Source organism: Caloenas nicobarica, chromosome 28 (genome assembly GCF_036013445.1).
Source record: "Caloenas nicobarica isolate bCalNic1 chromosome 28, bCalNic1.hap1, whole genome shotgun sequence".
Lineage (NCBI taxonomy): Eukaryota > Metazoa > Chordata > Aves > Columbiformes > Columbidae > Caloenas > Caloenas nicobarica.
The window spans coordinates 2207352-2277092 of NC_088272.1; the positions used below are offsets into that span (position 1 = coordinate 2207352).

Genomic DNA, 69741 nt, shown 5'->3' on the forward strand with positions numbered 1-69741 from the left:
TAAGCTCAGGGGACCTCATATAATGCATCACCGGCAGGGAATACAGGAAGATTTTGGTTTTGTCATTCCGGAGCGATGGAGAAGTCCTTGAATGAATGACAGCAGCCCCTGGAAATTAAAACATGACCATGATCATCAGGCAGTGTCAGGAGGAATATTGCAGTGTTGACTTGAAAAAGGCTTCTCGATAGTCATCCATGTCCTACAGTGGGTTCCCCTCTGTCTTACTGGCACAACGCGTCTGGGACACGTAGCAGGGAGTCATCAAACTGTCATATGGGGCCATGGAAAAAGGCAGGAATGTGAGCTAGGCTTTCTGGGCTTCCCATGGGGTCTGGCCTGTTACAGCCTCTGTCAGTGGGGGCGCTTTTAGGGTACGAGGTGACCCTTGACTTCTCGCCCCTTCTCTCCTACCCCTGGGCACGTTCCAATGCGCATCTTGTCAATCTGGAAGGAAGCGCTTTGGAACTGGTTTGTTTGTACAGTGTCACAGCACCTGCTGATTTCAGGGCATAATCAGGCATCGGGACGTGGATTTCTTCCATCTTCTCCAGGGCTTGATTGATGATGTCCTGAACAGCCTGGGAAGGAACACAAAGGAGAGCGGCTGTTGGAAGGAAAAGGAACGGGGCAAGCAGCTCCCCTGCAAGGCCAGCCAAGGTGAATGGGGACAGGGCCCATCTCAGATGGAAGGAACACCCAAATTGCCTGGAAGCCTCCCAGGTTTGCTCTGCTGTGATTGATGGGATCAGAAAGGGGGGGCTGCTCACTCCAGTGCTCTGAATGCTGGAGCTGTGGGAAGAGGCTTTTCCTGTGGAGAGGCCCCAGGCCAGGCAGCACGGACAGACAAGCCTTCTGGGCATGAGATGGAACTGGCTTAACTCTGGACCTCTGAGACCATTCTTTCTTTCCAGTCCTCCCTTGAGGAGGATCCAAGATCTGGACACAGAGGAAGGAACGACTCAGCTGTCATTCCCGTCAGGGCTCTCTCATCTCCATAAGGAAGTGTGGAGCAACAGGAGAAGGAAGCGTGGCCATGGCAGTGAATGGAGTAGGATACGTGCCGGAGGGAGGATAAAACCCCTGAGTAGATCCTTCTGCCTTGTGCCCTTACCTGTCTGGTAAAGCCTGGGAGCTTTCCCTGCTTCACGCCTTCCTGTAGAGCCCGCTCGGTGACATCCTTTGCGCTCCAGCGCAGATGATAAAGCTGTTCCTGCAGCTTATGGAGCTGGTCTGGCAGGGGCAGGGTTTTGCTCAGGTCTTCTAACTCTGCTGAGGTGCTCCAGAGGCTTTCTGCGCCAAGTCGTCCCACGTGGTAAAGACCTGTCAGACACACACCAGAGCTTAGAACTCGGTCTAAGGCTGGGTTATGCCTCGGGCTGCCCACTCCCCTTTCTGTGTCTCTCCCAAGTGCCATAGCTGCCTCTCCTCTGCTCTTTGACAGTGGCCATCATGGCGTATGGGCTGTGCAATAGATGGACGTTCCCTGCCCTGGACTGTGCTCCTTGTCCTGCAGAAGATTCTCACCCCCTGGGGCAGGAGAGTTCAGCCACGGCCTCTCCCTCGGCTGATGAGAACTGGCTCAGCCCTCCTGGGGAAGGCAAGTCAGCCCTTCCTCACCCCCACACCCGTCCCGCTGGAGCAGGGACTGGCACAGCTCTGTCGGGGACTTTCTGCTCTTAGCTGAGCTCCTCTGGTCACGGCAGGGGAAGTGGAACAGGACAGGATGGAGCCCCGAGTACCTCCTAAGGCACCGTCCACAGGTCGGAGCTCTGCAGAGACTCACCGAAAGAGAACAGACCGAGAATCAGCACCAGGGTCACTGTCTTCAGCACCTTCATCATCCTACAGAGCAGCAAGGAGGAAAAGGCTGGTGAAGCTGGTGGTTCCCGTGCAGATCAGCAGCAGACTGGAGAGCAGCAGCAGGGACTGCAGCCCTTGAGCCTGGCGTTCCTGGCGTGTGCGTTGGCTTGGTCCTGCACCAGCTCGAGTCACTGCTGGGGTTGTCAGCAGCTGCACCAGTGGGGGATTTGTCATGGCAGCGATTGTTTCGTTAGGGACAAAGGGCGCAAGATTGACTCCGGACTAAGAGCAGGAGCTGCAACGGGAGCTCTTGCCACACTGCATATCTGTGGGGCTGGAGAGGGATTCTTTGGAAACGGAAGGGACACAACGAACACCTGTTTCTCCTGCCCACCATCCGATCACACTTGTGCTGATCCTGTTCTCCACCCTCCCAAGAGAAGGTTCAGCCTGTGCCCCTACAGGTCAACAGCTGCCAGGCGGGGGGTGTGTGTCTCCCCTCCCGCAGCATTTCTTTAGCAGCTGCGTTATCTCTGGCCCTTCTCTTGGCATAACTGCAGACAAATGCAGACTGGGGAAAGAGGGAGGGAGGCTGAATGTCAATGCGTGCTGGCAAGCAGTGGGCAACCAAGGAAGCACCAAAGAAGCACTCTGCTGGCTGGGCTCTGCTGCCCTGAGCCTGATCTGCCAAGACACAGCACACAGCGCTCTGCAAGGGGGAAATTCCTCCTGCTTGTTCCAGGAGGCTCTCAAAAGGCTCACAGCGTACACTCATCAGGAATGAACAATCCCCTTTTGTTCTCCTAGAGAACTCCTTGCACCCTTCAGAGGATCATGTTCCCCTTTCCTAAGGCAGAGCCCTGGTGAGGAACTGACTGGGTTTCCGAAAGAAACCTCCTCTGTCAGGAACACAAGTCAAATCCATGGCCAACAGAGGACACGCTGGTGTCCTGCTGGTCCGAGTGGAGAGGAAAACCAAGGGAAAAACTCAGGGACATAACCCACCCTGCAGAGCACAATACAGGACTGAGCTGAGCTCTCACAATTACTACAGCAGGCTGTATCGGGGCCACCGCTTGGGACTCCATCCATGCGATTCAAAATAGACCTGTCCCTCATTCTGCAGAGATCAAAGGCTTTCTGGGCCTTGCCCCTGTGGTCATGAAGACACTGAAAGGCGGCTGCTGCCTTCCACCAGCTCCAGACCGAGCTCTCAGGCTGCCCTTGGGTTCCTCTCCTGTCCACCCGCCACCCACCCCAGCTGACGAGGTGGAAAAAAATCACCTGGGCAAAGGGGAGGAGGATTTTTCAAACATACCTGTTCAGACCTTCGACCTTCTCTGGCTGTCCCTTGGTACCTGCTGAGGTGCAGGTAACAAGCATCTTGCTTGCTCAGGAGTGAGCCAAAAACTCTGCGATCTCTGTTCCCTCAGGATCGAGAGTGACAAAGGCACAGGGAGACCCCTGGTCTTATACCCTGCTGTGCCCACCTCAGCGCTGATGCTGCTTTGTGACATCAACGGCAGTGGGTGATGCCACAATGGAAGAGGCTGCGCCACGTTTGGAGGCAAAGTCCAACCTGACAGGAGCGGGTTTTGCAGTCCTCTCTGCAAGGGCAGAAATCCTTCACCATAGAAAGACTGGAAAGGTACAGGAACATGTTACTCTCAGAAAACAAATACTGTCAACCACTCTTCCTCTTGCTTACTAAAGTTCAGATGGTGTGAGAAAAAAAAAAAACACAAAAAAGCAAGATTCTTGTTCTTATTTTATGGAGCCCATTATATCAGCCACTCAACATTAAGTCCAACTCCAGTCTGAACCTCAGAATAAGAAATGCCATCTTAAAATTTCCAGGAAACAGAAGGGCTTTGAAGTGGCGCGACCAGAAAACATTCATGAAAGCACCGCCATGCAAGTCCACACCCCTGATCACAGACCACCTGCCCCAGTACCTAAGGCAATGATGTTCTCAGCTGATTCACAGCCACTGACAGCTGGAAAACAGCACAAGGTCTCTTGTTGTTTAGCGCTGAGCACATAGGTTGACACTGGAGCTGGTAAGACAAACATCCACAGTCAGTCTGGTTTCATTGGAGGACATCAGGACAAGTTCAGTTCACATTCACAAGGAATCACAGCAGGTCCCACCCGTCCCTGCAGACCCCAACACGGCTCCTGTGCAGGGTCCCGAGGAGCAGTGAGCGCAGAACAAGAAACCTTCCTCCAAAAGAAGGTCCCCAGCCGGCTCTTTCCCCAAGCTGCACAGAGCAGCAGCTGAGAACAACCTCTGCCACAACTACACCCGGCTCTGCCGTCTGCAGGAGGAGACCAGCTCCTAAATGATCCCCAGCCCTACAGACACAGATCTTCCCCAGGGCAGTGCTCAGCAAATACCAGAGCACAGCGACACCTGGTCATTCAGTTGAAGCTGCTGGGGAGAAGGACAGAGCACTAGAAAGAGACAAATCAGACAAGAGAGAAGATAGAGGAGCCCAGAGAGAAAGAAACACATGGGGAAAAGGCTGGAGAGAGGGAGAGATCAAGAGAAATAGGGACGAGGAGCCGTGACAAGACAGGGAGGAAGAAAGAAGAGGATCGAGGAACAGGACAGAGGAAAGGGGGATGGAGAGGAGAGGAAGGAAGATTGGGTAGAGGAAGACAGGGACAAGGAGGGGTATGTACAGATGGAGAAAAGGAAGGTCAGAGAGCAGAACAAAGCGACTGAGAAATAAAGCGAAGGTAAGATGGGGATGGAGAGACTGACAAAGGGATAAAACCCACAGTGAGCTGGAGGAAGAGAAAAGGAGGGTTGAGGAGCAGGAAAGAGGTAGAGAGGAGAAATAGAAGGCAGAGCCAGCTGGACAGGAGTCCATTGCCAGAGGAAATGGGACAGGTAGCGGGGAAGAATAAAGACAGAAAAGATGGGGACAGACAGCAGGACAAAGGGACAGCGTGAGGGATTAACGGCACGGACTCTCAGTGCGGGTGAACCAAGAGACACCTACATTTATAGTTAGTAGCTGTTGTACACGCATTGAACTTTCTGCTGTAATTGGCTTACGGCAGCTGTGCACGCGCTCAAAGTTATCTTGTGATCGGTCTGCTTAGTCTTTCACACGCTCCGGCAGTTTGGCTGACACATCGTAAATATCTTTTCTTGTAGAAAACCATTCTGGTTTGTCACTCTATTTGGGTCAAGGTCGTTCCAGTAAGTCAAGATGAGTGTCTGTAAGATACTCCACAAGAGTGAGAGGATAAAAGGTGCAGGGAAGAGGATCGAGGTGGAGAAAGAAGCAGCAGATAGAGAAGGATGAAAGGAAGGGAAGAGAAGGGAAGGGAAGGGAAGGGAAGGGAAGGGAAGGGAAGGGAAGGGAAGGGAAGGGAAGGGAAGGGAAGGAAAGGAAGGGAAGGGAAGGGAAGGGAAGGGAAGGGAAGGGAAGGGAAGGGAAGGGAAGGGAAGGAAGGGAAGGGAGGGGAGGGAAGTGCTGGGCCGGGGGCTGCTCAGCCTTGGGGCAGCTCCACGGGCGCCACGGCAAAGCTCAGCCTGGCCGCCCGCAGAGCCGCCGCCTCCTCAGCCTGGGCTGCGCCGCCATTGGGTGGGAGGGCTGTCAGTCTCCTCCCCTGAGGTGATCCTGGATCTGAGTGGCTGCCTTAGGGGTCACTCCCCCCACAGTGCCCGCCCCACCCTGTGGTAATGTTTCCTGTGATTGGCCGGCTGGGATTTCTCATTTCCCCCCTTACCAAGTGATGGGTCAGACCACTTGTCAATCATCCATGTGCTGCACTCTCACCAGCCGTGATTGGTGCAGCCAGCACGGCCCGCCCCTGAACGCTGCCCAGATTGGTCAACTCTCGCCACCTTTCTTGCAGGCCTCAAAGCCTGATTGGCTGGTTACATATCAATCACATGACTTGCCCCGCCTTCTCAAATGCCATTGGCTGTCCTGGGTCCACTGACTCCTCACTGACTTCTGGTTGGTTGTTGCCAGGCAACGAGCTCCACCTGAAACTGAAACTGTGGGCCCTGAACAAAGGCCGTGGGTGATAAAAGACACGTTGGGACCCCGAACATGAGGATTTGGGCCCCAAGAAGGAGGCTCTGGGCACTCAAAAGGACGGGCAGGTGCTACAGATGGCGCTTTGGGCCCTGAACACGAGGGGACCCTCTTGGTTCCCACCCGAGCTGGGTTTGGTGCCCGTGACCCCACGGAACAGACACCTGTGCTGTCCGCAGTGGCCACGGAACAGACGGAGCCCAAAGCCACGGACTCCATGAGCTCAACGGGGAGTTGTGACATTTATGGACGTTTCACAGGGCGGCCCATGGGCTGAGGGCAACTGTGTGTGTGTGACAGCAAAGGGTGGGCAGGGGAGCGGTGGTTGGTGAGGACGTGTTGGATCGTGTGATACTGGAAGGTTCACAGACTGCCTCAGTTTACCTGTCTCAGTCATCTAGTTATAATAAACCCCTCCCCTTATTGATTTATTTAAAATAGGGATTCCTGGCTCTTATGTTACCCTTCCCGCTAGCTTAACTTTTTAAATACAGTAATCAATTTGCGTTCCGGGATTATTTCAAGGAGACTTTGTTTTACATTAAGGATTCACAGTCTGATGACTCTCAGCCCTCCCCCCGGCTGGGGTCGGGCGCCAGGTCCTCAGTTTTCCAAAACCAGCATCCTTTCGTTAAACGTTCCTTACACTGCTCCTGCAAGAGAAGCGACAACCAGTCAGTGTCCCCTCTGTGGCATCTGGACCTTCCAGAGCTGGACGGCTGGTGGGAACTGTCACCATCGGCCAAGGCTCTGTGTGAATCTCCTCCTGGCACAGGAACAGCTCTGGCTGTGCTGGGTGAGCACCACGCTGCCCGAAGGAGAACAGCAACACTCGCAGTGACTCCTGGGCAATGGGAAGAGATGATCTGAGGGCAGGTTGGCAGCAGACCCTGAGGCTGTGCCGGGGGTGGCCACATCTGGCACCTCCCAGCAGGATTTTGGAAAGCCCCTTCCCAGCCGTGAGCGCCAGGCCAAGGGCACGGGGTAGAAACAGCCCCCACCCCCGAGGGCCCCAGCCCCCAACCGGCCTCTGGCCTCAAACTACTAAAACTTGCAGACAGGCTCTCCCTCTACCTGAATTATCTTCAGTTTTAAGAAAAAAACCCAACCAAACCAATGTGTCCTTCTGGATGAGGATGGAGCAGGTTCAGGATCAGTACCGGGGTGCTGCAGGAGCAGGTGTCTCCAGCACGGACAGGCTGGACGGACCTGTCGACCTCAGCACCCCTGGGCCCCACCATGGCCCAGTTCAGCAGCCCTGGGCCCGAGGGCTCAGCCCAGGGACAGCCCCACAACCAGGGTCAGGGCGGTTCCTGCTGCTGCCCCGAGGGTCACCAGCCCCACTCATTTTGTCATGGGCGACAGACTGAAGGATGGAAACCGAAGCAGCATCTGCCTCTTGTGAAACAGGTACCAACAGATGGTTCCACTCAGATCCTTAGTTCCTCTCTGCGTAGGAAAATGGTACGTTAATCTCTGGTGTACAGGCAGGGCCTTGCTGATGTTCCTGTGTAGGCAGCAAGTGTGTGGCTGTCAGGCTTTCTGCAGATTTGTGACTGAGTTTTCCTGTTTCTCATAGAAGGAAAATCTTGCTGTGTACTCCTGAAGTCTCCCATAACCCCCCAGGTCCCTCCGCAGCTCCCGTCGCACGTGTGCTCCAGCCCCTTTCCCAGCTCCGTTCCCTTCTCTCAACTCGCTCCAGCACCTCAAGGGCTTTCTTGGCGTGAGGCGAGCACCGCCACCCCTCTGGGAGCCATTCTGAGCCCTGAGCCGAGGGGCCCACAACTGGCCCCATGTTCGAGGTTTGGCCTCACCAGTTCCCACTCCAGGGGAACGGTCACTGCCCTGGTCCTGCTGGCCACACTGGTGCTGATACAAGCCAGGATGCTGGTGGCCACCTTGGCCACACACTGACTCATGTTCAGTTGCTGCCACCGACACCCCAGCTCCTTTTCCAGCCTCTCTTCCACAAGCCTGGAACGTTCATGGGGTTGTTGTGACCCAAGTGCAGGACCCAGCACTTGACTTTGTTAAACCTCATGCAACCAGCCTCAGCCCATCGGTCCAGATCCCTCTGTGGAGCCTTCCCGCTCTTCGGCAGATCAGCACTCCCACCCGACTTGGTGTCATCTGCACGCTTACTGAGGGTGCAGAAAGAGAATATCAAATAAAAGTTACTCAAGGCAATTCCTCATGAACTCCACCCGCACCGAGCAGCCAGTCCCAGGAAGCAGCACCTGGTCCCAAACAGCCCATCCCAGAGAGAGAAGAGAGAAAAAGGCAGAAAGGCCCAGAGGCCTCTGCAAACGGCAGGATGGCGAAAGGCCAAACTAGAAAGAACCGCCAAACAGAACTCCACCGAAACAGAGCAGAAACAGGAACGACTGTCTGTCTTCGTGTCTGTCCTCCCAGCCAGAAAATCCCGACTCTCCTTAAATAGGAAGCCTGACGGTAATGGGACGGAATATTCCCCTTGGTCAGTCTGGACGTCAGTCAAGGTCTGTCCCATCTGTGCCCCCTTCCAGCAGCCTCACACCTGTGGGCAGAGCCCAGACAGCCCTTGGCTCCCAGGCAGCAGAACTGAAAAGCCCTAACTCTGTCCTGGGGTTTTATCTTCTTGTTGTCAAGCTAAACCCGAAAAATGGCCATGCTAGCCATGAAAAAGAAAGGTTTCTAACTGCGTGAAGAAAATTAACTCGCTTTCAGTCAAACCAGCACAACCCTTGTTTTCCTGCTTGCTGGACTGTGTTTCTCTGGAGGAATCTGCAGCACCGTGCATTCTGAGACATATTGCTTAGATATTTCAAAAATGAACCCAATTGAAAGGGTGGCTACAGGGAAGATGGAGACTCCCCTTTTACAAAGAGTGACATGGAAAGGGTGAGGGGCAATGGGTACAAGTTATTCCTGGGGAGATGGTAATGGCACACAAGGGAAATTTTTCATGATAAGGACAATCAGCCATTGGAATAACCTTCCCAGGATGCTCGAGAGAAAAGTAACAGCCATTCTACACAAAATATAATCCCTGCACTCACACCCTGAATTGCCAATTGGTTACACATTTGCACAGTGCATTGCATAATCTTTTTAGCATATAATGAGCAACATTCAGCTAAAGGGCACTTTACCCAACGGTCTCGAGGTATGTGTTAAAGCAAGACTCAACTAATTGTGTGGGCTTCAAAATGTCTAAACGTGCAGGGTCAGTAGTCCCTGATGAGGTGTTTTGCAAGTCGCTCTTACCCTAGTCAGACTGACCTAAAACTAGAACTATTTCTGTTTCTTTTTGTTGGCAGTTGCAGACAGGCTTCATTCTTTTAAGTGGTAATGACAACAACAAGGCTCAGCAGCCCCACGGCCAGAGCAGAGGGTCTCGCTACCTGAGACGGCGCTGTGGAGCACCTCAGGGGATGGCAGGAGCTGAGGGCAAAACGGTGGGACCAGCCCCGCTGTAAAACTGCGCGTCCTCGCTGCCCCCGTGCCCGCCGTACCCGCACGGCCATCCGCCTCCCCTGCCTGCGTGCTGCAGGGCAGGGCCTGGGGGCCGGCGAGCGCCCACCCACCAGCACCGTAACGCAGGCTGTGCTGAGGGGCAGCCGTCCTGCAGCAGTGGGAGAGGCCAGGAACGACGCTGTCTGCTCAGCACGCTCAGGGCGCTGCACATCTGAAGGACACCGAGGCTTTGGCATTTTCCTCCAGCTTTATTCAAATCCAGACATTGTGCCGAGAAGAGCTGCTCCTCCGCATGGCTTAGTATGACCAGCAGCACAGGGCTCGCAGGGTCCATCCTGGCCTTGGCTGCTCCCTTGGAGAGCTCAGGATGATGATGACGGTCTGAGCTACCAGGGAGCGCATGGAGGGCTCGCTGTCTTCCGTCAAGGTCTGAAGGGCTGCAAGGGAAAGCAGCAGAGCCCAGATGACCTCCCATGTCTGCAGAGACCCCCAGGCATCCCCTCCCGACCAAGCTCCCTACTCACCGCTGCAGATCTCAGCCAGCTCCTCCTTGCTTGGGTCCCTCAGGTGGCGCGCAGTGAGCCCTGGGCACAGAGCTCAGTCACCCCCTGCTCCCTCCCCTCATCAGAGCTGGCCCCAGGGAAGAGCAGGAACTGAGCGGGGTGGCACCGAGCAAGGCGGCCACCAAGGCCAGCTGCGTGGGCAGGGCTGGGAGGGGAGGCCAATGCCCTGCATGGGGCAGCTGGGGCTCTGGCAGCCACAGGGCTGCCCCTTGTGCCAGGGCAGCGGTGGGGACTGGGACCAGGCTGCCGAAAGAGGGACCCCGGGGGCTGTGACTCACCGATGAACCTCACGGCCGCCTCTCGCAAGCTGGCCTGAGCATCCGTCAGGTACGGCAGGCTCTGATACAAGTATTCTTGAGCCCTGCTCCTGTCCTGCTCCAGCTGGAGAGAGCACAAGGGTGTGAGCATGTCGCTGTCCCTCCCCGGTTGGCCAGACCAGTCTCTGCTCCCAGCACTGGCTGTTCCCCTTATCCCCCCCAGCCATTCCCATGTCCCAGCCAGGAGCCCTGTGGGGCTGAGGCTGAGAGAGACACAGGCAGAGGGGTCCCAGGGCTGCTGAGAGCCCTCCCTCCCGCTGGCTGTGGGGCAGAGAGAAGAGCCCCTGGGGGCTCTGTTCTTGAGGACAGGGAACAAGGATGCAGCTGGGGGCTGCAGCAGGGCAGGCGAGGCACATCTGCAGAGCCCACAGCCCAGACATGTGGGGCAGCCCCCGTCCAGCCTGGGACTTGGTTGTTCTCACCAAGCTCTCTCCAATCCTCCAAGTCTGCTGAGTCCGCACCAGGTGTTTGAGCTGTTTCCACTTGAGCAGCTCTGCGGCAGCAAGGAGGGCTTCCCCGGCGGCCTGCGGAACGGCAGAAGCTGGGACATGGCACCATGGTCTTGGGAAGGAGACCTGGCGTCCCCCTGCCCTTGGCTTTGTTCCTGGGGTGATTCTGCCCTTAGGGAGCTGGGACATGCCCTGGCCCAAACGGCCAGGGGTCTCTTCCCTGCATCACTGCTCAGCTTTGAAATCTGTACCTTGGCCACGCTCTGCATTTGGTCACTCGTGCGGAAGAAGAGAGGGAGCAGTCCAAGTTGCACGATGTTCTTCATCTCTCTCTTGTGGTCGCCCACCACCATCTTCGTCAGGTGTCTGAAGAGGCTGATGGAGCTCTCTCTCAGCTGGCTCAGCTCCTGGGAGGGAGAAGCGCAGTAGGACTTGAGCACCAGCAGCTCTGCCCACGGTGAGTAGACGCTTCGGCATGGCTGACGTGACGGGAGATGCTCCAGGGCAGCACTCCGCACACTGGGGTTGTGGGCCAGATCTGCAGCCCCAGGTCCGTGAAAGGCCACTCAAGAGGCTTCTGCGGGCAGTGCCCGTGCCTCAAAGTGCTCTCCCAGCCAGCCAGCATTCCCCACCAGCTTCCCCAGCCATGGTGGGGAGGAGCTGTGGGAGCAGCTGGCAGGGAGAAGCTGGGCTGGGCTGCCGAACACGGAAGCCATCCCACATGAGCCCCGGGGAGAAAGCAGAGGAGAAGGCCCTGCTCCGCGAGGCTGAGCTGAAGGGCAGCTGTCATTGCCCAGTTCCCATCCACGAGGCGCGGGCTTATACATCAGCCTTACGTCATCAAAGAAGGGCAGGAGAAATTTTGCCAGCGGCACAGCGATGGGGCTGGCCTCCTTCCTCTTCAGCTGAGCCATCACGTTTCCGAAGACCACCAGAGCCTTGATCTTGATAGCCTTATTGCCATACTGCAGGACCCACATCAGGTCTGGCAGCATGACCTTCATTTTTCTGGCCTGTGTGAAAAAGAGAGTTGCCGTTTTGGGAGCAGGTCCATGTCTGGAGAGCTCCCCAGGCAGCCACCAGGCCCCACCATGGCCTTTGGAGCAGTCACCCCACCGCCTGACTGCCAGCCAAGGCCAAGCCCTCACCCACTGCCATGGCGCTCGGCTGCCAACACGGCTCCCCTTGGCAACGCCTTGCTCACCATCTCTTCTCTCTCTGACAGCGTCATGATGACCCTGAGCACCAGGGAGAGCATCGTTGGCCTTCGTTGCCTCAGAAACCGCCTGACTAGGTACATTGGAGCAAACTCCTCATCTTGCAGGTCGCTGCTGGCCAGTATCTGAAAGCAAGCCAGCAGTGAGCGACCGGGACAGCTGGTGGGGCTCCTCACACCGTGCAGCTCCTGGATCCCAGGGCAGCCCGGGCCAATGGCACCGGGAGCTTTTTCCAGTAACTCACAGCCAAGCGGAGGATGGGGGTGTCCTCCCAGCGTGTATGTAAGACCCCATAGTGCCGGTCCTGGAGTTGGATGTGCAGCTCCTTCAAAACATTCTGCAGGGTCTGGGGCACGGAGAACATCACCTCCCACAGTGCCAGGGCAGCGCTGCAAGCCAGAGCGCTCTGTCAGCAGGGCAGCCTCGGCCACAGCAGCGTGGCCGGGCCCAGCGCTGCAGGACGGTTGGGATGCCCTGGGCAGCAGCAGAGGGCTGAGCTGCTGCTCCCGTGGGGCTGGCAGAGCGTGGTGGGGGGCTCTGGGCTGGCTTGCTCAGCTGTGGCTGCTGCGTGCCTGGCTGACCCCAGGGCTGGAAAGTGTGGTGGGATGGAGGGTCCTGCTCCTCGGGGGTGTCCTGCAGGATTCCTTGGCTCTGGCAGCCAGAGCGTCTCTGGGCTCCTCTCCCCACAGGGAACAAACCCTCAGGGCTTTTGGGGCCAGTACCTGTCTCCTGGTGGTGCAATTGTCAGCAGCGTCAAGACCACCTCCCCAGGGAATTTGTCAGCCATCTGGACAATTAGGGACTCCACACTCTGCCGGGCTAGTGTTGTGTTGACGCACCCCAGGCTTTTGTGGATGCAGCTCATGATCTTTGGCACCTGGAGGGGACACAGGTGAGGATGGTGCTGCCACTGGAGTGCAGCCATGTTTTCGGCTGCCCTTCCCATCCCTCTCTGCCACCTTCACGTGGCTTCACTTTCCCAAGACACTGGGATTTGAGAGGAAGAGAGGGATGGTGGGAGGAACAAGGCCTGACAGGTCCGAAGGGCAGGGCAATCCAGCCACAGGCCACTTACATCCACCAGCCAGAATGTGGAGTTTCCCTTGACTGCGTCCAGCATGTTTCTGGCCGCCTCCTTGTCTAAGGTGCCGGAGTCTGTCATTGCCTCGATGAACACCAGGACCATGTCTGTTCTCTCAGCAGGCTGGAGGTATTCTGCAAAGAGCTAAGGGAGGAAGGGAGGCAGTGAAGCCATGTCACACCGAGTGCCCTGATGCTGCTGCTGAGCCGGGCAGCGCCAGCAGCCCTGCAGAGCCGCCCGGCAGTGCTGGCGGCAGTGCCTGCAGCAAAGCTGGCAGCAGGGGTGGCAGCGACTGGACGGGGAGGATGAGAAGAGAGGCCCCGGGGTGAGGGAGGAGGGTTGAGCTCATGGGCACAGGGTGCTGGCCCTGCCGTGAACCAGGGCTTGCTGGTGGCCGGGAGGACTGGAGTTCTGCTGGGATACTGGAGAGCAGCCCTCGTATCGCCCCTGCTCGGGGACAGCAGGAACCTTCTCAGCAGGGACAGGGAGGTCACGCCAGCCCCGCTGATTGTGGAGACCTTTGCTCTCACAAGTCCCCTGCTGATGCCACAGCCCAGAGTGCCAGCAAGGGGGCGGGGGGGTGCTCATTACCTCGGTAATGTGAGTAGCGCTGGGCGAAGAGGACAAGGAGGCGGTCTTGGCTTCCCAGTCCTCTTGGAGCTGTCCATTCTCCTCTGGCAGTGTCGTGCCTAGAAAGCAGGGAAACACAGAACAGTTGGTAAGACACAGCAGCTTCCCCAGTACTGGAAAGAGCTTTGAACGTGGAATGGGTGAGGAGGGAAGTTATGACCAACAGTCAGGGGAGGAGGTGGTGGAGAGCAGTGCCACGGAAAGGCTGACCCTCCTCCAGTGTCTGTGTGTGAATGCTCCTGGCCCTGGAAACTCCAAGGCCCTAGAGCTCTACATGCAGTCCCACAGTTCAGTCCCCCATTGCTGGAATAATGGTGACATGGGGAACAGCTCGCATGGCTGGAGTGCTGCGGGTCAGGAGCAGAGGAGGGGCAGTGCTGGCGACATGGTGTTGCCTCCAGCAAGCAGGAGAGGGGTCCATCACAAAACTCAGGAAGACCAGCAGAGGTACTGGGTGATGTGGGTGTGCAGAGGGATCTATCCCACCACAGCTTCTCTTACAGTGTTGCTGATGCTTGAATTGGAAGAGGAAACAAAGAGTGTCCAAAGCCAAACAGCTGGTCTCTTCTTCCTTGAATGACAGGAATAGGAGGAGATGTCCTAGCAGCTGTCCGAGGCTTGGCATCTGGATCTCAGCACAGGAATCCTTTCTGTCCTCATTTGGATCAGTCTGGGGAAGGGCAAAGGAAGAGCAGAAGGGCTGAGAGCATCTGGGGCCAAAGCCCTGAACCCGAGAATGTGCCCGGGCCTGGATCAAGGCGGGTCAGAGCTCTGCAGGGCCCTGCAGACCCCATCTCCCAGAACAGCTCCACGTGGGCAGAGCTACCAGACCTGGGCTCTCCCCGTGCTCCTTGGGCAGTCCCAGCCGACACAGGACTGGGGCAGAGCTGGGTCCTGGCAGAGCGGGGGGTGCCTGGTCCTTACCTTCAGTGAGGAGTAGTTGGCCAGCAAGAAGCTCAGCACCCTCATCCTGCCCACGGCCCTCTCCCGCACAGATGCCCTCTCAGAGGTGGTGAAGGTCAAGAGCATCTAGGAAGAGAGAAGGTGCTGCTGAGCCCTGGGAGCAGCCACCGCTCCAGCAGAAGCAGCACTGCTCAAATCCAGGGTTGGGCTGGCCCAGTCCATTAAGGCTTCCTCTGATCTGGCGCGAAGCCTGTAGTGGGGTTCCTGCCCTCGGGCCCCTGGCAGACTTGGGACAAACGCCCCAGGCCAGCCCTGTGGCCAGGCAGGAAGGCAGATGCCACCCTCTGTGGCCACCGTGCTGCAGAAGAGCCTGGTGGGCAGCCCCTGGTTCCCCGGGGCGGTGGGCACCCTCCCGGCAGTGCGCTCTCTCTGCACGGCACGGGTGGGACTGTCCACTCCAGAGTGGACACCCCGTCCCCCAGGGTGATGAACAGCCCCTGTGAAGCCCACTCTTTGCACACGCCAGACCTGGAAGATATCCTGCATCTTCTCGCTGACTTCAGAGGCAGGAGAGTGGAGCACCAACGCCACAAGCATGCTGTCCACAGCCTTGATGGTCTGCAAGGAAGACAACGAGTTGTGGCCATGTTTCCTGCCGTCCTTCTCCCCCCAGGAGACTGATCTGAACTCCCAGCACCAAGGGAGGACTCCTGCGCTGCTTTGCTGTGCCTGGGGGAGACCCAGGGGCAATCTGCTGCCGGCAGAGCAGCCCGTGGCACTGGACGTGGCCAGGCCCACAGGGACGGGACGAAGGGACGACAGTGGGAAAGCAAAGCCTGCCTGGGATCTCTGCTCATAGCGCAGCACGGGGTGACCAGGGAGCAGCCCAGAGGGACCGGGGCTCCTGTAGCTCAGCCAGCACTTACCATGAAGTAGAGGTAAGCTTTCAGGTCCCTCATTTCCTCTTTTGGAGGAAGCAAGAAGGCGCTGGAGAAGCAGGCCTGGATGAGGCTCATGTCTTTGCCTTGCAGCACCTCCTCCATGAAGCTACAAAGAGAGAGGGGCCAGTCGGACACTGGTGCTGGGAGCGGTGCCTGGAGGCCTCGTACAGGTGGACACGGCGCTCTGGAGCTGGAGTCCCCAGGAGGGATGGACAGGTACCTGATCTCGGCCATGGCAAACATGGCAATCCGCCGCACCACTGTGGGCAGTTGGTCCCTGGGCTCCTCTTCCAGCAGCACCTGCAGAGCACAGCCGGGATGGGACCTGGCAGCTGCCGGCACCCAGTGCCACCAGCCCCCGGCCCTGCCCAACGCTGTCCTCACAGGGTGCCGGGGCCATTGCCCAGTTCCCCAGAGCCGCCGTTTATCCCTCACCTTGGTATCCTCTGCCAGCTCGTATCTCTGGCGGAAGAGATCTAGGCCCTGGGACAAGTCGTCGTATGTTGCAGCTCTGAAGATCATGGCGATGCATTTAAGGAACTCTGTCTTCTGTTCCTCATCCTGGCAGCCAGGGGACAGAGAGACAAACAGGGAGCATGAGATGGGGACACACGGCCAGCGGCACCGCAGCATGGGGGTGCAGTGCCGATTAGAGACCTGGGAGCAGCAGCTCTGCCCAGCCAGCGCTCTCCAGCAGCCCCGCGGCAGAGCCGCTGTCAGCAGACACTGGCACAGCCACCTTCCGAATGGCCGCGGTTACCTTTTCTGTGCTGCCGACAGAGGACACGATGGAGGCCACGTGTTCCGATTCCAACTCGCACACGGGTAAAGAGCTGGCATCTAATAAAGGAGGAGAGCAGGGAGGGCTGCAGAGGGGGTTTGCAGGCAGGAGAGAGCAGAGGAAGGAGCTCTGCCCTCCGTCCAGCCCAGCGCCCGCTGCCCTGGCACAGTCTTCCCGTGCATGTCAGGGCTGGAGGGTTCCCGGCAGACGGGCTGTGATGCTGCAGCCAGGCAGGACGGGGAAAGCCCCCAGTGCAGCGGGTGAAGAACTCGCTTCAGATGGGCAGGAAAAGTCCCCATCCCACAGCACGGCTGCCTCCTACTGGCCCAGCTGCCTCTCGCTGCCCGTGCCCTGGGGCAGGAGCTGGGTCCCGTCTGCCCGCAGAGGCTGTGCTGGGGCCGGCTCCCAGCTCGGAGCAGCCCTGGACTTCAGGCAGCATCACGACCACCACCCGTGGGAAGCTCCTGCCAGCGTGTGGGGAAATATGATCCTGGTGTCAAGCGGGGAGCAATTGCTGGTCCCTGCCCTGCCCAGACAATCAGGGCCCCTCACTCACCCATCTCCAGTTGCTGGGCCATGCACAGCTCGTGGGGCTCTGCTGGAGAGCTGCTCCCCTGGGGAGCCCTGTCCTCCTCCAGGGCCACCCTGGGGGTGCTGAGGTGTTTCTCTGCCATCTTGTGGGTCCAAGAAAAGAGCTCTAGGTGGGGAAGAGGGAAGCTTTGGCCAAATGCCAGGGGTCTGCCGGGGGCAGCCGGGAAAGATGTGGGCCGCACTCGGGGAGTCTTCAGCACAAGTCTGCCGGGGGCAGAGGGGAGTCTGCCAGGGGCAGCTAGAGCTAGGATATGGTTGGACTCGATGATCTTAAGGGTCGCTTCCAACCAAAAAGATTCTCTAATTCTCTGACAGACGTGGGCTACGCTCGGGGGCTCTCGCCAGCTCCGTGCTCGCACCCTGTCCCGTCACCGTCCTGTCGGATAGTGGGGGCTGGGGGCACGGCTGCGCTGAGCACATGCAGGGCAGTGGGTGTCACCAAGTAAGGTCACAAAGGGCCCACTGTGACCCTGTGTCTGAGCAGGGAGGTCAGGGTGTCCCTTTGGGAGGCACTGGCCATCTCAGCCCTGGGCACCTGGCTGCTAAATTTGAATCCCAGTTTCTAAAAGTTCCACCACCCGTTGCTCTGAGCACAGTCTTTAACAGCCCGTTGCACAGCTCCATTTTCCCAGCGGCTGGTGCACGGTGGGGATGTGACAGACCCACTCACTGCCGTGCTCCTTGGGCCAGGAGTCTATGAGGATGTTCTGGAAAGGAGTCCCATTGTCTGGCTCAGTTCTGTCTGGGCTGCCATGTGTAGCAGATGCACTCAACTGCCCCCCAGCCAAACCCGCAGCAGTTTGGTCCAGGCTGCAGAGGAAGGAAGGGCCTGAGCCACAGCCAGGCAAGAACTCCTTCCAGGAGACCCACAGGGAAGCAGAACGGCAACTGAACGCCGGTGGCTTGTGGGCGCTGGGAGTCTCGTGCAGACTTTTCCTACTCTATGCAATTTGACTACGAGTCAACCACTTCATTCTAGAAATACGACAGCCTGGATGAGCCCACTTTGAGCTCTCCCTGCTAAATAAGTGAGCTGTGTGGCAGTGGTTTTACTACTCACGGGTCAGTGGATGAGCCCAATTTAAGTTTAATATTAATCATTTAGCTTAAGTAGATGCACACTAAACATAATGAATTATTTAGGGACATAAGGCTGCATGATTTTTAATATACTCTTTGCTTCATGTTACTTGGTAAGCTGGATTTGCTAAAATTTTAAGCTGTAAAGTTCTGCTCATATTTTCCAAAAGCAACTACAAACTACACTGAACGCTTAGAAGATGGGGCCTATTTTGCACTTTGCTGAGAAGAAAGGATTTATTCAGACAAAACAGTACCTGCAAGGTTATGGACGATATGGTACAGGGAATTAACTAACTAACACTTAAAGAACTAAGGAGCTACCACTTAGAGAGCTAACCCTTAACCCACATCACAATTGCCTAGCCTGGGTTAGCTTTCTGTAACTTCTTGTAAGAGAAACAAGAGTCCGCTGATGACTTCACAGGCCTTGCAAAGATAAAAAACTTTGGGTGCATCCTTGGTGCATCCTTGGGTGAACTAGATAATAGAAACTTGGGCACAGGACAGGAGATACACCAGTTCTAACCAACTCAGCAGTTTGAGTCCCAGCCAACTCAGCACACCAAGCCAAAGGTGAAGGTGTACGGAGAAGAAGCCGCTGGTTCACCATCACTGTGCAGGCACAACCAGGAGGGGCCGAAGGTGGAGACTATGGAAATGATTTCCCGGAACTCATTGTAATAAGTACTGCCTTCTCGGGGACAGGTTATGAATATGTATAGGGGTTCCTAGAACTTTCATGAATATGTAGCGCTTTACAGCATTTAACCAAGCTCACAGCTACTGGAAATTTGCACACGTTTTAGGTGGAATTAATCCCCCGTGTGTCCAGTGTTGTAAATACATACCTTCTTTACAATCTCAAAGGTTGTAAGGTCATTTCCGCACCTCAACTAAACATTGTCTACAGCTGAAAAAAACAAAGGCCCACGTGGAATCAGAGAAGAAGATCCAATGAGAAGCAAGAAGATCCAAATGTGAAACATTGCTATTGGACTGAATCATGGTATGAATGGTCTGTAGACATATAAAGGCCTATGGTTTCCTATGCTCGGGTGGGACCTCTGCACAGGTACCCAGCTTGAGCCAGCCCTCCTGCTGTTCTATTCCATTAACTTTTTTATTTTTTTGTAAGAATTTTGTCTCCTGGAAGTCTGCTCTGCATATGGTTATCAGCCCTCGCCTGAAAGTTTGCCACTGGAGCTTTAAACATGGACTCCAGAGTGAACGGTTATCAGGAAGGGAATGCCTGAAAGTTCGCTTTTGCAAATGGGTACAGGTCTCCCCTGAAAGTTTGCCTTCAGAGCTTGAAAATACAGACTCTGGAGCGAACAGTTATCAGGGAGAAAAGAATCCTGAGAGTTTGCACTGTGACGGATACAGGCCTCCCCTGAGAGTTTGTCTTCAGAGCTCCAGGACACAGACTCCAGAGTGAATGGTTATTGGGGAGGCAAGAATCCTGGAAGTTTGCTTCGTGAACGAGTACAGGCGCCTGGAGAGAAGGTCAGCAGCATTTGGCTTGGCGTATTTCCCCCATGCAAGTAAATAACAGAGTGAACCTGCCACCAAATTCTTGAAGTTGCACTTGTCTTTAAGAAATCTAAACGTTGCTCTGCAGTGAGCAGAACCCTAAATTACTCCCCGGCAATACCATGACGCCACAGAACTTGCTTGTCAAGGCCCAGGACAGTGTTGCAGGCACTGGCGTGGGGCACGGCAGATGTTTCCAGCCAGCCGGTGGTGGCTTCCACCATTGTAAGCACAGAGCTCTTGCCGTGGCAGATTTGGGGCAGTGTGATATAGTCAATTCGGCAGGACTCCTCATGTTTACACTTTAATCATCGCCCCCCATACCACACAGGCTTTGACCGCTTGGCTTGCTTGATGGTAGCGCACGTTTCACAATGACGAATAACCCGCGCAACAGCGTCCATGGTCGAGTCCATGCCTCGATCACGAGCCCATCCATATGTTGCATGCCTTCCTCAATGACCTTAGGCACCGTGGGCCCAATGGGCCATCAATAATTCACCTTCATCTTGCCAAAGCAAATCTACCTCAGACACTTTAATCTCAGCAGCTCGATCCCCTCACTGGTTGTTCGGATCGGGTTCTTCAGTGGACCGACTCTTGGGCACGTAAGCTTCTACGTGGCGCACTCTCAGGCATGTTCTCTAGCTGGGCAGCGATATCTCACCAGGATTCAGCAGCCCCGATGCGTTGGGCTCTGCGCTGCCAACGGCTCCACTGCCATTGCTGTAACCAGTGCCACGGGGCATTTCCCACCATCCATGAGGCAGAGCAGAGATGAAGCTTCTTAGAGGCTGGGGCCTCTTCAGCCCCTGTCAGGATGGCGGGTGCTGGGTCTGGTGGGGCCTCTGCCCCACGGTGGGGGCTGTGGCCCACGGTACAGCAGGGGCCACAATGGTCGGACACGGTCGGCGGTGGCAGCCCATGGACTGAGGGCAACTGTGTGTGTGTTACATCAACGGGTGGAAAGGAGAGCGGTGGTTGGTGAGGACGTATTGGATCGCGTGTTTGGGTACTGGAAGGTTTACAGACTGCCTCAGTTTACCTGTCTCAGTCATCTAGTTATAATAAACCCCTCCCCTTATTGATTTATTTAAAATAGGGATTCCTGGCTCTTATGTTACCCTTCCCCCTAGCTTAACTTTTTAAATACAGTAATCGATTTGCATTCCAGGGTTATTTCAAAGAGACTTTGTTTTACATTAAGGATTCACAGTCTGATGACTCTCAGCCCTCCCCCCGGCTGGGGTCAGGCGCCAGGTCCTTAGTTTTCTAAAAACAGATTTGGCAGATTGATTATATTACACTTCCACAAACTCGTCAAGGTAACGGTATGTACTTACAATGGTAGAAGCAACCACCGGATGGTTGGAAACATATGGGGTACCACATGCTACAGCCCGAAATACGATGTTGGGCCTTGAAAAGCAAGTCCTTTGGCGACATGATACACCAGAAAGAGTTGAATCCAACTATGGTACTCATTTCAAAAACAGTCTTGTAGACAACTGGGCCGAAGAACATGGTATTGAGTGGGTATATCACATTCCATATCATGCACCAGCTTCTGGGAAAATTGAAAGGTACAATGGTTTGTTAAAAACTACACTAAAGGCACTGGGTGGCGGAACCTTTAAAAACTGGGATTCGTATTTAGCAAAAGCCACTTGGTTGGTCAACACTAGAGGATCAACTAACCGAGCTGGGCCTGCACAATCAGAAATTCTCCGTACTGTAGAAGGAGATAAAGTCCCTGTAGTACACATGAAAAGTATGTTAGGGAAGGCAGTTTGGGTCACTCCTACCTCAGACAAAGGCAAGCCCATTCGTGGGATTTTTTTTGTCCAAGGTCCTGGTAGCACCTGGTGGGTGATGCTTGAAGATGGAGAAGTTCAATGTGTACCTCAAGGGGATTTGATTTTAGGTGAAAATAGTCAAGACTGAACTGCACAATGTTAATTTCCATACTAACAGTGTCTAATAAGTGTCTTTCAGAACAAGACAGTGTTGATGGAACCACAGCTAGTTTCTTCGAGTGGCGCATGGCAACTTCTTCAAAGTTGATGTCTTTAACCCACAAACAGTGGTCATGAGATGTACTGGATGTGTGATAAGTGAACTTAAACGAGCTTTTCCAAAGGATGGTCCATGGACTAAGAGAATGATGAGCTACACCTGCATATATATATGTATATAGTTGTTGTAACTAATTAGATCGTATTGATAAATTGTATTAATTAGATTGTATTGATGAGGTTTAAATATGCTGTGAATAGTATGTTATAAGGGGTGGAATGTCCTGGGTCATTGGGGGGAGCAATGAGAGGAGGTGGTCTGAGTCAGATGACCATGAATTGACCAACTGGAGTATTCCATCCCATTCACGACTTCCTGGGTATAAAAGGTGGACCAGAAGGACTCTCTGTCTCTTCTGCTGAGTCTCCTGCTGCTTTGCTTCGTCTCTGCTTCTTTCCTGCCTCGTGAGGAAGGAAGCTGAGGCCTCGTGCCACACTGAATCTAGTTCCAGTTGGCTGAAGGATCCTGCCGGACTCGCTGCTGGGAATTGCAAGACTGGTTCTATAATATTTGTTCTGCTTTACTGTTCTCTACATTTATTTAGTTAAGTTAGTAAAATGTTTTCCAATTTTCCAGCTCTCTTCTCTCCGTCCTTCTTTTCCTTTCCTCTCAAAATCTCATTTCCTTAGTGAAAAAGTGGGGGGTGGGGGGGTGGAAAAGGGGAGGGGCAAGAGGGTTAAGGAAAATATATCTGCCGTGGTTCTTGATTGTCTCCCCGCGATCAAACCACGACACTACAGGACCCTTTATTTTATTTACATACACACAGATCATGGCTCCTCATTTACATAGCCAGTGGTTATAAAAGAAAAGCAGTCAGTGAATAAGAAAGGGGATGACAACATTATCACAATTAAAAAAAATGCCAATAACAACATAAAATACAGTTGAGAGGCTGGTCCTGTAACTAGTTACATTAAAACTGCTATGTAGAGGCAGATAAACATTTTAGTGCTTCAGAAAACACTGAGACATGAGTTTCCACAGGGCATCCTTGAGCTCCTGGTTCCTCATGCTGTAGATGAGGGGGTTCACTGCTGGAGGCACCACCGAGTACAGAACAGACACCACCAGGTCCAGGGATGGGGAGGAGATGGAGGGGGGCTTCAGGTGGGCAAACATGGCAGTGCTGATGAACAGGGAGACCACGGCCAGGTGAGGGAGGCACGTGGAAAAGGCTTTGTGCCGTCCCTGCTCAGAGGGGATCCTCAGCACGGCCCTCAAGATCTGCACATAGGACACCACGATGAACACAAAACACCCAAATCCTAAACAGACACTAACCACAAGGAGCCCAAGTTCCCTGAGGTAGAAGTCTGAGCAGGAGAGCTTGAGGATCTGTGGGATTTCACAGAAGAACTGGTCCAGGGCATTGCCCTTGCACAGTGGCAGTGAAAATGTATTGGTCATGTGCAGCACAGCATAGAGAAAACCGGTGGCCCAGGCAGCTGCTGCCATGTGGACACAAGCTCTGCTGCCCAGGAGGGTCCCATAGTGCAGGGGTTTGCAGATGGCAATGTAGCGGTCGTAAGACATGACTGTGAGAAGAAAATACTCTATTGAAATGGAAAAGACAAACAAAAATAGCTGTGCAACACATCCTGTGTAGGAGATGGCCCTGATGTCCCAGAGGGAATTTGCCATGGACTTGGGGACAATGGTGGAGATGGAGCCCAGGTCGAGGAGGGCGAGGTTGAGCAGGAAGAAGTACATGGGGGTGTGGAGGTGCTGGTCACAGGCTATGGTGGTGATGATGAGGCCGTTGCCCAGGAGGGCAGCCAGGTAGATGCCCAGGAAGAGCCAGAAGTGCAAGAGCTGCAGCTCCCGTGTGTCTGTGAACGCCAGGAGGAGGAACTGAGTGATGGAGCTGCTGTTGGACATTTGCTGTCTCTGGGTACAGGGTGCTCTCATAGGAGAAAAAGTCAGTAACAATTTAGTGGAGACTTCTCTGACATAAACCAAAGACATGTCCCACACACCCTCCCATGTGACACACAGACACACTTTTCTTTTTCTACAAGACCTTCCTTCAGCACTGTGGCTGCAGCCCTGCTTGGTGCTGGCCGAGTGTGCAACCAAGACAAAAGGGTCTCTACCCATGGACTCTTAATAAGTCAGCCCAACTCTGCAGAATTTGGCTTGGGCAGGGGTCAGTCCTGAGGTTCAAATTTTTCAGATGAAATCACTGCTGATACAGTCTGTCCTGTCTGCACTCTCAGTGATAAAGAAAATGAATTGTAAAGGCATTTTAAAAGTCACAGGTTTTCTTACAGCTTCACCACCATCTCCCCTGGACAGTGTTCTCGGACATCAGAAATCCTCAGCATTTCTGCTGCACTCAGAGAGAACAGAGCGAGTCCCGCGAGACCAGAGGATGCCTGTGGGTCAGTGCAGAGTGAGGGCAGCTGCTCTGTCCCTCTGTCTTCCTCCAGCTGCCCTGGGCTGGCACCTTTCTGAGATGGAGGCTGATCACACTGCCATGTTACCCTGAAAAGCCACCAGGCACTGCTGAGAGCAGAGGGACCCACCTCAGACCATGACATGTCTCACCCTTTCCTCAGGTCTCAGCACCCCACTTCTATCCAGGACACACACGGCTCATTTCATAAACCAAACAGCATTTCCTCCATCATAACATCTCTGCACTTCTGCATGAGTAATTCAGATAATGCTAACATGCTATAGGACAGGTTTGCATCCTGGAGGGAAGCTCACAGCTTGGAAGAAAACCTCAAGGAGACAGCCAAGGCTCCTAATGATGCCATTTGATTCAGGGAGACTCAGCTCATTCCCCAGCCCCACACACTGCATTGCCCACAGCCCCACAGGGCAGAGCAAAGCTGGGACACGTGTTCCCATGGACACACTTGCAGGAAAGGACCCACAAGATCAGGCTGTGACTCTGCAGCTGAAACTCCCATCCCCAGAGAGCCTGACAGCAAGAACCAGATCACACCAACAGTGACCCAGAGCAGTGGAGCAAGAAGGAAACTGCGGTGAGGGTGGGTGTGAGAGAGGCCAGGGCAGAGGCAGCCAGGCACTCAGACAGCGTCACCCTTCCCCAGCTGTGCAGCCACCTCCCACACACCAGCATTGCCGGGCAGCTGCTCTCAGCCCCTGTGCTCTGCAGAGGGAACTGGAGCTCTGGCTGCACAGGAGCTGCTTCATGCCTTGGAGCCCCCGGCCCTGAGGGCAGAGGCTTTGCTGGGTGGGAGAGGAGGCGAGGGGGCTGCTCACAGGAGGGATCTGCACTGCGGGGATCATACGGAGTTTTCTGTGTTCTCCCTCCCATAACAATTCTGAGTTTAGTTACCTCTCATTTCTGCTCATTTCCCTATTGCCTGGAGATTCTCCTCCTGGGAGGTGTTTCCCTGTCCATGTCTTTTCCCTGTCAATGCTCACAGACCCCATCCCACCTTCTGTGCCCTCACCCTGGCCCTACAGATCCTGCCTGTTCACAGGGCACTTCCTGGGGGCATCTTCCTGTTTGCAGACTGGGGAAAAGGACAGGTCAGAGTAAGACTGACGAGTATAGCCAATGTGATGCTGGTGCTGTGCACAGGCAGAGCAGCAGCTGAAGGGATGTTATGAGGCTTCTGGCAGATGTACTGGTGACTCTGAGTTGCAGTTCAGGAGTCTCAGTGAGTTGTTTAAGCATGAGAGCTCATTTTCACTTTATCCTTTTCTGCACCCCCCAACCCTCGGGATAGAAAACTGAAAAGGCAGGCTCAGGAAAGCTCCCTATCTGTCTGGTAATCCTTGCTTTGATCTTCTCTTTGAGGCATCCACTTGGAAAAATCCTGGGGGTGATCTGGAGGTGTGAGCAGCCCTGACCCACACAGCATCCTCTCCACAGCAGAAGCACCTTTCCTGCCCTGATAGGGGTCGCTCCTTCCCCCGAGAGATTCTCCCCACAGCACCGTCGGGATCTCCCTGGGCAGGCTGAGCGCTGACCCTGGCAGGCGGCAGAGTCCCTGCCCCGGCACAGCCCTGGGGTGCAGAGACCCTGCTCTGCAGGACAGCCCTGGGCACCCCTGGGTGCTCACCCAGCTTCACAGCTGTCCAACATTGCCTGACAAGAGCTCCCTCCTTATTGATCCCACAAGCTGTGGCTGTGCTAAATTGAGGAGATGCCTCCAGGAGCTACAGCTGCATTGCCCTGCACCCAGAGACTTACCATGGCAAGGGCTGCAAAGATTTCTCCTCCAGTGAGCTCTCAGTCATCCTCCCCATCCTGACCACCTTTCATCATTCTCTGCCTTGCTCGTCTCCCTGAGATCCCCAGGCAGAGCCCTCAGCCCTGCTGCGCTTTGCAGAGGAGCTGCTCCTGGGCAGAGCTGTCTCTCTGCAGCGCTGCCGCTTGCCATGAGCTCCCTGTGTCCCAGGAGCCCAGCCCAGCTCAGCAGCACAGGGGCAGCCCAAGGTGCTTTAATGACCCCTCTGGTGGGTTTGGTGCTGAGGCCATGAACCTCAGACCCTGGAGGAAGTTGAATAAAACCTCTCAAGAAGTCCAAGTCAGATTCAAACTCGAAAGTTTCTTGTTATGTTAAAGGGTTCCACTGAGGAACACCACTGAGAAAATGACCCCAGGATCTGGTAAGAGAAGAAAACTGGAGGCAGAGATGACAGGTCAGGACAAGCAAGATGAAGGTCTCTCTGATGATCAGTACACCTGGATGTGTTTCATTAACCAAAGGGCCAAGCCCTGACCCCCAGCCCTGGGAAGGCAGATCCTGTCCCTCCCACGTTGCCCAGGGCCCTTCCTGGGACAGTGTGATGTGGGGCTGTGCAAGGCCAAGGGCAGGACTATGGTCCCACACCTCCCAGGTTCCTGGCTGGGGACAAGGAGGCCATGAGGCCCCTGTGCTGTAAGGACAAGGTGTCTCCTCACAGGCATCAGAGCTGGAGACAAGAGCCACAGCCAAGGGGAGAAGCAGCTCCAGCTGTTAGTGTTTACATGCAGACGGTTTATCCTGATGAGGGCGTCTATCCCAAGATAACATCATGAGGAGTTACAGGACACTACGAATATCACCTGCAGGAGAAACTTTGCGGTCTTGGGGGGCTAGTGCTCGTAATGCCAGAGGTCTGGACTTAGAGGGGAAGTTTCCCTTCATGTGGGAGAACATCAGGAATGCGTGGAGCTCTGCCTGGGGACAGAGAATATCAGCTGAAAGTTGAGGACTCAGCGTGAGAGGGCAGAACAACATGGGCAATGTTGTGGTGGGTGGACATCAGCTACTGACTCACTGATGAGGAAGAGGAATTAGATGAGGCCTCCTTCAGACAAAGGAAAGAAGCCTCATGTTTCCAGGGCTGTGTCCTCATGGCAGACCTAAGATATCCCAATATCTGCAAGGTACCAGCCATGCAGGAGGGTTTTGGAGCTCATGGACAACATCTTCCTGACACGGGTGGCTGAGGAGTCAGTGAGGTGAGGTGCCCTGTGGGACTTCACACTTACAAACCAGAAAGGGTTGGTCAGGGATGGAACAGTCAGGGCTGGGAAAGTGGAGTTGAGGCTCCTGGGAGATGCTAACAAGGCAAAGAGCAGGATTTCAGGAGAGCAGGCTTTGGCCTGCTGAGGGACCTGCTTGGGTCCCATGGGATATGACCTTGGTGTCTGCAGTGTTTTTTCTCTCACATTTCCTCCCTGCTCTCTCCCACCTGCTGTTGTGCAGCGTTTTTTACCCTTTCTCAAATACAATATCACAGAGGTGCTGCCAGCATCCCTGAGTGGCTCAGATTTGGCAAGGAGTGGGTCCATCTTGGAGCCAGCTCATATCGGCTCTGTCTGACATCAAACTCCTGTTGTCTTCTCAGAGAGGTGACAACTGTAGCACACCCACACTCACTCCAGTTCCAAGACTTTGCCATGTAAACCCAATACAGGGTGATAAAGTGTTGGATGTTACAAACTACTTGATCATGGGGAAGAAATGGAAAAGATCTTCTGTTAGTAACCTGAGGAAGTCTCCAGTCAATGAGCAGGTTCCTATGGGGAACTGTCATTGCCCTGACATTCACTGGCCAGGCAAAGCAGCAGGTGCCAACGGTCCAGAGGATCTTGGGCCAACTTCTTAACGTGGCTGCCTGCTGGGCCAACAAGGGTGATGCTCACCTGGATCTGGAACTGGGAGACAAAGAAGAGCTGGTGAGGGATGTGAACATCAGTGTCCACCTTGGCTGTGATGACCAGGCAACAGTGGGATTCCAGGCACCAGAGGGGAGGGAGGAAGGCCAGCAGCAGAGCACAGGCTGGTGGGCTCCAGAGGAGAAGACACGGACATACTGGGGGATGGCAGCCAATAAAGGTGGTGACATGGAAGTAGGTCTGAAGGGTGAAGGAGCTCAGGAAATCTGGGAAGCCTCACAGGACAGCCTGCTCCAAGCACAAGAATGATCTCTCCAAGTACCTATGAAAAGAAGAATTTATGTCATGAGGCTGTTTGTCTGAACTGACAGAGCTCCAGGGCAAAAAGGCAGCACATGGGAGGTGGAAGCAGGTCAAGCTGTAAAGGAGGAATTTAGAATCCTTGTCCATGGATGTGGGGATGATGCCAAAGCTGCCCTGGACTTGATACCTGCAGGGGAGGCTGAGGGCAGCAAGATGAGCTGATGTTGCTTCCTTACAGTAAAAGAATAGACAGGGCGAACGTGGGCCTGCTGCTGAACTTCGTAAGAGTAGAATCAGACAGGACCGATGTACTTCATGGCTTCTTTGCCTCCATCTTCACCAGCAAGGTCTCCTGGGACTTTGTTCCTGAAGGCAGGAGTCTGGAGAACAGCCAGGAGTGGATGGGGCTCAAGTCAGGAGTTACCTGAGCAAATTCAGGCACCATTAGAGAAAAGGAGATGGGTCACTTGACCGGCTCCCTGAACACAAGTATTGCTGTGCTGTGGCACCTGAGATTCCCAGGAACTCCCACCTCTTGGTCCAGAGTGGTGTGATTCCTCTTGGGGTGTCCTGTCCTGTCTCCTCGCTCAAGTGGTGCGTCAGGCACCCAACTTTCTGACACATTCAGTCTTTATCAGAAGATTCTCTAGATCAATATTTATTGGAAATTGTTGATACTAGCTGTTCTGGAAAAGAGGGCATTGGGAGGGGGACAGAAATAAAAGAAATTTGGCTTAATTAGTATTTGTTATGGAAATGCTCTCTGTTTGGCTACAGTTCTGAAATATCTCTAATCATCCACACCAGACTTGACGCCTTTAGGCAAGTGCTGCAGAGAGCCTTGGCTTATAAGCTCATTTTGGATGTTAACGAGCCCTCTGCTGCCATGGTCCTGAACTGCAGCTACTGAAAGAATGAACAAACCTCTGATGAAGTGAAAGGCAGAAACAAACCCCAAGTTTCTGAGGGTGTTTGGGACCCCACGAGGGGCCATCGCTGACACAAGCAGTCCCTGTCCCTGGAGGCTGCTGAAGGAAAAGCCTGGAGACAATGGTCAGAGGTGGTAAAGGCGATGTGGAGGTGGCTCTGGTGCCCTGTCAGCCCTTCATGGTTGTTTAGCATCAGAATGGCCAAGCCCTGACCCCCAGGGCCTGGCAAAGGAGACCCTTTCAGTCAAATGTTTCTCAAGGCTCTGCCTGTGGTCACTGGGAGGGTATTTGTGGTTTGGGTGTGGGTTTGGTGCAAGTGCTGTTACTTTTACCACAAGGCTCTGGTTTTCTGAGGGTTTGGCAATGCCTATGAGGCTCCCCAAGCCCATGCAACTTCTTTCATAGACCTGCAATGGTCACCAATCACCTGAGCTGTCCCGGTCCCAAACTTGCTTGAATCCGCTCTTTGGATCCATGCCCCAGCACTGAAAGCACACGTTCCTTCTTCTGCTGCCCGAAAATAAAAAAGAAAAATCAACCTATTCCACATTAGCACGATCAGCCAATGGTCTTTAGGTCTTCTTCTTTAACACATTTACTACTACACATAGACCCGTCTCTTCCTGCACTCCCATGTGTCTCACAAATCTTTCACTCTTGTCCTCCAGTAATGGGCCAACACTCCAGGAGGTTGGTGCTTCCTCCGGGCTCATGGATGATTCCTGAGGACCATCCAAGTGTGGGCAGTGCAAGAGAGGAGCAGAGGAAGGTCAGCTCATGGGCCATGCCTGAGCACAGCCCCCCCAGCAGCAGCCATTCCCCATCTCCCAGGCACAGCCATGCCCACAGCATGCAAATGTCACTGCCATATATGACTAGTCCAAGAGAAGCCTGCCTTCTTTCCAGGATCCCCCAAAGTCTTTCTCCTATTCCTCCTCCACCTGCAGACATCAACCACATCCCACTTGCAGGCTCAGACATGGTCGTAAGGATTTGCTGAAGTCATCAGCCATCACCCTTCTCTACCTCACATCCCCTGACCCTCCCACACCACACATGGCCGCTCACTGCTGCTCAGGGCTCTCACTCTTCAGAAGAGGCCTTGAGCTCCTTGGTTCTTCCTGGTGCTTGTTATAATCTTCCTCCCTCCCTCCAGAGCTCATGATGAGGTTTCTTGTCCATAACAGCACCTTTATGACCATGTTTTACTAAATGGGTGTCTTTTTGTGAGCATTTGTGCAGAAAGAGTAGTCTCAGGAAAAAAACAAATATATAAAAACTGATGCCAAGTGAAATGCCATGAAGACCTGAGGAGTTACTCCCATTGCTGTGTCTTTCCTGGAAGGAGTCTGTCCCAAGAAGGGCATCCAGCTTCTGCCACTCTCTGCAGAGGCACATGAGCAGTGTCCGTGCACCTGGGGAGGAACAGGGTGATTTTTGCCAGACCACCCTTCATCTGAACCACTTAGATATGTACTTATGGATGGGGTGTCGTGCCGTATACTGCAAATACCTATTGGATTGGCACTGCCAGTGGGGCTACCACAGATGCAGACTGCTGTGTTGCAGGTATTTATATGTAGGCAGATGAACCCTTTTCTATTTTTTTAATTATTATTATTTTTAATACTGACACTCTTAGAGAAATTACACAAAGATTTGAATGATTATTGATGCCTCTTAACATGATTATCCACAGAAGGCCCAGCAGCTTTGCATCTCAAGAAATGGGATGCCACAGGGCAAGGGCAGGATGGCTTGGGCTCTGTCCTGGCATCTGGAAACTGAAGTGTGCGCCCATCTCCCAACACCTGCCCTGCTCAGTGAAGGGTGTGAGAAACTCTGAAGTCACAGCCATGACAGGTATCTTATGTGTAACTGCAGACAGTGTTGTCCTGCCAGCTCAGGATTGGAGCTTCCATCCCTGAAGGTATTTAAAAGATGTGTAGACATGGTGCTTAGGGATATGGTGTAATGGGTGGGCTTGGCAGAGTCGTATTTACGATTGGACTTTATGACCTTAAGGGTCTTTTCCAACCTAAATTATAATTTGAGTCAAAACCATTTCAATTCCCATCACCTCCAGCTTCCCCCGCGGTCGGCTGCTGTGTGGCACCACTCACCTGGCTCTCCAGGCAGGTTGGGCACTGGTTTGGTGCCTGCATTGGGAGTTTTCCCCTTCCTGGGGTAAAAGATCTTCAATGAGAGACAGTTGTAGAGATTTGGGTTGCAGAGATTTCAAGCAGTCCTTTCAAAATCTGAGCAGGCTCAGTTTTGGAGCCAGCGAAAAATAGAGACAATCTCAAGGATGTTTTTGAAAAGTGGTACAATCACTAATAAGAATAACAGGGAGTTCCTTATTCCTGATGATGATGATGATGAACTAAAGTTTTTTAATTTCATTCCTATCAGTCATTCTTGCTTCTCAAAACAGCTGCTACATCTCAGTAGCTGACCTCTTGCATGGAGTTCTTTTTAAGAGCTTTTTCTCTCACTTCTACCAGATTTATAATTTAAAAAGTACTTCCTAGGACAGAATTGCTCTTAAATCACCCCTCTTCCATAATTTTTCCCCCTTTTTTCTGGTGTGAGGGGAGGTGACATAGGGCAGTTTTATTTCTTTTTTAGCCAAAGAAGGCCAAGGAACAGATCTCAGGTCAGTGCAAAGGCAGAAAGGAAGCCAGAATGTTTATGTGGTGTGCCCTGACACACACCGTCACCTGCATTTCCAGTCTCTGAAGTTCCAATGGTGCAGCAGAGACTGGAGTTCTGAGCTCCCTTCATCTGCCCTTGCTGACACCTGTTGAGCAACCTGCTCTGAAAGGATCAACAAGGTGGGCATGAGGACAGCAAAAAAGAAGAACTTGGATGGGGGCAAAGGAAAAGGGATGCACAAGATGTGGTCAGGGCTGTTTGGGGGCACTTGTAAAGCAGCCCTGCACCTCATGTGAATTATTCCTGTGGTCAGAGAGAACCTGAGAGCTGTCCCTAAATTGAAAACATGAAGGGGATGAAAGGACAGCATCATTCAGGCTGGATGGAACCTTGGGAGGTGTCTTGACCAACCTCCCATTCAAAGCACAGTCAGATCAGATAACTCAGGGCTTTATCCAAACACATCTTGGTCACTTTCTGGGACAGAGTGGATGCGCACCTCTGGGAAACAGCTTCCAGTGCTTGACTGTCCTCAGGATTGGAAAGTTTCTCCCTTTCTATAGCAGCTTTCCAAGCCTGACCATCCAGATTATTTTTTACCCATCTACTTACACACTGACACAAACCATAATATCCTACCTTGGACACAAGAATATTGTGGGGGATGATGCTGAATGCCTTGCTGACTTCCAGGTAACAGACCACCACTGCTCTCCCCACGTCCAGCAACCCTGTCCTTTCCTCACAGAAAGCAAAGAGGATGGACAGGCACAACCTGCCCTGGGTAAACCCTGTCACCTTCAGACACCCAGAATTGGGGTCCCAGTGGACATGTTCTGGGGCACAGCCCTTAGTTCCCCTGCTCACCCATTGGCCATTTTTGAGAAGTGCACACACTGTGTGAGAGCTGCCAGTGGTCAGGGAGTCCCCCCAGTCTCCATGAGCTTTCCAAGAAGGTGGAGAGTGGCCTCACTGTGACATGGTCCTGCTGTCTCAGCTCCTGGGATGCTGCCCCTCCTGTCCCATAGACTGGAAAGGATTGTGTTAGTTCCAGGGACCCCTGACTTGATCCCCATCCACTGCTGGTTGTTCTGCCTTCAGTCACAGAGGCCTGGGAGACCTTGCTGGTGAAAATGGAGGACCAGAGACACCGAGAATATAACTTCTTTCCATTATTAAATCAATGAGTGGCCACAAGGTGTCTTTGTTTCTCCTTTAACTGTTCCTGCAGTAGTAACAACTCATTAGGGTGCCCTTGAATTGCCTTACAGGTCTAGACTGAGTTTTGCTCTGGCCTGTTGCTGTGCTTGGAGGCTGCTGTCCTTGCAGACCAGATGAACTAACTTCTGCCACCCTGCCTTGGCAGTTTATTCCATCCGTGTCACAGCTCTGTCTGCAACACTGACAGCTCCAGCTCAGCCAGTCAGGTCCCTGGCTGAGGACATTGCCTCACATCTGGGCTGAACCACCCCAGCTGTGGCACCAGGAAACCACTGACCTGCCCCATGGAAACCTGGTACCAAGTGTCCAAGAGCCCATGGGTGCAAAGGCTTTGCTTCAGAGCACAGACATGACATGGTCAAAAGATTGATGAACGTCTCTCTAGACCTGAGTGTATAAAAGCAGAATATAATGCCTAAATTCATTCAGATGAAGAGATTCCTCCCCTAGCTTGGAGAATTTAGATCCTTTGCTGTAATATTCCTGGTGTCCTGTCTAATGATGGGACAAGAAAAGATGATTCTCATACCAATTTATTTTCTAATAGAAAGAATACAATGCTGGTAAGAAGTGTCTGTGCAGAGGAGAGAGAATCAACATCACTGATTACTTCAGGTTGTTTCAAAGGATGTGCCCCTGGAGCCCCAGGGACAGAGGGAGGGAGACCAGAGGGGACAGAGGAAGGGACATCATGGGCTGCTCCTGTGCTGCTGAGCTGGGCTGGACTCCTGGGACAGACGGAGCTCATGGCAAGCGGCAGCGCTGCAGAGAGACAGCTCTGCCCAGGAGCAGCTCCTCTGCAAAGCGCAGCAGGGCTGAGGGCTCTGCCTGGGGATCTCAGGGAGACGAGCAAGGCAGAGAGAGATGAAAGGTGGTCAGGATGGGGAGGATGACTGAGAGCTCACTGGAGGAGAAATCTTTGCAGCCCTTGCCATGGTAAGTCTCTGGGTGCAGGGCAATGCAGCTGTAGCTCCTGGAGGCATCTCCTCAAGTTAGCACAGGCACAGCTTGAGGGATGTGTGAGGAGGAGGCTCTTGGCAGGCAATGTTGAACAGCTGTGAAGGTGGGTGAGCACCCAGGGGTGCCCAGGGCTGTCCTGCAGAGCAGGGTCCCTGCACCCCAGGGCTGTACTGGGACAGGGACTCTGCCGCCTGCCAGGGTCAGCGCTCAGCCTGCCCGGGGAGATGCCCACGGTGCTGTGGGGAGAAGCTGTGCGGGGAAGGAGGGACCCCTATCAGGGCAGGAAAGGTGCTTGTGCTGTGGAGAGGCTGCTGTGTGGGTCAGGGCTGCTCACAGCTACAGATCACCCCCAGGATTTTTTGCAAGTGGATGCCTCAAGGAGAAGACCAATGCAAGGATTACCAGACAGATAAAGAGCTATCCTGAGCCTGTCTTTTCAGTTGCTTATTCCAAGGGGCGGGGGGTGCAGGAAAGGATAAAATGAAAATGAGCTCTCATGCTTAAACAAGTCACTGTGACTCCTGAACTGCAACTCCAATTAATCATCACATCTGCCAGAAGCCTCATAACATCCCTTCAGCTGCTGCTCTGCCTGTGCACAGCACCAGCATCACATTGGCTATACTCGTCAGGCTTACTCTGACCTGCCCTTTTCCCCAGTCTGCAAACAGGAAGATGCCCCCAGGCAGTGCCCTGTGAACAGGCAGGATCTGTAGGGCCAGGGTGAGGGCACAGAGCATGGGATGGGGTCTGTGAGTGCTGACAGGGAAGAGACATGGACAGGGAAACTATTCCCAGGGGAAGAATCTCCAGGAAGCAGGGAAATGATCAGAAATGAGAGGAAACTAAACTCAGAATTGTTATCAGAGGGAGAACACAGAAAAATCGATATGATCCCCTGCAGTGCAGATCCCTCCTGTGAGCAGCCGCCTCGCCTCCTCTCCCACCCAGCAAAGCCTCTGCCCTCAGGGCCGGGGGCTCCAAGGCATGAAGCAGCTCCTGTGCAGCCAGAGCTCCAGTTCCCTCTGCAGAGCACAGGGGCTGAGAGCAGCTGCCCGGCAATGCTGGTGTGTGGGAGGTGGCTGCACAGCTGGGGAAGGGTGACGCTGTCTGAGTGCCCGGCTGCCTCTGCCCTGGCCTCTCTCACACCCACCCTCACCGCATTTTCCTTCTTGCTCCACTGCTCTGGGTCACTGTTGGTGTGATCTGGTTCTTGCTGTCAGGCTCTCTGGGGATGGGAGTTTCAGCTGCAGAGTCACAGCCTGATCTTGTGGGTCCTTTCCTGCAGGTGTGTCCATGGGAACACGTGTCCCAGCTTTGCTCTGCCCTGTGGGGCTGTGGGCAATGCAGTGTGTGGGGCTGGGGAATGAGCTGAGTCTCCCTGAATCAAATGCCATCATTAGGACCCTTGGCTGTCTCCTTGAGTGTTTTTCTTCCAAGTTGCGAACTTCCCTCCAGGATGCAAACCTGTCCTATAGCACGTTAGCATTATCTGAATTCCCCATGCAGAAGTGCAGAGATGCTATGATGGAAGAAATGCTGTTTGGTTTGTGAAATGAGCCGTGTGTGTCCTGGGATAGAAGTGGGGTGCTGAGACCTGAGGAAAGCGTGAGACATGTCATGGTCCGCGGTGGATCCCTCTGCTCTCAGCAGTGCCTGGTGGCTTTTCAGGGTAACATGGCAGTGTGATCAGCCTCTATCTCAGAAAGGTGCCAGCCCAGGGCAGCTGGAGCAAGACAGAGGGACAGAGCAGCTGCCCTCACTCTGCACTGACCCACAGGCATCCTCTGGTCTCGCAGGACTCGCTCTGTTCTCTCTGAGTGCAGCAGAAATGCTGAGGGTTTCTGACACCCAACAACACTCTCCAGGGGAGTTCAATGATTGGACTACATGATCTTTCGAGGTCCCTTACAATCTCTAATATTCTGTGATTCTGCAAAGCTGTCAAAACCCCAAACATTTCAAACTTCATTTTACCATCCTGTTCCATTCTCTGTGACAGTGCAGATGCTGACAGGCCCTTCTGCACCAGCAGCAGTTTCAGATGACAACTTTGAACCCCAGGTCCGTCCCCTGCCCCCCGTTCCATGACCCCTGCTGCAGAGCAGGGCTGACTCCTGGGCAGCCAGCGGGCACAGGCCCTGCTCCTCACAGCACCTCCAGCCAGCACCACCCAGGGCTCAGCCACGGACCCGAAGGGAGGTCTGGAAAAGGACAAGGGGGTGTGGAGCAGGGGAGGGTGTGTGAGAAATGGCTTTGATTTTGCTCAGAGAAGTCTCCCCTAACATGTCGCTTTTATTCCCTCCTGTGACAGTGCCCCGTGCCCAGAGGCAGCAAATGTCCAATAGCAGCTCCATCACCCAGTTCCTCCTCCTGGCGTTCACAGACACACGGGAGCTGCAGCTCTTGCACTTCTGGCTCTTCCTGGGCATCTACCTGGCTGCCCTCCTGGGCAACGGCCTCATCATCACCACCATAGCCTGTGACCAGCACCTCCACACCCCCATGTACTTCTTCCTGCTCAACCTCGCCCTCCTCGACCTGGGCTGTATCTCCACCACTGTACCCAAATCCATGGCCAACTCTCTGTGGGATACCAGGGTCATTTCCTTTGCAGGATGTGCTGCCCAGGTCTTCTTTGTATGTTTCTTGTTTGGTGCAGAGTATTCTCTCCTCACCGTCATGTCCTACGACCGCTACGTTGCCATCTGCAAACCCCTGCACTACGGGACCCTCCTGGGCAGCAGAGCTTGTGTCCACATGGCAGCAGCTGCCTGGGCCACTGGGTTTCTCAGTGCTCTGCTGCACACGGCCAATACATTTTCACTGCCACTGTGCAAGGGCAATGCCCTGGACCAGTTCTTCTGTGAAATCCCCCAGATCCTCAAGCTCTCCTGCTCAAACTCGTACCTCAGGGAACTTGGTCTTCTTCTGGTTAGTCTCTTACTCGTATTTGGGTGTTTTGCGTTCATTGTGCTGTCCTATGTGCAGATCTTGAGGGCCGTGCTGAGGATCCCCTCTGAGCAGGGACGGCACAAAGCCTTTTCCACGTGCCTCCCTCACCTGGCCGTGGTCTCCCTGTTTATCAGCACTGGCATGTTTGCCTACCTGAAGCCGCCCTCCATCTCGTCCCCATCCCTGGACCTGGTGGTGTCTGTTCTGTACTCAGTGGTGCCTCCAGCAGTGAACCCCCTCATCTACAGCATGAGGAACCAGGAGCTCAAGGATGCCCTGTGGAAACTCATATCTTAGTGTTTTCTGAAGCAATAAACTGCTTCTCTCCTTCTACATAGTAGTTTTAATGTAACTAGTTACAGGTCCAGCCTCTCACTTGTAATTTCTGTTTTTATTGAAGTTGGTTTTTATTGTGATAACATTGTCATTCCCTTTCTAAATCTCTATCTGCTTTTCTTTTTTAACCACTGGCTGTGTAAATGAGGAGCTGTGCTTTCCTTTTCTCTTAAACAAAATAAAGCATCCTGTAGTGACTTGTTTTTCACTATATCCTTCCTGCAAGGCCTGTTTGGAGCTGCAGGAACAGTTCCTGTGTGCATGGGAGGAGGGGAAAAGAGTCCAGCCTGGCAGCCCTGCCAGGGAGCACCAGCGCTTGGCCTTCCAGAGCTGTTCTCGTTCCACTCCCACACTCTCCTTCTCATCCCTTGTGTTGGTGCAAGGCCTGAGTGCTCTGGCAGCCTGGTCACCGTCCTGCTGTGTGTCAGTCCTGTGAGCGCAGGCAGGGACAGGCCATGGGCACTGCTGTGACAGAGCTGGCCTCTGTAACAGGACTTCTATAAAGAAGAGTGATCTCCTCAGGGCAGTGCCGGAAGGCTTAGGTCTTCTTACAAACCTTCTCTCAAAAACTTGCCCACGAAAGTGGCCACAGATGCAAACACCAGTGTACAGCTGCACAGTGTGTGTGTGCAGGGCTGGGCACACAGCAGTGTCCTCTCACAGCCAGGCCTCCTGCCAGAGACCTGCAGGACCAGCAGAGCAGGGGCTGGGCTGTGCCCCTGTGCACTGGACACCCCGTGGAAGCTGCCCCAGGGCATCGTCATGGACTGGCCCCTCACAACCAACATTTCCTCTCTCCCCAGCTCAGAGAGGTTCTTTATCCCTCCATGGAGGGACACTGAATGAGTATTTCAGCTGTTCATGTTGCATCATACGGATGAGATGTGAGCATGCACATCATGCATGAGAGGTGAGATGAACCCGAGTCAGCAGAAACACCACGAGCTATTCCTGTGGGTTCCATTTTGGCCTGTAGGACAGACAGGGTCTTGAGGTCATTTCTCGTTGGGAGTAACATCCCATGGAAACTGCCTAAATGCAGCACTGGGATATGCTTCCTTTAAGCAATGTCCCTGTGTCCATTCCTCATGACGTGGGACATCTCAGATGAGTGCAGAGCAGGGTGACACACCACAGGGCTGAGGTGTCTCCCGTCCCTTTGAGTGGCAACAGGAGGCCAGAGGGACACTGTGACTCCTGCCTCTGTGTGTGAAAGGGACAGACTCTGTCTCTGAACATCCCTGGGTGCATAAGGAGCCCACGAGGCCGGCTCAGATGTGGACACCTGACAGAACCTGACATTTCTGTGTGTGACTCCAGGAACAAACGCCACTGGCCCAGGCAGATCAATCTCACGTGCTCCTGTCTGCTATGTCATCCTTACCTGTGAGTCTGAATTGTGGTCTGAAACCTGCCAGAGCAATCAGAGGGGTTCTGAGGTCCTTGGAAAAGGCAGTTGTCAAACCTGTCTTCAAGAAGGGCAGCAATGAGAACTGTGAGAATTACAGGCTGGTCAGCCTGTGTCCTTCCATGGGAAGGGAGTGGGACAAGTTCTCCTGCAGCCATGTCCAGGCACTTGGAAAACAAGAAAGGGATTGCTGAACCCAAATGGGCAGGGAAAGAAAGGCATGTTGTGCACATAGAATTTCACAAGGTGTCAGACATGGTTTCCCATGGTGTCCTTATAATGCGATTGGTTCTCTGTGGGCTCAAGAAGTGGATGCTGGGTGGGAAGCTGGCTGGATGATGAAGCCCAAATGTCACCAGTGGTACAAAGCCCCCCCTGCAGTCAGTTACCAGTAGAATCCCTCAGGGACCAGCACTTGGGCCAGCACTGGTGAATGTCTTTATTCTCCCCCTGAATGAGGTGACGGAGTGAACCTTCAGCTCCTTTGTGGATGGTGCAAAGCTGGGCAGAGGCCTTGGACAACCTCACCTGGTTCACCCTGCCCTGAGCAGGACAGTGAGACAAGAGGATGTTCAAACCTGAGTTACTCTGTGATTCAAGGAATCTTCCCCTTGGAAAGGTTTTGGAAGACAGAATAGGTGGAGGAATAAGACAAAAAAAAAGAAAAAAGAGGCAGAGGAGGAGACCTAAAAGGTGTCAACAGAAACAGAGCAGTTCCTGTGAAGACTGTTTCTCTACTCAAATTGTTAGCAGGAAATCTCTAATCAGCTCCCCAAACTCCCTGTTTTGCTCATTGGCCCGCTGGGATTTGCATCACATTTCTTTACATCAGATTCTGCACGGAAGTTTGCACCTGATTGTTACAGCTTGTTTGCAGGAATTAGTTCATGTTTCCTTAGAGAACCGGATTAAACAGGCACCGGGGAATTTTTAATCAGAGGAAACAAAGAAAGGAGAAAAAAAAGAAAACACAATAGAACTTAATGATGTTTCTCAGTTCTATGGTTAAATTAAGTAGTTTCCAGTGAGGTCCATTGCCATAATTGAGTCGCCTATAGGGAGTACAACAGCAACTGCTGAAAGACTTTACCTGCCTGAAGCTCAAAGCAGGGAGAGAGCTGAGAGGCTCTGAACGAGCAAAGAGTGAGAGGAGGAAGAACCTCTGGGGAGCAATGGAAAGTGCAAATGTCCAGACAGGCTTCTGAAGAGATGACTTCAGACATCGTGAGCTGAATAAGGACAGGTAGAAACTCCTGGATGTTCAGGGGGATTAAATACACAGCATGATAGACAGAATTGTGGCAATGCAAGCACAGGGAAAGGTCAATGTTTCAACTCCCACACTACATATACATTCTGAAAATTCATATTTTAGCAGTATAGAAATTCCACAGACATTTTATTGGAAATACTGAATCATTTCATCTGAGAAAAAAAGAGTGTGGGGTTTTTTGTTCTTGTTGTTGTTTTTGGTTTGATTTGGTTTTGAGGGGAGTTCTCAGGTTTTCGGGCTGAGCTCCATGGTCTCACTATAAGCACCCAGTGCAAACCTCGAGAGGCCCCAGTATACCTGAGGTGTTTGCCTGGACTGGCAGGTATCAGACAAGACTGATAAAGACATGTCGCTTCCATCATTTACATCTAGTATTCAAGACTTCTGTGCTTAATTAGAAAAGTTTCAGCACTGTAGGCAAAGAGGCAGGTACATGAAGAGCACTGAGAAGAAGTGATAGAAGAATTATCCAATTGATATCACGGAATCATAGAATCGTTTCAGTGGAAAGAGACCCTCAGGATCATCGAGTCTAACCATAACCTGACTCGAGCACTAAACCATCTCCCTTAAGAACCTCATCTAAACTCCTTTTAAACACCTACAGGGATGGTGACCTCGTGACTTCCCTGGGCAGCCTGTTCCAATGCCCGACAACCGTTTCCAAGAAGAATTTTTTCCTAATATCCAGTCTAAAGCTCCCCTGGCACAACGTGAGGCCATTTCCTCTTGTCCTATCACTTGCTACTCAGGAGAAGACACAAACACCCTCCCTGCTCCAACCTCCTATCAGGCCGTTATAGACAGTGACAAGGTCTCCCCTCAGCCTCCTTTTCTCCAGGCTAAACAGCCCCAGCTCTCTCAGCCGCTCCTCCTAAGACTTCTTCTCCAGCTTCTTCACCAGCTCCGTTGCCGTTCTCTGAACTCGCTCCAGAACGTAAAGGTCTTTCCTATAGTGAGGGGCCCAAAACTGAACACAGGATTCCAAGTGGGGCCTCACCAGCACTGAGGACAAGGGGATGATCACTGCGCTGGTACTGCTGGCTGTGCTATTCTTGGTGCACGTCAGGATGCTGGTGGCCTTTTTGGCCACCTGGGCACACGCTGGCTCCTGTTCAGCTGCTGTCAGTCAACACCCGCAGATCCCTTTCTGTCGGTCAGCTTTCCAGCCACTCTTCCCTGAGCCCGGAGCCTTCATGGGGTTGTTGTGACCCAAGTGCAGGACCTGGGACTTGGCCTTGTTGAGCCTCAGACAACTGGCCTCAGCCCATCAATCCAGCTCGTCCAGATCCCTCTGTATGGCCTTCCTACCCTCCAGCATATCAACACTCCTTCCCCTGCTGTGCTGTGCTTTACTTGGTGGCCAAAACAGCTTTGAGAACACGCTGACATTTTAGTTCTTGCTGAACAGTGCTGGCACAGCCTCAAGGCCTTCTGTATTTCTCAGTCTGCCCCAAAAACCAGAGGGCTGGATGTGGCTAAAGGGTGGGAGGGGACCAAGCCAGGACGGCTGACCCCAACTGACCAAAGAGATATTCCACACCATATGGCATCATGGTCAGCAACCTCATACAATTGTTCTCAGTCCATCATTTCATCCGGTCCAGATCCCTCTGTGTGGCCTTCCCACCCTCCAGCAGGTCAACACTCCCACCCAATTTGGTGTCACCTGCAAGCTTACTGAGGGTGCACTCGATCCCCTCGTCCAGATCATTGACAAAGAGATTAAACAGAACTGGCCTTATACTGAGCCCTGGGAACACCACTCGTGACCAACCACCAACTGAGTTTGGTTCCATTCACCACAGCTCTTTGGGCCCGGCCCTCCAGCCAGTTCTTTATCCATCGCAGATACACCATCCAGGCCATGAGCTGCAGCTTCTCCAGGAGATGCTGTGGGATACGGTGTCAAAGGCTTTACTGAAGTCTAAGTGCACAACATGCACAGCCTGTGTGGCGGATTCACTCCCCCACGACAGACTTTCCCTCATCTGCTAAGCCGGTCACCTTGTCACAGGAGGAGATCAGGTTGGTCAAGCAGGACCTGCCTTTCATAAAGCCATGCTGATTGGGCCCGATTGCTCGTCTCGTATGTGTGACCGCACAGTCCCTTTTCCAGCCCTGTTCCTGCTCTTCCTGAGTAGTGCCTGTGGGTACTTTGGCAGAGGTTCTTTCCCAGCCACGTTCCTTCTGCTGGGCTGTCACCTCCAGAGACAGAACTGACCCCACAGTCCCCTTCACAGCCATACGCTGCTTACTGGATTAGGAGTTACCGAGACACAACTGACCTCATAATACCACACCCATCCATCCTCCTCCGTAGCACCCAGGACCCAACCAAGACTGAAGTGTGTTCTACATGGTCCTACACCTCCCCTCTTTCCCACAGGCCCTAGACACCCATCTCGCTTCCTCACATTTTTTCAAATTTGTCAAATATATTTCCTACTAACAATGTGAGTGAAAAGCACTCCTCACTGGAACTGCTATATTTACGTTAACACTTCTATATCTGCACTTCTGCCTTTTTGTTTTTACTATTCTTCTACGTATTTTCTTCCAGAAACCTCTCCAAGGCAAAAAGTATTTCAAATCACAGAATAAGATCTGAAGAGAGCCCTTGTCTCACTCATCTTGTCTCACTCTCCTGCTCAGGGCAGGGTGAACCAGGGGAGGTTGCTCGAGGCCTCCACCCAGGTTTGCACCATCCACAAAGGCACTGAAAGTGCACTCTGTTACATCATGGAAGGGGAGAATAAAGACATTCAACAGTGTTGGCCCAAGTGCTGGTCACTGAGAGATGACACTGGTAACTGGCTGCACGGAGGACTTTGTACCACTGGTGATATTTGGGCTTGATGGTTCAGCCAACTTCCCACCCAGCATCCACTTCTTGAGCCCCATCAGCACCACTCTGCCCAGAAGCACACCATGTCTGAGGCCTTGCAAACACCCAGTACCCAACATGGCTTTCTTTCTCGTGTCCATTTGTCTTCAGCAATCCCTTCCTTGTCCTTCACATTCCTGGAAATGGCTGCAGGATGACATGTCCCATCCCCTTCCCAGGGAGGGAGGTAGGGTGGCCAGCCTGTTATTCTCCCAGTTCCTGTTCCTGCTCTTCTTGAAGATGGGTTTGAGGTCTGCATTTTCTAAGGACCCCAGATCCATTCTGGTTTCTACGGCACTTTTGAGAGCACAATATGGAATCACGGGCAAGGGTGACATAGCAGTCTGCAGCACTTGCAATGATCCTATCCAGGGAAGCTGAGATGAATCTCACTGGGCCACTGGGGTTTGTTCCTGGAGTCACACACAGAAATGTCAGGGTTCTGTGAGGTGTTCACATCTGAGCTGGCCTCATGGACTCCTTCTGCACCCAGGGATGTTCAGAGGCAGAGCCTGTCCCTTTTACACACAGAGGCAGGAGTCACAGTGTCTCTATGGGCTCCTGTTGCCACTCCCAAAGGACAGGAGGCACCTCAGCCCTGTGGTGTGTCACCCTGCTCTGCACTCGTCTGAGATGTCCCACATCATGAGGAATGGACACGGGACCTCAGTTCAAGGAACAAGATCCCAGTGGGTTGTTTCCCATGGGCTGTTACTCCCAATGTGAGTGACCTCGATGTTTGTCCCACAGGCCTTCCTGGCACTCCCACGAATAGCTGATGGCATTTCTGCTCACTCGTGTTCATCTCACCTCATGTACATGATGTGCATGCTCATATCTCATCTGAACAATGCAAACATGGACTTCTGACCTACCCATTCAGGAAAAAATTCTCAATCTGGTGTAACAGCCCAGTGCTGGAAATGGAGGTTGTGAGGGGCCAGTCCATGACGATGCCCTGGGGCAGCTTCCGCGGGGTGTCCAGTGCACAGGGGCACAGCCCAGCCCCTGCTCTGCTGGTCCTGCAGGTCTCTGGCAGGAGGCCTGGCTGTGAGAGGACACTGCTGTGTGCCCAGCCCTGCACACACACACTGTTTATCTCTACACTGCTGTTTCAACCTGCAGGCTGCTTTCTTGTGCATATCCTGAAGATGAACTTGAAGAAGACCTAAGCCGTCAGGCACTGCCCTATGAACATCACTTTCCTTTATAGAAGTAGTGTTACGGAGGCCAGCTCTGTCACAGCAGTGCCCATGGCCTGTCCCTGCCTGCGCTCACAGGACTCACACACAGCAGGACGGTGACCAGGCTGCCAGAGCACTCAGGCCTTGCACCAACACAAGGGATGAGAAGGAGAGTGTGGGAGTGGAACGAGAACAGCTCTGGAAGGCCAAGCGCTGGTGCTCCCTGGCAGTGTTGCCAAGCGAGAGCTCTTTCCCCTTCCACCCATGCACACAGGAACTGTCCCTGCAGCTTGAAAAAGGTCTTGGAGTTCGGATGTCAGCAGAAAACAGTTTGCCGGAGAGCCCTTTATTTTGCTTAAACACAGGGAGCATGATTCTTCATGGACACAGACACTCAGTGAGAAAAGAAAAGCAGGCAGTGAACTAAAAATGGAATTACAGTATTATCATAAGAGAAAAACACAACTAGAGACAAAAAATACTGCACACAGGATGAACCTGCAATGAGTTAGACTATAACTCGTATGTAGAAGAAGACAGAGACAGTTTATAGCTTCGGAAGAAATCCAGTCATCAGTTTCCACAGGGCATCCTTGAGCTCCTGGTTCCTCATGCTGTAGATGAGGGGGTTCACTGCTGGAGGCACCAATGCGTACAGAACAGACACCACCAGGTCCAGGGATGGGGACGAGATGGAGGGGGGCTTCAGATAGGCAAACACGGCAGTGCTGAGGAACAGGGAGACCACGGCCAGGTGAGGGAGGCACGTGGCAAAGGCTTTGTGCCGTCCCTGCTCAGAGGGGATCCTCAGCACGGCCCTGAAGATCTGCACATAGGATACCACAATGAACACAAAACACCCAAATGATAAACAGACACTAATCAAAATAAGCCCAGCTTCCCTGGAGTAGGACTGTGAGCAGGAGAGCTTGAGGATCTGAGGGATTTCACAGAAGAACTGGTCCAGGGCATTGCCCTTGCACAGTGGCAGTGAAAATGTATTGGCCGTGTGCAGCAGAGCATTGAGAAACCCAGTGGCCCAGGCAGCTGCTGCCATGTGGACACAAGCTCTGCTGCCCAGGAGGGTCCCGTAGTGCAGGGGTTTGCAGATGGCAACGTAGCGGTCGTAGGACATGATGGTGAGTATATAATACTCTGCTTCTATCAAGAATGTAAACAAAAAGAGCTGTACAGCACATCCTGCATAGGAGATGGCCCTTGTGTCCCAGAGGGAGTTGGCCATGGATTTGGGGACAGTGATGGAGATGGAGCCCAGGTCGAGGAGGGCGAGGTTGAGCAGGAAGAAGTACATGGGGGTGTGGAGGTGCTGGTCACAGGCTATGGTGGTGATGATGAGGCCGTTGCCCAGGAGGGCAGCCAGGTAGATGCCCAGGAAGAGCCAGAAGTGCAAGAGCTGCAGCTCCCGTGTGTCTGTGAACACCAGGAGGAGGAACTGGGTGATGGAGCTGTTGTTGGACATTTGCTGATGAGCATGGGGCACTGTCACAGGAGCAAAAGACAGTGATAAGTTAGGGGAGACTTCTGTGAGCAAAATCAAAGCCATTTCTCATACACCCTCCCCTGCTCCACACCCCTTGTCCTTTTCCAGACCTTCCTTCAGGTCCGTGGCTGAGCCCTGGGCGGTGCTGGCTGGAGGTGCCGTGAGGAGCAGGGCCTGTGCCCGCTGGCTGCCCAGGAGTCAGCCCTGCTCTGCAGCAGGGGTCATGGAACGGGGGGCAGGGGACAGACCTGGGGTTCAAAGTTGTCATCTGAAACTGCTGCTGGTGCAGAAGGGCCTGTCAGCATCTGCACAGTGACAGAGAATGAAACAGGATGGTAAAATGAAATTTGAAAGGTTTGGGTTTTTTACAGCTTCACAGAATCATAGAATGTTTGGGATTGGATGGGACTTCGAAAGATCATCTATTCCAATCCTGCGACTCCCCTGGAGAGTGTTGTTGGGTGTCAGAAAGTCTCATCATTTATGCTGCAGGGAGAAGAGAGCAAGCCCTGCGAGACCAGAGGATGCCTGTGGGTCAGTGCAGAGTGAGGGCAGCTGCTCTGTCCCTCTGTCTTGCTCCAGCTGCCCTGGGCTGGCACCTTTCTGAGATGGAGGCTGATCACACTGCCATGTTACCCTGAAAAGCCACCAGGCACTGCTGAGAGCAGAGGTTTGCAGGTTGGAAAAAAGGACAGGTGAACCTAAGGCTGATGGGTTCAGCACATGTGATGCTGCTGCTGTCCATGGGCAGAGGGGTGGCTGAAGGGATGTTCCAAGGCCTCTGGCAGATCGGCTGATCACTCAGACTTGCACGTCTGGAGTCTCAGTGACATGTTAAAATTGCAGAGCTCCTTTTTCACTTATCCCTTCCTCCATCCCCCCACCCTCCAAGTCTTGGAATAGGAGACTGAAAGGACAGACTCGGGAAAGCTCCTGATCTTTATAGTAATACCTGTATAGATCTTCTCCTTGAAACCTCCAATTGGAAGCAGTCTGGAGTGATCTGGAGCTGTGAGCAGCCCTGACCCACGGAGAAGCCAGCAGCAGAAGGACGCTGCCCTGCCAGGGGTTGCTCCTTCCCCCCACAGCTTCTCCCCTCAGTGTTGTTGGGATCTCCCCGGGCAGGCTGAGCGCTGACCCTGGCAGGCGGCAGAGTCCCTGCCCCGGCACAGCCCTGGGGTGCAGGGACCCTGCTCTGCAGGACAGCCCTGGGCACCCCTGGGTGCACACCCGGCTTCACCCCCTGCAGCTGCGAGAAGGCAGCTGTCATGCCCTGTCCATGCAGGGAATCCCTGCTGAGGAGCAGATCCTTCTCCTCCACACCAGCCATGGGATCTGCCAGCTCTGGGAGACAATTGCAGGATCCTTATCAGCACCGCCCTTCACCCAGAGACTTACTGTGTTAAGGACTGTGAAGATTTCACCTCCAGCGAGCTCTCAGCTGTCTCACCACCCCAGACTGCCTTTCCCCTCTCTCTGCCTGACTCCTGTCCCCTCGGTGCTGCAAGCAGAGCCCTCAGCCCTGCTGCGCTTTGCAGAGGAGCTGCTCCTGGGCAGAGCTGTCTCTCTGCAGCGCTGCCACTTGCCATGAGCTCCCTCTGTCCCAGGAGCCCAGCCCAGCTCAGCAGCACAGGAGCAGCCCATGATGTCCCTTCCTCTGTCCCCTCTGGTCTCCCTCCAGCTGTCCCTGGGGCTCCAGGGGCACATCCTTTCAAACAGCCTGAAGTACTCACTGATGTATTCTCTCTCCTCTGCAGAGACACTTCTTGACAGCATTGTATTCTTCCTATTAGAAAATAAATTGGTATGAGAATCAGCTTTTCTTGTCCCATTATTAGACAGGACACCAGAAAGGTTACAGCAAAGGATCTAATTTCTCCAAGCTGGGGGAGGAATATCTTCATTCGAATGAATTCAGGCATTTTATTCTGGGTTATACTCCTAGGTCTAGAGAGACATTCAGCAATCTTTGGCCACATCACGTCTGTGCTTTGAAGCAAAGCCTTTGCACACATGGGCTGTTGAACATTTGGTGCCAGGTTTCCGTGGGGCGACTCAGAGGTTTCCTGGTGCCACAGCTGGGGTGGTTCAGCCCAGATGTGAGGCAATGTCCTCAGCCAGGGACCTGACTGGCTGAGCTGGAGCTGTCAGTGTTGCAGACAGAGCTGTGACACGGATGGAATAAACTGCCAAGGCAGGGTGGCAGAAGTTAGTTCATCTGGTCTGCAAGGACAGCAGCCTCCAAGCACAGCAAAAGGCCAGAGCAAAACTCAGTCTAGATCTGTAAGGCAATTCGAGGGCCCCATAATGAGCTGTTACTACTTCAGGAACAGTTAAAGGAGAAACAAAGACACTGTGTGGGTACTGATTAATTTAATAAGGGAGAGAAGTGATATTCTCTGTGTCTCTGGTCCTCCATCTTCACCAGCAAGGTCTCCCAGGCCTCTGTCACTGGAGGCAGAACAACCAGCAGTGGATGGGGATCAAGTCAGGGGTCACTGGAACTAACACAATCCTTTCCAGTCTGTGGGACAGGAGGGGCAGCATCCCAGGAGCTGAGACAGCAGGACCATGTCACAGTGAGGCCACTCTCCACCTTCTTGGAAAGCTCATGGAGACTGGGGGGACTCCCTGACCACTGGCAGCTCTCACACATCGTGTGCACTTTTCAAAAATGGCCAATGGGTGAGCAGGGGAACTAAGGGCTGTGCCCCAGAACATGTCCACTGGGACCCCAATTCTGGGTGTCTGAAGGTGACAGGGTTTACCCAGGGCAGGTTGTGCCTGTCCATCCTCTTTGCTTTCTGTGAGGAAAGGACAGGGTTGCTGGACGTGGGGAGAGCAGTGGTGGTCTTTTACTTGGAAGTCAGCAAGGCATTCGGCATCATCCTCCACAATATACTTGTGTCCAAGGTAGGCTATTATGGTTTGTGTCAGTGTGTAAGTAGATGGGTAAAAACCAATCTGGATGGTCAGGCTTGGAAAGCTGCTATAGAAAGGGAGAAACTTTCCAATCCTGAGGACAGTTAAGCCCTGGAAGCTGTTTCCCAGGGGTGCGCATCCACTCTACCCCAGAAAGTGGCCAAGATGTGTTTGGATAGAGCCCTGAGTAATCTGGTCTGACCGTGCTTTGAGGAGGAGGTTGGTCAAGACACCTCCCGAGGTCCCATCCAGCCTGAATGATGCTGTCCATTCATTCCCTTCATGTTTTCAATTTAGGGACAGCTTTCAAGTTCTCCCTGGCCACAGGAATAATTCACATGAGGTGCAGGGCTGCCTTACAAGTGCCCCCAAACAGTCCTGACCACATCTTGTGCATCCCTTTTCATTTGCCCCCACCCAGGTTCTTCTGTTTTGCTGTCCTCATGCCCATCTTGTTCATCCTTTCAGAGCAGGTTGCTCAACAGGTGTCAGCATCCGTGTACAGAGTCTGCACACCAGCCAGGCAGCAAAGCCATCGTTACAGAAATGGAGACGAGGCTCTTGACCAGCTCCTTGCACCCAGGAATCGGCACGACTTTTCTCCTGAGATTCTCGGGAACACCTGAACATTAAGTGCAAAGCACGTGAGTCCTTGTTGGGTATCCTGGCTTGTCTCCTGACCCATGTGGTGCTTCAGGCTGTGAAGAGAATCAAAACCAACTTTTGGCTGGGGTAGTTTCTTTTTACATATGTCACGAAGGGCAGATGAAGGGAGCTCAGAACTCCAGTCTCTGCTGCACCATTGGAACTTCAGAGACTGGAAATGCAGGTGACGGTGTGTGTCAGTGCACACCACATAAACATTCTGGCTTCCTTTCTGCCTTTGCACTGACCTGGGATCTGTTCCTTGGTTTTCTTTGTCTAAAAAAGAAATAAAACTGCCCTATGTCACCTCCTCTCACACCAGAAAAAAAGGGGGAAAAATTATGAAAGAGGGGTGATTTAAGAGCAATTCTGTCCTAGGAAGTACTTTTTAAATTATAAATCTGGTAGAAGTGAGAGAAAAAGCTCTTAAAAAGAACTCCATGCAAGAGGTTAGCTACCGAGATGTAGCAGCTCTTTTGAGAAGCAAGAATGACTGATAAGAATGAAATTAAAAAACTTTAGTTCATCATCATCATCATCAGGAATAAGGAACTCCCTGTTATTCTTATTAGTGATTGTACCACTTTTCAAAAACATCCTTGAGATTGTCTCTATTTTTCGCTGGCTCCAAAACTGAGCCTGCTCAGATTTTGAAAGGACTGCTTGAAATTTCTGCAACTCAGATCTCTACAACTGTCTCTCATCGAAGATCCCAGAAAGGGGAAAACTCCCAATGCAGGCACCAAACCAGTGCCCAGCCTGCCTGGAGAGCCAGGCCAGTTGTGCCACACAGCAGCCGACCTCGGGGGCAGCTGGAGGTGATGGGAATTGAAATGGTTTTGACTCAAATCATAATTTAGGTTGGAAAAGACCCTTAAGGTCATAAAGTCCAATCGTAAATACGACACTGCCAAGTCCACCCATTACACCATATCCCTAAGCACCATGTCTACACATCTTTTCAATACCTTCAGGGATGGAAGCTCCAATCCTGAGCTGGCAGGACAACACTGTCTGCAGTTAGACATAAGATACCTGTCATGGCTGTGACTTCAGAGTTTCTCACGCCGTTCACTGAGCAGGGCAGGTGTTGGGAGATGGGTGCACACTTCAGTTTCCAGATGCCAGGACAGAGCCCAAGCCATCCTGCCCTTGGCCTCTGGCATCCCATTTCTTGAGATGCAAAGCTGCTGGGGCTTCTGTGGATAATCGTGGTAAAAGGCATCAATAATCATTCAAGTGTTTGTATAATTTCTCTAAGAGTGTCAATATTAAAAATAATAATTAAAAAAAATAAAAAAGGGTTCATCTGCCTACATATAAATATCTGTAACACAGCAGTCTGCATCTGTGGTAGCCCCACGGCCAGTGCCAATCCAATAGGTATTTTCAGTATAAGGCATGACACCCCATCCATAAGTACATATCTAAGTGGTTCAGATGAAGGATGGTCTGGCAAAAATCACCCTGTTCCCCCCCAGGTGCACGGACACTGCTCATGTGCCTCTCCAGAGAGTGGCAGAAGCTGGATCCCCTTCTTGGGACAGACTCCTTCCAGGAAAGACACAGCAATGGGAGTAACTCCTCAGGTCTTCATGGCATTTCACTTGGCATCAGTTTTTATATATTTGTTTTTTTCCTGAGACTACTCTTTCTGCACAAATGCTCACAAAAAGACACCCATTTAGTAATACATGGTCATAAAGGTGCTGTGATGGACAAGAAACCTCACCAGGAGCTCTGGAGGGAGTGAGGCAGATGATAATAAGCACCAGGAAGAACCAAGAATCTCAAGGCCTCTTCTGAAGAGTGAGAGGCCCTGAGCAGCAGTGAGAGGCCATGTGTGGTGTGGGAGGGTCAGGGGATGTGAGGTAGAGAAGGGTGGTGGCTGATGAATTCAGCAAATCCTTACAACCATGTTTAACCCCGCAAGTGGGATGTGGTTGATGTTTGTGGGTGGAGGAGGAACAGAAGGAAGATTTTCAGGCGGTTATGGAAAGAAGGCAGCCTTCTTTTGGACTAATCATATATGGCAGTGACATTTGCATGCTGTGGGCATGGCTGTGCCTGGGAGATGGGAATGGCTGCTGCTGGGGGGGCTGTGCTCAGGCATGGCCCATGAGCTGACCTTGCTCTGCTCCTCTCTTGCACTGCCCATGCTTGGATGGTCCTCAGGAAACATCCATGAACCTGGTGGATGCATGAACTTCCTGGCATGATGGGGTACAGATACAAATAGAGGATTCAAGCAAGTTTGAGACTGGGACATTGAGGTGATTGGTGACTATTGCCATGTGCATGAAAGAAGCTGGATGAGTTGTGAGGAACTCACAGGCATTTCCAGCTCCACAGAAAACCAGAGCCTTGCAGTTAGAGCAACAGCACTTGACATAAAACCCACCCCTAAAACACCAAACACTCACACTGACCACAGGCAAAGCCTTGAAAAACATTTGAGAAAAATATGCCACATCCCAGGGGTCAGGGCTCAGCCATTCTGGTGATAAACAAGCACCAAGGGCTGACAGGGCATCAGAGCCACCTCCACATTGCCCTGACCACCTGTAACCAGTGTCTCCAAGTCTTTCCTTCACCAGCCCCCAGCGACAGGGACCTCGACTGGTTGTTTCCTTCACAGCTTTGTCGGTGATGGCCCTTCATGGGGTCTGAAGCACGCTCAGAACCTTGAGTTTTGCTTTGGCCTTTCACTTCCTTAGAGGTTTGTTCTTTCAGTAGCTGCAGTTCAGGATCACGGCAGCAGAGGGCTCATTAACACTAAAATGCCCTTACATGGCAAGGCTCTGTGCATCATTTTCCTAAATGCTTGAAGTCTGGTGTGGATGATTAGAGAGATTTCAGGAATAGCCAAGCAGAGAGCATTTCCATAATAAATAGCAATAAAACAGTATTTCTTCTATTCCCTTTCCTCCTCATCCTTCCCTCCTTTTCCAGAACAGCTGTTATCAGCAGTCTCCTCTTCATATTGATGTGGAGCATCTCCTGATAAAGACTGGATATGACAGAAATGTGGGTGCCTAAATCACCAGAGCACCTCCAGAGGAATCACCCTCCTCTGGACCAAAAGGTGGGAGTTCCTGGGAATCTCAGGTGCCACAGCACAGCGATACTTGTGTTCAGGGAGATGGTCAAATGACTCATCTCCTTTTCTGTAATGGTGTCTGAGTTTGCTCAGGTAAGTCCTGACTTGAGCCCCATCCACTCCTGGCTGTTCTCCAGATTCCTGCCTTCAGGAACAAAGTCCCAGGAGACCTTGCTGGTGAAGATGGAGGCAAAGAAGCCGTGAAGCACCTCAGTCCTGTCTTACGAAGTTCAGCCCTCTCTTACGAAGTTCAGCAGCAGGCCTGCATTCACCCTGTCTATTCTTTTACTGCAAATGAAGCAGTGTCAGCTTATCTTGCTGCCCTCAGCATCTGCTGCAGTAGTCAAGTCCAGGGGAGCTTTGGCATCATCCCTACATCCGTGGACAAGGTTTCTAAATTCTTCCTTTGCAGCTTCCCCTGCTTCCACCTCCTGTGTGCTGCCTTTTTGCCCTGGAGCTTCACCAGCTCAGAGGAGCAGCTTCATGAGATAAATGCTTCTTTTCATGGGTACTTGGAGAGATCATTCTTGTGCTTGGAGCAGGCTGTCCTGTAAGGCTTCCCGGATTTCCTGAGCTCCTTCACCCTTCAGACCTACTTCCATGTCACGATGTCACCATCTCGCCCACCATCCCCCAGTATGTCCGTGTCTTCTCCTCTGGAGCCCACCAGTCTGTGCTCTGCTGCTGGCCTTCCACCCTCCCCTCTGTAAAGCAGTTGGCCCAAGATCCTCTGGACTGTTGGCAGCTGCTGCTTTGCCTGGCCAGTGAATGCCAGGGCAATGACAGTTCCCCATAGGAACCTGCTCATTTACTGGTGACTTCCTCAGGTTGCTGACAGAAGATCTTTTCCACTTCTTCTCCATGATCAAGTAGTTTGTAACACCCAACACATTGTCACCATCTACCGGGTTTACATGGCAAAGTCTTGGAACTGGGGTGAGTGTGGGTGTGCCACAGTTGTCACCTCTCTGAGAAGACAACAGGAGTTTGATGTCAGACAGAGCCGATATGAGCTGGCTCCAAGATGGACCCACTCCTTGCCAAATCTGAGCCACTCAGGGATGTTGGCAGCACCTCTGTGATATTGTATTTGAGAAAGGGTAAAAAACGCTGCACAACAGCAGTTGGGAGAGAGGAGGGAGGAAATGTGAGAGAAAAAACACTGCAGACACCAAGGTCATATCCCATAGGACCCAAGTAGGTCCCTCAGCTGGCCAAAGCCTGCTCTCCTGAAATCCTGCTCTTTGCCTTGTTATCATCTTCCAGGAGCCTCAACTCCACTTCCCCATCCCTGACTGTTCCATCCCTGACCAACCCTTTCTGGTTTGTAAGTGTGAAGTCCCACAGGGCACCTCACCTCACTGACTCCTCAGCCACCCGTGTCAGGAAGATGTTGTCCATGAGCTCCAAAACCCTCCTGCATGGCTGGTACCTTGCAGATATTGAGATATCTTAGGTTTGCCATGAGGACACTGCCTGGAAACATGAGGCTTCTTTCATTTGTCTGAAGGAGGCCTCATCTAATTCCTCTTCCTCATCAGTGAGTCAGTAGCTGATGTCCACCCACAACATTGTCCATGTTGTTCTGCCCTCTCACGCTGACTCCTCAGCCTTCAGCTGACATTGTCTGTCCCCAGACAGAGCTCCACACCTTCCTGATGTTCTCCCACATGAAGGGAAACTTCCCCTCTAAGTCCAGAGCTCTGGCATTATGAGTACCAGACCCCCAAGATGCCACAGTTTCTCCAGGAGGGGCTATTTGTAGTGTCCTGTAACTCCTCCTGCTGTTAACTTAGGAGAGACACCTTTATCAGGTTAAACCATCTGCATGCAAAGATTAACAGCTGAGCTAATTGTGCTTGAGAAACTTTGGAATTCACCCATCAAAGAGCTCTGAAGTTGTACAAGGAGAAGTGGCCAGTTCTGTATCAGGGCAGGAGAATAACCCCATCCATCAGGACAGAGCAGGACCTGACACGCTGAGCAGGGACCCTGAGGAGAAGGGCCTGGGCACTACAAGGGCCGCCACACAAGCCCGTGCCGCACGCTCACCATGAACAAGGCAGCTGCACATGGGGCTGCATGAGGAGGAGCGTGGGGACCCAGACACCTGGAGTTCTCATCCCATTCAGTTCAGCACTGGTGTGACCCCACACACACGGGTGTGTGCCAGTGTGCGGCTCCCAGTTTGGAGAAGCAGGGAGGAACTGGAGAGTGCAGGGCTGTGCCAAGGCAGGGTTCAGGACCTTGTGCACATGGTGTGGGATGCTGAGGGACCTGGGCTGCTCTGGCCCAGCAGCGCTGGGGAGGCTGCAGCAGTGTAGGAGTAGCCTGAGAGTGCTGGAAGGGTGGTTTCAGAGATGGTGGAGGTTTTCTTCATAGTGGGAAACAGCACGAGAAAGAAATAATGGCACATCATGCAGCTGGGGAGGTCCAGGCTGGACATGAGCAGCAAGGAATGTGAGTGGAAGGGCAGTGCTGTGGTGGAGCAGGTCACCCAGAGGGAGTCTGCATCAGCCCAAGGCTTTGTGCTTCAAGGAACAGCTGGGGAGGATGGAGAGAGATCAGCAAAGGAAGGAAGATGCTCAGACAAGAGCAAGGTGGGGCAGCAGGGGGGATGTCTCCAGCCTGCAGGGAAAGAGGTGCAGGGGATGCCACAGCATAGGACAGGCTGTCGTGGAGATGATCAAGGGATGTAAAGAGGCTGAAAGCCCCCACCAGACATGAGCTCCTTCTCCCCTTGGCTGTGGCTGTTGTCTCCAGCTCTGACACCTGTGAGGAGACACCTTGTCCTTACAGCACAGGGGCCTCATGGCCTCCTTGTCCCCAGCCAGGAACCTGGGAGGTGTGGGACCATAGTCCTGCCCTTGGCCTTGCACAGCCCCACATCACACTGTCCCAGGAAGGGCCCTGGGCAACGTGGGAGGGACAGGATCTGCCTTCCCAGGGCTGGGGGTCAGGGCTTGGCCCTTTGGTTAATGAAACACATCCAGGTTTACTCAGCATCAGAGAGACCTTCACCTTGCTTGTCCTGACCTGTCATCTCTGCCTCCAGTTTTCTTCTCTAACCAGACCCTGGGGTCAGTTCCTCACTAGTGTTCCTCAGTGGGACCCATTAACATTACAAGAAACTTTGGAGTTCGAATCTGACTTGGACTTGTTGAGAGGTTTCCTCAATTGCCTCTAAGGGTCTGAGGTTCATGGACTCAGCAGCAAACCCACCAGAGGGGTCACTACAGTGCCTTGGGCTGCTCCTGTGCTGCTGAGCTGGGCTGGGCTCCTGGGACACAGGGAGCTCATGGCAAGCGGCAGCGCTGCAGAGAGACAGCTCTGCCCAGGAGCAGCTCCTCTGCAAAGCGCAGCAGGGCTGAGGGCTCTGCCTGGGGATCTCAGGGAGACGAGCAAGGCAGAGAGAGATGAAAGGTGGTCAGGATGGGGAGGATGACTGAGAGCTCACTGGAGGAGAAATCTTTGCAGCCCTTGCCATGGTAGGTCTCTGGGTGCAGGGCAATGCAGCTACAGCTCCTGGAGGCATCTCCTCAAGTTAGCACAGGCACAGCTTGAGGGATCTGTAAGGAGGGGGCTCTTGTCAGGCAATTTTGAACAGCTGTGAAGCTGGGTGAGCAGCCAGGGGTGCCCAGGGCTGTCCTGCAGAGCAGGGCCCCTGCACCCCAGGGCTGTGCCGGGGCAGGGACTCTGCCGCCTGCCAGGGTCAGCGCTCAGCCTGCCCGGGGAGATCCCAACACCACTGAGAGGGGAAGCTGTGGAGGGAACGAGTGACCCCTATCAGGGCAGGAAAGGTTCTTCTGCTGTGGAGAGGATGCTGTGTGGGTCAGGGCTGCTCACAGCTCCACATCACCCGCAGGATTTTTCCAAGTGGATGCCTCAAGCAGAAGATCAATGCAAGGATTACCAGACAGATAGGGAGCTTTCCTGAGCCTGTCTTTTCAGTTTCCTATCCCGAGGGTTTGGGGGTGCAGGAAAGGAGAAAAGGAAAATGAGCTCTCCTGCTTGAACAAGTCACTGAGACTCCTGAACTGCAACTCAGAGTCATCAGTACATCTGCCAGAAGCCTCAGAACATCCCTTCAGCTGCTGCTCTGCCTCTGCACAGCACCAGCATCACATTGGCTATACCTGTCAGCCTTAGTCTGACCTGTCCTTTTCCCCAGTCTGCAAACAGGAAGATGCCCCCAGGCAGTGCCCTGTGAACAGGCAGGATCTGTAGGGCCAGGGTGAGGGCACAGAGGGTGGGATGGGGTCTGTGAGTGCTGACAAGGAAAAGACATGGACAGGGAAACACCTCCCAGGAGGAAAATCTCCAGGCAGCAGGGAAATGATCAGAAATGACAGGAAAATAAAACTGGCATTGTTATGGGAGGGGGAACACAGAAAACTCCCTTTGATCCTCTGCAGTGCAGATGCCTCCTGTGAGCAGCCCCCTCACCTCCTCTCCCACCCAGCAAAGCCTCTGCCCTCAGGGCCGGGGGCTCCAAGGCATGAAGCAGCTCCTGTGCAGCCAGAGCTCCAGTTCCCTCTGCAGAGCACAGGGGCTGAGAGCAGCTGCCCGGCAATGCTGGTGTGTGGGAGGTGGCTGCACAGCTGGGGAAGGGTGACGCTGTCGGAGTGCCCGGCTGCCTCTGCCCTGGCCTCTCTCACACCCACCCTCACCGCAGTTTCCTTCTTGCTCCACTGCTCTGGGTCACTGTTGGTGTGATCTGGTTCTTGCTGTCAGGCTCTCTGGGGATGGGAGTTTCAGCTGCAGAGTCACAGCCTGATCTTGTGGGTCCTTTCCTGCAGGTGTGTCCATGGGAACACGTGTCCCAGCTTTGCTCTGCCCTGTGGGGCTGTGGGCAATGCAGTGTGTGGGGCTGGGGAATGAGCTGAGTCTCCCTGAATCAAATGCCATCATTAGGACTCTTGGTTGTCTCCTTGAGTGTTTTTTTTTCCAATCTGTGAGCTTCCCTCCAGGATGCAAACCTGTCCTATAGCACGTTAGCATTATCTGAATTCCCCACGGAGAAGTGCAGAGATGCTATGATGGAGGAAAAGCAGTTTTGTTTGTGAAATGAGCCGTGTGTGTCCTGGATAGAAGTGGGGTGCTGAGACCTTAGGAAAGGGTGAGACATGTCGAGGTCTGAGGTGGGTCCCTCTGCTCTCAGCAGTGCCTGGTGGCTTTTCAGGGTGACATGGGAGTGTGATCAGCCTCCATCTCAGAAAGGTGCCAGCCCAGGGCAGCTGCAGCAAGACAGAGGGACAGAGCAGCTGCCCTCACTCTGCACTGACCCACAGGCATCCTCTGGTCTCGCAGGACTCGCTCTGTTCTCCCTGAGTGCAGCAGAAATGCTGAGGGTTTCTGACACCCACAACACTCTTCAGGGTGGGAGGGGAGAAGGAGCTGTAGAAACGCCAAACTTCTCAAACTCAGTTTCTCAGGTCTGGGGGTACAGAGGCTGACAGTCCCTTCTGCAGCAGGAGCGGTTCCATCTGACAAAGCTGAACCCCAGGACTGGCCCCTGCCCCACCCCATCACACAGGGTCAGGCTGACTCCTCAAGAGCCCCTGGGCAGAGACCCTGCTCTTCATTGCACACTCATCAAGCACCGACAAGTGCTCCAGCCAGGATGTTCTCCTGGAAAATGAAAAGAGTCTCTCTGTGGGAGGGTCTGTGGGAAATGGCTTTGGTTTTCCCAGACAAGTCTCAGCTGAACCGTCACTGTCTTTTCCTCCTTGCGCAGGTCCTCATGCCCACAGGCAGCAAATGTCCAACAGCAGCTCCATCAGCCAGTTCCTCCTCCTGGCGTTCACAGACACATGGGAGCTGCAGCTCTTGCACTTCTGGCTCTTCCTGGGCATCTACCTGGCTGCCCTCCTGGGCAACGGCCTCATCATCACCACCATAGCCTGTGACCAGCACCTCCACACCCCCATGTACTTCTTCCTGCTCAACCTCGCCCTCCTCGACCTGGGCTGCATCTCCAGCATTGTCCCCAAATCCATGGCAAATTGTTTATGGGACACCAGGGTCATCTCATATGTAGGATGTGCTGCACAGATGCTTTTGTTTCTCTTTTTAATTTCAGCAGAGTATTCTCTTCTCACCATCATGTCCTACGACCGCTACGTTGCCATCTGCAAACCCCTGCACTACGGGACCCTCCTGGGCAGCAGAGCTTGTGTCCACATGGCAGCAGCTGCCTGGGCCACTGGGTTTCTCATTGCTCTGATGCACACGGCCAATACATTTTCACTGCCACTGTGCAAGGGCAATGCCCTGGACCAGTTCTTCTGTGAAATCCCCCAGATCCTCAAGCTCTCCTGCTCAGATGCCTCCCTCAGGGAAGTTTGGCTTCTTGTAGGTACTGTCTGTTTAACTTTTGGCTGCTTTGTGTTCATTGTGCTGTCCTATGTGCAGGTCTTGAGGGCCGTGCTGACGATCCCCTCTGAGCAGGGACGGCACAAAGCTTATTCCACGTGCCTCCCTCACCTGGCCGTGGTCTCCCTGTATGTCAGCACTGGCACGTTTGCCTACCTGAAGCCCCCCTCCATCTCCTCCCCATCCCTGGATCTGGTGGTGTCTGTTCTGTACTTAGTGGTGCCTCCAGCAGTGAACCCCCTCATCTACAGCATGAGGAACCAGGAGCTCAAGGATGCCCTGAGGAAACTATTTCAATACTCACTGCTTTAGGTTACTAAGGTTCACACTATGTCACTAGTGCTGCAAGAGAAATAGCCAGGACTAACTTTTCTTCTTATGTGTCTATATTTTTTCATAGTGCTTTTGCTGGGCTTTGTTTCTTGGTTCATGGCTGTAATAATATAATTCTTGGCCTCCTGCGTGTCTTTTCTTGAACCAAAGACCTCATGTACATATGTATATGCGCTCCTTAGTTTTTGATAAACTCAATAAATGAAGCAGCAGAAAACAATTTGTCTCAGGTCCCACCTCTTCATAATCCTCTGGAGCTGGGGGAGCAGCCCCAGGATGCAGGAGGGTCCAGGAGGCAAATGCTGCCCCATGGAGGAGCAGCCCTGGTGGCCTTGGGGCTGCCCATGGGCAACTCAGTGGTCGCTCCCTCTCTGACACCTGCGAATTCAGGCTGCTGCTTCGCTGGATCCATGGCCAAGGGCAACAGCAGGATGCAGCAGGACACATCCCTTGTTGTCTGTTGACAGTGGAGATGGTGAATGGTCACGGAGATATGCACCGTCCCAGTGCATGATGAGGCAGAGGACAATCCTCCAGGAGAGGAATCAGGAGCTGCCCGAGAGCCCACGAGATACACACGGACCGGCTGTGCCTGAGGTGGGCAGTGACAGGACCCCACAGAGTGAGACATGGCCCAAGGTGGAGTCATCAAAGGGAAAGCACTAAATGCAGGTATCTGCAGGGAAACAAAGATGGACACAGACAGTCTGATACAGACCAGCTCCAACAGGCAACAGCGCCCTCACAGCCACCACACCAACAGCAGCGCTTACACAACCATGAGCAACAGAACTGACCCTGTCCTGTTGCCCCTCTCAGACTGCTCTGGTGTGAAGGTTGCACGAGTGGTCCGTGCATCCTGGGCAGAACTTATGCACTGTCTCACACGCTCCTGTGTTCCCCCAGCTGTGGACCTGGGCTTTGTGTTTGCCCAGACTCAGAGATATTACCCATTTGGCCATTCCACCCTGGGTGTCTTCATATCCTGGTGTCCTCCTCCTCCTTGCTACCCTCACTTAGAATTGACCAAAACCACACGCAACAGTGAACCCGCTCACACAGCAAATAGCCAGGAGGGGACTTTAAGAAATGTCGTAGTTTAACCCTGGTCATCCGCCCAGCACCACACAGTCGGTCGCTCACTCCCCCACAGCAGGATGGGGGGAAGGATAAGAAAAGTAAAAGAAAACTCGTGGATTGAGATAAAGAGGAGGAAAGTGATAAGAGGAGGAAAATGAGGGGGCAGCAGCCAGCGGTAGCCAAAAGAGAGAGTTTAATAGGTAAACCAAAAGCTGTGTGTGCAATCAAAGAAAAATGAGGAATTCACCCGCTGCTTTGCGTTCGCAGGTGGGTGTTCAGCCATCTCCAGAAAATCAGGGCTCCATCACACATAGCAGTTACTTGGGAAGACAAACGCCATCACTCTGAGTGTTCTCCCCTCCCTTCTCCTCCCAGATTTTATTGCTGAGCATGACTACATATGGTATGGAAGACCCCTTTGGGCAGTTGGGGTCAGCTGTCCCAGCTGCGTCTCCTCTCAATTTCTTGGACACCCCCTGCCTCCTCTCACTTCTCAGCGTGAGAAGCTTAAAAGACCTTGATACTGTGCAAGCACTGCTCAGCAATGACTGAAATATTGGGCTGTGATCAACACTGTTTCCATCACAGATTTAACACACAGCCTCGTACAAGTGACTATGAAGATAAGTAACTCTACCCCAACTGAAACCAGCCTAATAAGCAGGACAGACCATGGTGATGAGGCAGGGGGTTTGGCCAGACCAGCACTGACCAGCCACCTCCCCACGGGCAGCTGGTCCCTCGAATCCCTCTCCTCCCCACTCTTCCACAGGCTGCTTCTTCCACAGTCCACCTTGATCCCTCCCTTTCTCTGCCTGAGTCTCTTCCCCAGTTCACAACTATCATCAGTTACTTTTTCCCCAATGGTCTCAGGTTTTCTCCGTTTGTACTCAAGTTTGATAGTTTGGATGCCATTGTCCAGGTCCTCTGGGACTTCAGTGGCATCACTGGTGGCTCCCCCAGTTCAGATGGAACTCCGCCTGCAGCTCCCAAGGGCCTCTGGTCTCCTGCAGGTTCTGTGCTCATGGCTGGACAGTGACTGCAATCCTGAGAAATTTCAAATCTTATGAGAACCTTTAAATCAACTTAAATGATTGAGTACATTCAGTAAAATGTCTGAGCTTTTCCCATGATTTCTAACTGAGAATTTTTCAGGATGTGTATTAACAGCAGGAGAAGAAATATTGATATTTCCTTGTCTTTGCATCACGAGTACTGTATCTCTTACTCCGTGTGTTTCATCTCCCTCACATTACAGTTATTTCCTTCTGGCCTGAAGAAATTCACCATGTCTTTTAATTGTGTTTATATTTATAATTTCCTATCTATCTCTCAAAAATATTTATTGCATGGTTCTCCCTTCTGGAAGGTGGAACCCGTTGGAGCCAGCTTGGACTTGGCATAGAGCTGAGGCCTGTGTTTTATCTTTTTGATGATCTAATCACATTTGAATTTCTGTGTTCAAAACCAAGCAAAACCTTTTTGTGCCTGTTTGCAGCCAGTTCTCTAATGAAAGCAGGTGGAAATTTGTGGAATGGGGCTTGAACATCCAGTTGCAGCCTTCAGTGGAGAAGTCTGATGTAAGGAAAAGTGATGTAAGTCCCAGATGTGCGATGACAGAAATAGTGGTGTTGGGAGGTGAGGAGCAAGGTTGTCCACACAGTGTCAGACCTCAAGGGACTACTTTTCCAATCTGTCCTGACCTCCTTAGGAGACAGTCTGGATCAATATCAATTAGAAAATGCTGGTATCACCTCTTCCATAAACTGAAAAGTAATGAAAAAATCCTTAAATATGAAAATAAAAATTATTAAATGCTTATAGAAATCTTCAGCTGGACTTCTAAAACCTCTTTACTGTACAAGTCTTGAAGACTTTTCAAAAATCATGGTAGACACATGGATCCTTAGGGCTTTCTCCACTTTTATGAGCCCCATGGTGCATTTGGTGCTGAGTCCATGAACCTCAGATACTGAGAGGAGACTGACAAAACCTCTCAAGGACGTAAAGTCAGAAGCAAATGCCAAAGTGTCTGGGAGCGTTACTTGGCCCAACTGACGGCAATTACCAACAAACTCTCCTGATGGAGTCGTTAGAGCAGATACTTGGAGGCCACGATGGCAGATAGGCAAAGGTCAAGTACAGACGGTTCTGATGCTGAGAAAACCTTTGGTTCGATTTATGAGGCAGAAAGGCCAAGCCCTCAGCCCAGCCCCTGGGAAGGCAGATCCTGTCCCTCCTGCATGGCTCTTCCTGGGGCAGTGGGATGTGGGTGTGATGCTGAGTGAAGAACAACAGCCTGACACCTCCCTGTGGGGCTGTGATGAGGCCCCTGTGCCATGAGGACGTGTCTCCTCGCAGGTCTGTGGCAGAGACAACTGCCATGGCCAAGTGGACAGAGATCTCTGTTCTGTGGGTGCCTTCCAGCCCTACCAGAGCCCTTGGCCATCTCCACCACCACTGTCCCACACCTGCCCCTCTCTCCCCATGGCTGTAGACACCCATCTCTTCCCCACCTTGCTCTCGCCATGGCATTTCCATACTTCACTGATGTCTTTCCACCCTCCCTGGCTGTTCCGTGAAACACAAAGCCATGGGCTGATCGCAGACTCCCTCTGGGTGACCTCTTGCACCACAGTGCAGCCCTCAAGTGACATTTTGAGCTCATCATGTCCCGTCTCCACATTCTAAGCCGCACTTTGCAGCAGATTTTCTCTTTCTTCTGCTCTTTCCCATTATCAAGCAAAGTTCCATGATCTCAGAATCCACCCTTAAGGTGTCTGACCCAGCCCGTCAGCCTGCTCGTGGTCTCTCAGCTGACCAGAAAGAAGTATCCTCACCATGATCTTCCAAGCCACACGCCTGCTGTTGGCCTTTCAGCTTGCTGGACGAGACTAAAGGCATGTGCCTGCTGCAGATAAAAGTAACATGATTGTCACCCGCCAAGCCCATGCACCTGCTGGTGGTCTTTCTCTGACTGCCAGGTGCATGTCCATGCCAGTCCTGCAAGGCGCTACGGCAGCAGAGACCTTGCAAACAACATTCAAGCTACGTGCATGTTGGTGGTTTATCAGTTCCTTAGGCACAGCTTCAAGGACACGCACATAGACCAGTCATGTGCCTGAAGCTGGCCTACCAGGTACTCAGGTGGAAGTGACCTCACAGCCGTGTGCCCCTTGCTGGCCCATGAGTCCCTGAGGCACCATAGACCTGGTCCCAGCAATCCTGCCCATCTCCTCCTTGGGCCTGACAGCTGGTCAGGAACCTGTAACCTCACATCCCTCTTCAGATGCCCCGTGGCTGCTCCAGGATAACCCTGGCTTGCCCCAAGGGGCCAAACTGCTGAAGTTGGGTAGGGAGAGGGGTTGGAGGTGATGGGGGTTGAGCACGGCAATGAGAGCTCTGGGGATGAGGTGTTCAATTCAGGGATTAAGGATTAGAGCTCGCTGTTCTGGGTTAGGATTTAGGCATCTAGTAATCTGCTTAGGTGTGTGGTTAGTGTCAAGGGTATGAGCTAGCTTTGTGAGTTAAGGGGTTTTTTAGGGTTGTGATGAGGCCTAATGTTAAGGCTGGTAATTTAAGGTTAGGGATACAGGCTAGGGATTAAAATGAGTAAAAGCGTAAGACTAAGAATAAGGGGTTATGGGCTTGGGATTTGGCTTAGAGGTAAATTTTGAGCTTTGGGTTTAAAGTAGTGCATTACTGTCAGGGTGAGGACTAGCATTTAGGGCTAAGGTTAGAGTTTAAGATTACTGCTTAGAACACAGGTAAGGGCCTAACATGAATGTTTTCACAGTCAATGTCACGGCAGCATCACCATTACCTGAAACCCTCCAAATCTCTCATCTCTGTTGGCCAAGCCATTCTTTCCTCCCCCACATCTCCAGTCTCTCTTGTCCCAGTTCCCCTTGACCTTCCCAAATCTGTCATCATCTTGGAGCAGCTTTCTGATGGCCTTCATGGCCTCTGAGTATTTGCCTTCCCGCTGCTGGTCAGTCAGTTCCTGTGACAGAAGTGACCTCACAGCAGCATCCAACGGGACACAATGGGCTGCTGTGCTGCTGAGGTCCCTGCTCAGCCCACCCAGCAGCCCTGCACCACCCCTAAGGTCCCCTACCTCAGCTCACGCCTACCAGCTCGTGCTCCAGAACAGCTCCCATAGGTCCGGGGAGACTTTTCCCAGTCCCACATGGTGCTTCAGCTACTCCAGGGTATGTTGGTCGTAGTGGTGGCCACCTCTGTGCAAACAACTGAATCAATTCCTGAACGTAGATTTTAGGAAATAGTTGATCCCTCTGCGGAAAAGACTTCTGTGTAATAGCAGAAAAAGTCTTCCTTTCCACAACTGCTAGTATTTTTAAGCCAATTTTCGTGAAACTCTTCATAGTCAGTTAGTTAGTTAGTTTGTTTTGACAGTACCATGGGCAAGTGTCAGCAAGCTAATTAAACACTGTGTCTCTATGTGAATGTTTTTATGCAGCCATTTCCCAAAATACATCGCCTACCAATGGTTTGAGTTGGGAAACACTGTTCAGAGGATCTTCTCAATTTGTATTGGCACATTTTGTATCTCTACTTCTTTCCCTCTGTCTCTTTTACTTCCTTGCCTATTCTTTGAAGAGCTCTCTGAGGAAAAGATTCATTGAATTATGGAATCCCATAGATTGGAAGAGACTCCTTTGCAAGGATCTTTGCAACAGCGTCTTCAACTGGATCAAGTGAGGCTCCCCGTACAACAGTTCTGCTGAGTTCTTATAATTGGCCAGCCTGTTGTCCTGCACATCCTCTCTGGCATGTGCAAGCAAGTTAAGTAATTACTGTTTACTCAATTTTATTCAGTTTTGCAGGAGAAACTGCTACAGGGATCTCTGAAACAGTCAGATTCTTCACCCAGGATGTTAATAACTACCTGTATGCACAGGAAACAGGCCCAGGCACAGCAGGATCTGCCCGTCTCCAGCACTGTCTGGAATCCCACCTGGAGAAATCCCACACAAGTCAGGCCAACATTTCATTTGAAGGTGACTAATTTTTGCTTATTTTGGAGGTGGTTGATATTGAAGGAGGTTGACTGAACTCGATCACTTGGTTTCAAGTTGATCCATTGTCTCAGACCAGTTCCTCCTGTTGTGTCTGTGGACGATGAGATGGGAAAGTCCTTGGACCACCCAGGTGACTAATGACTGAAGAGCTCTGCTTGCACACCCACACAACTTTGTTTCACCACCTCAAACCCACCATCTCCTCCTCTCCCTCTTCTCCCCTTGCATTTTGAATTATTCTGGTTTTGGAGCCATCTGCTCTACTCCTTTCTATGTCTGAAAACAAATGGAAAGATGAAGGGATAAACACCAGTCTTTATTGTATATGTGGGATTTTTTGTCCTTCTTTCTCCTACATGTGTAGTTTGATTTAAAAAACAAAATAAGTTTAGGAATCGGAGATTTGAGACTTGAATAGTGAGTTTCACCTGCTTCACAACAGGTGCCTGTGAGAATTTGTTTTCCCAAGGCTCCCTGTATAATCAATGGAGACAGGAGAAAACTCTCAAGGCTGGGTCCTCCCAACCTATAGCTGGCACACAAAAGAAAAGTTACAAATCTCTTCCAGTCACTATTCTCCTGGTCTGCACTTAGGTCAGGACATTTGATAGTAATAGCAATGAGCAACTGTTTGGAAGTAACTGCATTTCGGTGCAGATGGTTGTCAGATGAGACCGGGTGGAACCATAACAAATTTCAGTCACTATTTAGAGTACTAAAGAAGATGAGTTATACTTGGTCCCTATTCTGCCCTCCCCTCCCCGTTCCTGAAGAAACAAAGAGCACAAAGCTGTGGAAGAAAGCATGGGATTACGAAAGAGATGCTTGATACTGCTTATTCTGAAATCAGTAGATACTCAGGGATTCCTAGTCCAAAAAGGCAAGTACTGAAAAGTAGAAAGAAAAGCTTTCAACATACATTTGATTTGATTTGATGTGATTTGATTTGATTTGATTTGACTTGATGTAATAGTTTGGCATTTGTGCAATAAAAGAGATGACTGAGGCACATAGGTGTGACAGATGTTTGGAAAAGACCTGCGTGAATTTGGAATTTGCCAGGAATGGGATAAAATAGCTAACAGACTTTAAAATCCTCTGTCATGAAGGAAGAATTCTTTATGAGTGTTTGAAAAAGGTAGAAAGAAGACAACAAATTCTCAGAACTCCAAATGAAATTTGATGCAGAAAAATCAGGGTATGAGAAGTGCTTGAAGTCCTCTATCTGTGTACTATAGGAAGACTGCAAGAAAGGAAAGAAGCAGAGAGTTTTGGGGAGCCTTTCGCCCAGACTGTGGAATTATCACACTTGTTTTTTGCCATGTTCCTGTCTCGGCATGACGAACCGAAATTCAACGTGGGCTCAGAAAATGAAACTGCAGTTACCGAGTTCATCCTAGAGGGTTTCTCAGGGCTCGATCAAAGACTACAGCTCTTACTCTCTCTGGTCTTTCTGCTCATATACCTGACAACAGTGATGGGCAACGCCACCATCATTTTCCTCGTGTATGCGGATCGCCGCCTTCAAACCCCCATGTACTTTTTCATTGGCAATCTGGCCTTCCTGGAAATCTGGTTTACATCCTCCACAAGCATCAAGTTGGTTGTGATCCTGGGTTCTGGGAGGAGAACAATCTCACTAAGCAGCTGCTTTGCCCAGTCCGCCTCCTATTTTACCCTGGGCTGTACAGAGCTTATTCTACTTGTTGTCATGTCCTTTGACCGCTATGTTGCCATCTGCCAACCGTTGCATTATGCTGCCATCATGAAGCCTCAGCTCTACATCCACCTGGTTGTTGCTACTTGGGTCACAGGCTTCACACTCTTCAGTTACCGCCTGGTCATCCTCTCCCAGCTGACTTTCTGTGGCTCAAATGAGATCCATCACTTTTTCTGTGACAACTCCCCCTTATTCAAACTATCCTGCTCTGACACCAGCCTGCTTTGGAAAATAGACTCTGTTTTCTTATCATTTGTCATTCTGGGTTCCTTATGTTTAACTCTGGCATGTTACCTGTGCATCCTTTTCTGTATTCTACATCTTCCAACAGCCTCTGGGAGGAAAAAAGCTTTTTCTGTATGTTCTTCCCATCTCACCACCTTGGCAATTGCATATGGGAGCTGCATTGCTCTCTATGTGTGTCCTTCAGTAGGTGTTTCCTTGGAGAACAGCAGATTTGTAGCATTGCTGAACACCGTTCTGTACCCCTTCTTAAATCCATTCATCTACAGTCTTAGAAACAAGGCTGTGATACTGGCCCTGAATGAAGCCATTGCCCGTACAAGAGCACAGCTTTTCCCCTAATCATGAGGCATTTCTGGACAGCAATTCCCGTGATCTGCTATCATATGTTAGATAATACCAATGCATATGTATGTAACCTCCAGACAGAGATACCTCAGGAGATTGATAGAATCATAGAACCCTTTCAGTTGGAAGAGACCCTCAGGATCATCAAATCCAACCATAACCCAATTCTAGCACTAAACCATGTCCCTAATGTGATAGATAAACTCACTCGACACAGACAGAGTCCATGCTCAAGAGAGGTTTATTGTAGTAGACTTAAGCAAAGCAGTGCTGGGTGCGTGGGGAATCTGCGTTCCACCTACACGCACACCTAACAAAGTTTTTAGTGGTCATTATATACCCCCACTTTGTGATTACAATTCTCTATTTTGGGGAATTATCCCACCTACTAATACATATTCATACTAATAGATACGCGTGCTCTGTCTTGGTGTTAGGGTCTTCTCTCCCCATCTGGTGGTCACCAGGATGAAGGCTCTCCTCTTCCTCCGTTTGTCCTTTATCTGAATTCAGGGGTCCTTGTAGACAAAAAATCACTGTCCTTCTGGTTTTTGCTGACGTTTCTGTCATCTCCCCCACTTGGTCATCCTCTTGTCCTTCAGTCCACGATTTATCTGTTCCTGTTCCTGTTTTTCTGTACATCTGGTTTCCTCCAAGAGACTCAGAACATCCTTATCAATAACATGAGCCAGCTGCCAGCTCATTTAGCTAGCAACAGGAATCACTAGGTCACTTTGACATTGACTACACCTAAGAAACTTGTCTAAACAGCTTTTAAACACCTTCACGAATGGTGACTCCCCCACTGCCCTGGGCAGCCTGTTCCAATGCCCAGTGACCCTTTCCAGGAAGAATTTTTTCCTGATAACCAATCTGAACCTCCCCTGGTGCAACTTGAGGCCGTTTCCTCTTGTCCTATCTCGTTGCATTGTTTTAAGTGATAAAAAGCTCCTCTGCACACACAAAGAAGGCACTAACAATGGCAGGAGGAGTAAGTCAGTTAATACCCTGCCCCAGCTGCTCTCAGCCCCATCACTGGGGAGCCACCAGCTCATCAGGAGCCCATCTCCAAAACCAAGAAGAGCACAGAGGCTCATTGGCAAGTGGGAACCCAAATTACAGGCTCTGGGGAATGAACATCTTGTCCCAAGGCTGCCCTGGGAGAGCCCTCAGCCTCATTGTCCAGGTGTGAAGCCCATCAAGAGGAGCCACTGAGAGCAGCTCTCTGGATCACCATTTAGACTAACGGGATTGTTGCCTAGGGGTGCAGGACACATGGTGGGATGCAGGGGAAGAGCATCTTTGGATTACACAGGACTTACCATGGGAAGTTTGGGGAAGGACCCCAACCAGTGCAGTCTGTCCTGTCTTCTCATTAAACTTAATTTCTAAATCTTTGCTGTGTGAGCAAATCTCTTCTCTGTGTGAATGTGTGAGCGTGGGGATGTGAGTGTAGCAACTGGAGCAGGACCAGGGGGTCAGACAGCCTGTATGTCATTGGTGCCAGCAACTGAGAGACCAGAGTGACTGGACATAAGTGTGTGTGCGCATGTGTGTGACTGGGGTTGTCTGTACCAGTATCTGGAATGGGGCTGCGGCCCTGGGGGCTCATGTGTCCTGGTGTCTGCAACTGGCAAGGCCGGTGTCCTGGGGAGGCTGCTGAGCAGACTGAGTGTTTGAGCCCAGCTGCTGGAAGAATCCACCCTGAACAGGTATATACATAAAATAGACTGGGCTAGACTAGAAGAGTTCAGTTGGAAGGGACCTACAACGATCATCTAGTTCAAATACCTGACACATTCAGGGCTGACCAAAAAATAAATCATGTTATCAAGGGCATTGTCCAAAGGCCTCTGAAACACTGACAGTCTTGGGGCATTGGCCACCTCTCGAGGAAGCCTGTTCCAGTGTTTGACCCGCCTTGATAAAGAGACGTTTCCTAATATCCAGTCTAAACCTCCCCTGGCCAAGCTTTGAACCATTCCCACATGTCCTATCGCTGGACACCAGGGAGAAGATCTCAGCACCTCCCTGTCCATATCCCCTCCTCAGGAAGCTGTAGAGAGCAATGAGGCCGCCCCTCAGCCTCCTTTTCTCCAAACTAGAGAAGCCCAAAGTCCTCAGCAGCTCCTCAGAGGACAATCCTTCCAACCCTTTCACCAGGTTTGTTGCTCTCTTCTTGACGCATTCAAGGACCTTCACATCCTTGTTGTAATAATATGTGGGGCCCAGAACTGCACACAGCACTCAAGGCGAGGCCGCACCAACGCTGAATACAGCAGCACAGTCACCTCTTTTGACCACATGGCCATGCTGTGTTTGATGCACCCCAGGATGCGGTTTACCGTCTTGGCTGCTGGGGGACAGTGTTGCCTCCTGTTGACCCTGTGGCCAACCATCACACCAGATCCCTTTCTGCAGGGCTGCTCTCCAGCCACTCTCTCCCAATCTACACTTGCACTCAGCGTTACTCTATCCCAGGTGAACAATCCAGCACCTGGACTTGTTCAACTTCATGCCAAGTGCTGGGTCCTGCAGTTGGCTCACAATAACTCCATGCAACACTACAGGCTCAGGGAAGAGCGGCTGGAAATCTGCCAAACGGAAAAGGATCAGGGGATGTTGATGGACAGTGACTGAACATGAGCCAGCGTGTGCCCAGAGAAGGGCAACAAAGCTGGGGCGGGGTCTGGAGAGCGAGTCAGATGGAGCACGGTTGAGGGAGCTGGGGCTGTTTAGCCTGGAGAA

The 69741-nt window shown here is 52.3% G+C and overlaps 3 protein-coding genes and 1 pseudogene across 3 annotated transcripts; 2 read left to right on the plus strand and 2 right to left on the minus strand.

Moving 5' to 3' along the window:
* Positions 1 to 20218: 20218 nt before the first annotated feature.
* Positions 20219 to 23015, minus strand: LOC135999356 (olfactory receptor 14J1-like). The gene is made up of 2 exons (XM_065652913.1): positions 22518 to 23015; positions 20219 to 20332 (listed from the first exon to the last, which is right to left on the minus strand). The coding sequence occupies exons 1-2, from the start codon at positions 23013 to 23015 to the stop codon at positions 20219 to 20221; spliced, it is 612 nt and encodes a 203-aa protein (XP_065508985.1).
* Positions 23016 to 35978: 12963 nt separating this feature from the next.
* Positions 35979 to 43370, plus strand: LOC135999357 (olfactory receptor 14A16-like; annotated as a pseudogene).
* An 861-nt stretch (positions 43371 to 44231) lies between these two features.
* LOC135999308 (olfactory receptor 14A16-like) lies at positions 44232 to 45248 on the minus strand. The gene has a single exon (XM_065652869.1). It carries the CDS (start codon positions 45246 to 45248, stop codon positions 44232 to 44234), a length of 1017 nt encoding a protein of 338 aa, XP_065508941.1.
* A 20755-nt stretch (positions 45249 to 66003) lies between these two features.
* Positions 66004 to 66987, plus strand: LOC135999358 (olfactory receptor 6E1-like). Its single transcript, XM_065652915.1, has 2 exons — positions 66004 to 66577; positions 66836 to 66987. Exons 1-2 carry the CDS (start codon positions 66004 to 66006, stop codon positions 66985 to 66987), a joined length of 726 nt encoding a protein of 241 aa, XP_065508987.1.
* Positions 66988 to 69741: the final 2754 nt, after the last annotated feature.

What these genes read in the sequence shown, in the direction of transcription:
- LOC135999356 (XM_065652913.1), bottom strand. Translation starts at nt 23,015, where the DNA reads ATGTCTTACGACCGCTACATTGCCATCTGCAAACCCCTGCACTATGGG. An exon ending in TGTACTCGGTGGTGCCTCCA is followed by an intron (nt 20,333 to 22,517) that starts GCAGTGAACCCC and finishes AGTTGCCCTCAG; the next exon opens with TCCATGGGCTGCCACCGCCG.
- LOC135999308 (XM_065652869.1), bottom strand. Translation starts at nt 45,248, where the DNA reads ATGGCTTTGATTTTGCTCACAGAAGTCTCCCCTAACTTATCACTGTCT.
- LOC135999358 (XM_065652915.1), top strand. Translation starts at nt 66,004, where the DNA reads ATGTTCCTGTCTCGGCATGACGAACCGAAATTCAACGTGGGCTCAGAA. An exon ending in TGAGATCCATCACTTTTTCT is followed by an intron (nt 66,578 to 66,835) that starts GTGACAACTCCC and finishes GTCCTTCAGTAG; the next exon opens with GTGTTTCCTTGGAGAACAGC.